At 45.3% G+C, this 72,089-nt stretch overlaps 2 long non-coding RNA genes across 4 annotated transcripts; both read left to right on the forward strand.

Moving 5' to 3' along the window:
- The first annotated feature begins 22,637 nt into the window (after positions 1-22,637).
- Positions 22,638-38,084, forward strand: LOC119400339 (uncharacterized). 3 transcript variants are annotated; one of them, XR_007416998.1, is made up of 6 exons: positions 22,638-24,107; positions 33,578-33,651; positions 33,725-33,798; positions 34,748-34,824; positions 36,801-36,978; positions 37,956-38,084. It is a non-coding gene; the product is annotated as an uncharacterized LOC119400339 (long non-coding RNA). The 3 variants fall into 3 exon arrangements; XR_005185064.2 differs by lacking the exon at positions 22,638-24,107 and having other exon boundaries at positions 25,634-33,651; XR_005185063.2 differs by lacking the exons at positions 33,578-33,651; positions 33,725-33,798.
- A 5,508-nt stretch (positions 38,085-43,592) lies between these two features.
- Positions 43,593-47,306, forward strand: LOC119400974 (uncharacterized). Its single transcript, XR_005185332.2, has 2 exons — positions 43,593-43,887; positions 47,185-47,306. It is a non-coding gene; the product is annotated as an uncharacterized LOC119400974 (long non-coding RNA).
- Positions 47,307-72,089: the final 24,783 nt, after the last annotated feature.

Consider the following 72,089-nt stretch of genomic DNA (forward strand, 5'->3'; position numbering starts at 1 on the left):
TAATTTCTTCCGTTATGTGCTATTTTGAGAAGACCATAAACTTGAACGTCAACCTATTAAAGCAGACGAATTCATCGCTGCTTTTGCTCAAACATATTGCCACGTGCGTTTCTTTATTACTTTTGCTGTATTCGGTTTTCGGGCACAAAGACTGTCAGCAACGCTCAGCGCGAACCGCGCCTCATTGTTCGAGAACCTTCGCGATCATTGCAGATCGTTTTGTTAAGATTAAAGGACGGGACACTGCGCTTCTGCGTTGATTATCGGCGCCTGAACAAAATCACGAAGAAGGACGTGTACCCCCTCCCACGAACAGACGACACCCTGGATCGACTTCACAACGCGACGTACTTTTCGTCGATGGACCTCAAGACCGGCTACTGGCAAATCGAAGTCGACGAGAGAGACCGAGAAAAGACTGCCTTTATAACACCCGACGGCCTCTTTGAGTTCAAGGTCATGACTTTCGGTCTTTGCTCGGCACCTGCGACGTTTCAGCGTGTCATGGACACCGTACTGGCCGGATTGAAGTGACAGACGTGCCTTGTGTATTTGGACGACGTCGTCGTGTTTTCCTCGACCTTCGACGAGCATCTCCAGCGGCTTGAGGCAGTACTTCCAGCAATCAAGGCCTCTGGACTGACCCTGAAGCCAGAACAGTGCCGATTCGCGTACGACGAGCTCTTGTTTCTGGGTCATGTGATCAGCAAGTCTGGAGTGCGCCCAGACTCGCGGAAAACAGCTGCCATCGCCGACTTCGCGCCACCCACCGACAAGAAGGCCGTGCGCCGATTTCTCGGCTTATGCGCATATTACAGACGCTTCGTCAAAAACTTTTCACGTATCGCCGAACCACTGACGCTTCTCACGAAGAATAACGTGGAATTCAGGTGGGAAACGGCGCAAGTGCAAGCCTTTCAAGAACTTAAACGACGTCGCAGACGCCACCCATACTTGCGCATTTCGACGATTGCGCCGATACGGAAATACACACCGACGCAAGCAGCGTAGGATTCGGTGCCGTCCGTCCTTGTGCAAAAGACTGAGGGGCTTGAAAGGGTTATCAGTTATGCTAGCCGGTCACTATCCAAGGCAGAAGCAAACTATTCCACAACAGAAAAGGAATGCCTTGCCATCCTCTGGGCTACGTCAAAGTTTCGCCCCTACCTCTATGGCAGGCCCTTCAAAGTTGTCAGTGACCATCACGCCTTATGTTGGCTAGCTAACTTGAAGGACCCTTCAGGTCGTCTCGCACGATGGAGTCTGAGGCTTCAAGAATTCGATATTACCGTCATGTACAAGTCCGGACGAAAACACTCTGACGCCGACTGCCTGTCTCGTGCCCCCGTCGACGCGCCGCCGCAAGACGACGACGATGACTGCTTCCTCGGAACTATAAGTGCCGACGACTTCACCGAAAGGCAACGGGCCGACGCGGAACTGGGGGGCCTTATTGAGTACCTCGAGTGCAAGACCGCCGTTGTTCCGAAGGTATTCAAGCGAGGACTGCCGTCGTTTTTCTTACAGAGCGGTGTTCTCAAGAAGAACTTCTCGCCCCTTCGAACCGACTACCTTCTCGTCGTGCCCTCATCATTGCGACCAGAAGTCCTCCAGGCCCTACACGACGACCCGACGGCTGGACACCTCGGTGTTTCCCGCACGCTCGCCAGAATACAGGAAAAATACTACTGGCCACGCCTTGCTGCCGACGTCGCCCACTACGTTAAGACTTGCCGAGATTGCCAGCGACGGAAGACACCGCCGACCAGGCCAGCGGGACTTCTGCAGCCAATCGAACCACCTCACCGGCCGTTCCAGCAAATCGGGATGGACCTACTGGGGCCGTTCCCGACGTCGACTTCCGGCAACAAGTGGATCGTCGTAACAACTGACTACCTCACCCGCTACGCCGAGACAAAGGCCTTGCCCAAAGGTAGTGCCGCCGAGATAGCCAAGTTCTTCGTGGAGAACATCGTCTTGCGTCATGGTGCCCCAGAGGTCCTCATCACAGACAGAGGTACCGCCTTTACTGCGGACTTAACTCAGGCGATCTTCAAATACAGCGAGACGAGCCACCGCCGCACCACCGCCTACCACCCACAGACCAATGGCCTCACCGAACGTCTAAATAAGACCATCGCCGACATGCTGGCCATGTACGTCGACGTTGAGCACAAGACGTGGGACGCCGTCCTTCCGTACGTGACCTTCGCCTACAACACGGCCGTCCAAGAAACAACGCAGATGACGCCGTACAAGTTGGTCTACGGAAGGAGCCCGGCGACGACGCTCGACGCCATGCTACCAAACGTCACCGACGAAGAAAATCTCGACGCCGCCGCTTACTTACAGCGCGCCGAAGAAGCACGACAGCTCGCCCGCCTACGGATCAAGAACCGGCAGACGACTGACAGCCGCCGCTACAACCTTCGACGACGCCACATGGAATACCAACCCGGTGACCGTGTATGGGTATGGACGCCAATACGCCGAGGGGGACTCAGTGAGAAGCTTCTTCGACGGTACTTCGGACCGTACAGGTACTTCGACGCCTCGGCGCACTCGACTACGAGGTTGTCCCTGACGGCATTACGAACTCTCAGCGGCGCCGTGCACGACCTGAAGTCGTCCATATCGTGCGCCTCAAACCATATTACGCGCGTTAGCAAATCTGAGGACTGTCATTTTGCTTTATTATTGTGCTTTCTTGTGCTATTGTTTATTGTACTTTGTTGATTTATTCTTGTTATTTATTGTTGCATGCATCGGCCTGTTCTGTTTTAAGCATCGGGACGATGCTTTTTTTCAGAGGGGGGCATTGCCACGTGCATTTCTTTATTACTTTTGCTGTATTCGGTTTTTGGGCACAAAGACTGTCAGCAACGCTCAGCGCGAACCGCGCCTCATTGTTCGAGAACCTTCGCGATCATTGCAGATCGTTTTGTTAAGATTGCGCGCAAGACGCGCACACTCGAGCTTATTCTAGAATTTGCACGACAGCCAGCGATAACGCTGGAATATTCGACGGCACACGTTTAAATGCCGACGCGCTTCAGCGCTAGTCAGTTGATCGACGGTCGACGATCTGTACGCCGCTATCAGTGCATACCGTGTGTATTGCTGTAAATTAACTTTCCGTTTCCCGGCCACAAGTTCGGCCAAATAAACAGTTTCATCTTGACAACGCCGACTGCTGTCTTCGTCGACGTCACGACCACGTGACAATATACTAACATCTCCTTGACGAACATTGCAAATTTATCAATGTATTGTACTAAGTTTCTTTGTGAGATGGGAACCGAAAAGTTGTTTTGGTATTATTTTAAACGCAGTAGTGTTTAACAGTCGAGCTGTTAGTCTAAAAAAACACACCCTGTATAGCATTTTCCTGCAACATTTGCAATTCTGCATACAGGTGTTCTATATTCTAATCAAATCACAGTGTGTTATGTCACATATTTTTAGAGTACAATTTTTAACAGGCCTCATCGCTACTTTTCTGAAGTACTATTTCACGATTCTACGCACTATCATCCTCATCAAAGAAACGTCAGGTAAGGAAGGCGCAAAATTTTCAGCGACAGTGTAAACAGTTTTGAGCTAGTAAATATTGAAAAAAAGACCTAATGAAAAGATAGCAACATGGCATACCGGGTCTTAGGCGCCTTGGTGTAGTGGATCGCCCTCGACCAGGTGATGGAGTAGGTATGTGAATTCCTGCAAAAGCGCCTTGAGGTACGACTCGGACTGCAGTGGCACATGACTGGCCGTCATTCTGCAGTAATGACAGAAGAGAAACAAGTGTGACCAAAAATACGACAAAACGGAAGCTTGACACCTTCGCCACTGTTAATACGCCACACGGACTTCTCGTTCTGGGTGACAGCCAGGCACGTTTATATACACAATCGAACAGTACACGCGGGTAAAATAGATCACATTTGAATAGTTTTCTTGCGTGATTACCGTTTTGCGTGCAAGAACGACCGACTAATGTCACGTCAATGTCGGCAACGAATATTCCATCCGCTAATCAACATTTTTATGCAACCGTTTTTGCACGCCTGATGTATAGATCACACAAATATGTCATTTTCTTGCTCTAAAAAAGCCCGCTGCCTACACAGCGCTGAGCTCGTTCTGTCAACGGTGCTATGTCATGACGGGACAGAACGCAGCAAGACTGGTTTTGATAATTCAAGAGGAATTCGCATCAATAGCAATCTTCTTAGTATGCGCGCTTGGTTTCTGTCTACCGGTAAAAAAAACTCTGTGATTGCGTATATACCCGCTCAGCTTTCGTCCCGAATTGATAGTCAACACCTCGCTTTCTGTGGTAACCAGCCAATGGGCTCAATTTTGTATGTGATAAGAAGCCGCATTCTGAAGTTGATGCAGAAATACTAAAAAATGTGGGCGGTATCAGAATTTCCTACAATTACCAAATTCTGCTTTGCCGCAAGTACTATACGCTATAAAAGCCGGTGGAAATATACCCTGGCAAGAGGCGTTTTATAGCCAGTTGTTTTCCATCTAGGCTGCTTCTCTCGCAAACAAACGATTTGGCAATAACCTTTTGCCGTTGCATATCGTGCAAGTAATCTTCAATTAACGACGCGAGCATTTTCCTGTCCGTAACTTTCTACTGATGAACCAAATCGACGTTCAGTTATGACTGCTGCATTGCAAATATCGCGTCTTTAAAACAGTTTTTTAGTTTATCTGAACTAAGTGAACATGATAATTCATGAAAAAAATGGTTGATCTCTCCGTCATAGGAATCGGTATAACACGAAAGTGAACCGCGTTTCCACAGGAGTACAGCTGATTGTTTGTTGTACATTGATGTATGAGAGCTTGCGCAATGTCTCTTGGTGTTTGGCAGCTATAGCACCGTTTTACGTGGATGCACCTATGCTGACGTCTAGTGGCATATCTCCATCGCAACAACTAACGCCAAAGATCATTATTTAACCCGCGTGGTAGCTGAAATAGTAATCCTACACCTGTACCAATAACATGCTGAATCCAGCGCAAAAATGGAATCGGCAACCACAAAACACCGTTACTCGATATGCACTCATTGAAAGCATCATCTTTTGAGGAGCGAAACGCCAGTGTCTGCGCTCCCATGTGATAGAGTAACGTACGCCTGCGCTCATGTATACGCTACCACACTGCGCTTCAGGAACGCGGGAGGCGGAGTTCGTTGCTTTAGCCGTGAACGCGGGAATATGTTCCGTTCTTGCTGCACCGAAAGCTGAAACTACCGAGGCGCTCACTGTCGGAGATCGCTATTGTGATGACGTGGCTTCCGACATTAGCTGCGCTAAAGAGCAACGGCACTTTGGCGGAACTACTTTCAGAGGTCATGGTCATGATAGAGGACTTACCTTCACTGATCCCAGAGGGCGACGCCGCCCCCCGCCAACAAACGTCACTGTGAAAGGGTGAATGTTCGAGAGAGATATAAGGCGCGTTTGTGAAGTCTTATGCACGATCGTCGGTGGCGCAGTTGCCATTGTGCCCGGCTATAATCGCCGCGGACCGAGAGGTCGTGGGTTCGACTGCCAAGTCAACTAAATTAACGAAACTTTTGCTTTATCATCTGTTTATTGCTGACGTATTTTCGTTACGGTAGCACGTCAGTGAAGTCTTGGTGGAGCCCGGCATAAAACGTTTTCGTGTAAAACGTTGTCGAATACTTGAGCTGTATTACAAGGAGTCTCAAGAGAAAAAATGCGATAGCTTAATCGGGCCCCGTTCGCATCTCCTCCTCAATCGCTGGCCTCGGTTCGCTTCTCCGTGGGCACCATAACTGTGGAAAAAAGATAGGAACGCCTGTGCATGTAACACTGACAGTTTCAAAGAATCCTGAAATGCCTACTGGAAGTACAGGTGCGAAGTGCCGCTTATGTCCAAATTCTTGCTTTTGCGAATCAGCGACGTACCAACTACTCGTCCGTAAGGCACGACGTGGTTACACAGCTGCTAACTTTGTTGAGAATTTTGCTGATGATGATGACTGCCGCTCACGATGACCTTCGATATGTCCGTGCGCTTAGTAATGGGTGGGCTTTTAAATGCCTCAGTCGTTGTGCAATCCACATGTATTGATGCCTGCTACGATTATGCGCTTTACGACGCAACACTGCATGCGTTAATGCTAACATTACATGACGTTCTGATAACTGTTTTCTTCGGAGGCAGCTGCAAGCAATGGCGTCCTCTGTCGTAGAATACGTGCTTGCCGCGCAGCAAGCCTGGGTTCGATTCACGGTCCAACGCAAGTTTATTTCTTTATTTATTTTTATTCGCATTTATCTCGAAATTTTTGCTCACGGACAACGCTGATTTATCGCTCACAACCAACGACGCCGACGGCGACGGAAGAATTTCTGCGAAACGAGCTCTTTTAACAGCGGAGGTCTTTCAATACCAACGGCGTGCATCACATACTAAGACTTCGAGCTCACAAAGATGATGGTGATGATGGTGATTTTCATCATCATTCATTGCTGTAATCGCCTGTGAAATAGGGTCACAGCCAGTCATCACACAAAGTGTGCACATTACGAACAAGTGTAGCCCCACCTAATTTTTATTTCTTCATGAGAGTTTTACTTTTTATAATCTACCTTCACGTAACGACTCATTGCTGCGCTAATCTTGTCCCTGATCTTTTGCACCAGGTTACTAAAATGCTCTGTTCCCGAGCCTGCATTTTCGTCGTACAGACAGCATCCGGGAACAAGTCATACTTTGACAGTTAGTGCGGCCGTATCGGTTTTCGTTCTAAAAGACGCACGAGAGAAGTGAATGCGCAGTTTTGTAAAGACACGGGAATAACGCAGCGCGTCTAATGGTCGAGGCATGGCATATCAAAAATAGTGGTCAAAACTTGCATAAACAAGAAATAAAATACCGGAAGAGTTGTCTCTCATGTAGAACCCCATGCCTGCCGGATGTTTTTTTCAGCGCTATGCACCTTTTCTGTTGTTAGTCGGCGTTTGTGGTGTTTTGACTTATCTGTTGTGTTCATGTTTGCACGCCTAGTGCTTTAGCATGAACACGTATCAACTAATTTCTCTTTTTTCTAACAAGCAGAAGATTAGATAAAAGGGATTCAAAAATGCTCCTGTTTACATAGAAAAGAAGGTCCGAATTCACTTTGTAGGTTGCGTTGGAAGTGCTGAAATAAAGGTTACTTCATCGACGCATTCCATGGTTTAATTCATGTAGATTATGGTTAGGAAACAAGTGAAAAAACTAGACTATGTACTCTATTGGAAACCGGCGGCATTTCAAGTTTAAACAGCCGCTGTATTACAACGAGTCTTTTAGGTTGGCGTTCAAAACGTTTTATTGTATTTTTAGTTGGAATACATCGCCGTGGCTGCGAATCCTTGAGCAAGGAGAGCCCCGTCATCCTTGGGTAGCTCAACGTCCTTTAGGTCTGCCACCTGGGAAAGGAGAGGAATTCACTGCATTTCTGTCCAAATATACACTAAACTTTCCTTGAAGACCATCGAAAATTTATAATTACATTGCGCTCGGTTTTCAATTGAGAGGGGAGCGTGACGTCAACGCCCAGCTGCGGCGTGACCTACTTGGCACCGCTCCAACACCTGCGCCGAGGGAAGCGCGTTACCTCGCGTTTGTGCGGACGGAGTGACAGCGTTACACAGGCTAGTCAAAGAGCTGCTACGCATCTAAAAGTCACAAGAGCGAAGCAATGAATGCGATAGCAAGAAAAGCGGCCCTTGATGGACGCGCTGAAACTACCGCGCGTCCATCACTACCCGGCAGCTACTACCGCGCGAGCCGACAGCGCAAGGGCAAGGTTCTCCCTGCGCAAAATATTAGAAGAAGCGAGCGAGCTGGCCGACGCCTTTAAGTGCGCCCGTTGCGCTCCTAGCGCCATCTCGCTGGTAATGGAAGAAACGCTTATAAGCGCCTGCCGTCTCCGAGTACTGTGGTAAAGGGTGTGTATATAACGTTCGCCGTTAGCTACATGAAAGATCTGCGTTCTGTGGCATGGTGGTTAGAGCCACGCGCTGTGGATCGAGAAGTCGCTGGTTCGATTCCGCGCTTCGGAAGTTGTTTTCGGGATTATTTTTATTTGGGACTTTTATATACATACATACTTATACATATACGCAGCCTGACGACGGCGACGGCAAAAACCAGCCGATACTGTCCATATAATTGCTATCGCAATAAAAAGATAGAGAGACAGAGAAAGAAGTAGACAGGGAGAGAAAAAGATGGAAAAGAAATGGACACAAAAGAGAGAAAAAAAGAGAGCGTAAGCATAGCCGCGTGTAGTATGGCATAGCAAGGTGTGCGAAAGCAAAGCGGGTTATGAGGAGGTGAAAGGTTAACGCATTGTATAGCCTTCTATTGTATAGTATAGCAAGGGTTGGAAAGAGAAGTGAGGGAAAGGAGGAGGGCAGCGCCGCCAGCTGCGCTGCTTCCCCAGTCTTCGGACCATTGCTGCGCAGCTGCCGCAATTTTTTTTTTCCTCAAGATGAGAAGAGGCATCTCCCGGCTGGAGAAGCCCTTGAGCTATTCTTGAGCTTTGCAGAGAAGTCTAACAATAGTGATGACGCGATGACTGGTGTTACGAATGCTCATCAGTTTTCTGGAAACACTGACAACCCGAACTTGACTGGCACGCGACGACGGTGCCGCAGGGGCTCTACCAGTAAAAAACGAAGTTCGCACTAAGTACATGTGAATGGCATGTAACGTACCGCTGCGTGCAAATCGATTCGCACCATTTCACAAGAAAATGTAAACTGTCCCAAGTGGACATTGGGTCATATGGGTCCCACTTTTTTCTTCGCAGTAAAGCACTTCTCGATTTTCGGATTGGCTTTCTCGGCAACAAGAAGTGATCACTACCTCACGAGAAATGTTTTTTAGCACGATAACATTTGTTCCCTTATTTGTGTTCTCCAAAGGGTTAAAACCCCTGGTGGTCGAAATTCCCGGAGCCCCGTACTACGGCGTCTCTCATAGTCATATAGTGGTTTTGGTACGTTAAACCCCAGGTACTCTTGTTACAATTGAATAAATTTAATATTTTTGTAAAGAACAAAAGGAAAACCCCTCTTTTTTTTCTGAAGCAGTATTTCACAATACTGCGAATCACCATCCTCTTTAAAAAAACGTCTCTTACTAATGGCGCGATTTTTACAGCGACACTATAAACACTTTTGTGCTAGTTAATAATGAACATGACATAATCAAAACATAGCAACTATTATGACATACCGGGTCGAGGACCCCTTGGTGGACCGGGTCGTCCTCCAGTACCAGGTGTTCTTGGAGGTATTTTAATTCCGGCATGAGCCCCCTTTGGCATAACTCGGTCTGCATAGGCACACGACTGCCCGTCATTCTGCATAACTGACAGAAGACAAACAAATGCGGCCAAAAAGACCACAATGCGGAAGCTTGAAATCTTTGCCATGGTTATTTCACCGCAAGGGCTGCATGTTCTGAATAGCAGCCAGGCGCGTTTATATACACAATGCTACAGAACATACGGATAAAAAAAAACATATTTTAACTGTTTTTTAGCGCTTGATTGATGTTTGGCACAAGAGAACGATTGACTTTCATGTAACGCCAATGTCGGCAACAGACATTCCAGCCATAACTGATCCCTAAAAAACGTATTTGAAATGTTTTAGTGCTTGACTAACGTTTGACACACGATATCGATTAACTATCAAGTCGCGCCACTATCGGCAACGTGCATTTCAGTCATTATTGCTCCATATGAAATCATTCTTGCTCGGCCGACAACTAGATCCGACAAATAGATCATTTCTATGTTCTAAAAAAAAAAAAAAACACGACAAACACAGCGCTTAACTCGGTGAGTCAAGGGCGATACTTCGTGACGGGGAAGGACACGGGGAAATTGATGTTGATCATGCGAAAGGGATTCTTTGCAAACAACTTAGTATGTGCTCTTTGTTCTTATCTATGCGTACAAAAAGTGTGTCATGGTGTAGGTACCTGCTCAGCTTCCGTCCCGATTTGGCAGTCGCCATCTCACTTTCGGTGGCACCCAAGTGGTGGTGATCGGTGATATTCAGACTCTGATAAGAAACTGAATGCTTACATAGACACAATGACGGTGCAAAGTTAACGCCGTGTAGTTACTGAATTGCGGATGGTTGAGACCAAATAAAAGATAAATATAAAAAAAAAAAAGAATCGTTTCGTCTGCACTCAATGGAGATGACACCTAAGACTACCCTGCCATATCTATGATGAAACTCATGGGTGACTTCCGTATTATTATTCCCCAGATGGTCAAAATTTACCGAGAGCTTTCTACGGCGCGCCTCAAAATATTATCCTGATTTCAATACATAATACCCCACATGATGTTATTACTGTTATTCCTTTCGCCAGGTGTACTCACAAACATTCCCTGTGGCAGTAACCATTGCAAAATTTATACAACGTCTTCGTAGCTATAAGTTCACTTTCGACCGTAGCAGGTAGAAAAATATGACCTACGATCCGACGTTGCCTTTTAGAAAAAAGGCCTATTTTGCTTTAGAAGTTTCGTTTGCGTTCTTGTGAAATATAAGGATAATTGATGCAACGGTAGCCCCACGAAGAGTAAAAAACAGAGCATTTTTGGTTCACCTTGTCAGCTAGAAACCAGTGGAAAGCGTAATCCGGAATACCATTCATATGCAACGATAGCAAGACTGAGTGCGATATCTCGGATGATGTTTTAATCGTCGAACGATGCACTACGTCACGCTCATAGATTGCACGTGAAGTTAAGACAGCAGATTCTCTTTCAGCTAATTCTTAAATACTGTGGCCCCAGTAAAGCCGGTTGACCATATCACTTGAATGACAATTCTTTGCGCTTGAATGTACGTAGTAACTCAAGGGATTATCACAATCACACATATGCCACTCATGACGCACCTCTCCTGCCATTACACGTAATGAACACGCACATTCTAGACACCAAAGCGCCGTTATATGACGGTGTAGATGGATGTCTATGCAAACTTTTTAAGCCTGAGTTTGAGCTATGGGTGCGCAGCAGACAAGTAACTGCTGCTGCGTAGAAGAAAAAAAAGTTATGGTATCTAAAAAGGCGTATTCTAACCCATGGTTCTGGTATCTATAGATATTCAGGCGTCATGAGTGAAACCCACGGCTTTGTGGACGTCGTAGCTCTGTCGCACGAACTGAACACACCGGCAGATTTTTAGGCAGAAGTTCAAGAAAAGATGAAGTCTTGAAAAGATGAATATGCATGACCAGGGAGTGTACCTGGAGCCAACGTTTCGACAAGGGGTCTTGTCTTCTTCAAGGCAGTTGCTGCCTTCAAGACCACCTGTCAGGACATTTGTTTCGCAAAAGAGCTGTTTTTCAAAGGACAGAGTGACTGGCTAGTTGGTAGCACATAATTCACGCAGTAGCGCGAAGAACCACATGGATGGTGAAAGAGCTAGTCAGAACACAGCGCGCTATCCCGTACTCCTGCTTGAATTAAAATTGGCTCCAGCGACACCGCATGTTCAGGAATAATAATCTCTTAAGGAAATTGTATGACTATGACCGTTGTGTTATTACGCAATAATAATGTCTCGTATGGTGCAAAGAGCACATCATATAAAAATTGGTCCAGCAGGAAAGCTGATGCATAATTTCTGTGTGTGTGGACAATGCTGATGTCAGCTATCGTTCAGCACTCGAGGCGACTCAGCGCATGCAGGCTTGCCCCGCCAAATTTTGCCAACATTTCAAAGGTAAACGAAGCGATATACAAAAACTGTACCTACCGCACAATAGCATAAAAATGTAGGGCACCTCAAATAAGTGCCAAATGGGGCTTTTATTTAGGCGTGAAATTAGTCTGGCCACTTTTATCCGAGAAAAAAGTCGCAGATTTGCCGCAAGGCCTAATCAATGCACTCGATTGGAACACATAGCAATTTTATACGAAGAAAGGGTAGCCGCTCACTCCTTTATCAAACGCAGCCGCTGCTGAGAGCGAAAGAACCTTCGTGCGTTCTATGGCTGCAACGCAAATTTTATTTGTCAGGGCAGCACAACACGTACAGAGCTATGAGCCACCTGCTTAACACTCCTCTAGAAATAAGCGCCTGGGCACAAGCGACCACGCCTTGTAGGTCAATGTACGGACGTTGTACGGCTCCAATATCTATGCGGCGCCACGAAAGACGGGTGGCGCGATGCCGCTTAAAGCGCGCCCTACGGCCCTTTAGTCATCTCACGAGTGATAGTGAACACGCCTGGGCCACTCTGAAGAGCCTTCGAAGTGTGCATACAACCAACGGTAAATGGTGTATGTAAATAGCTCGGCGTTTGTACGCTGGATCATGTGCGCGTTTGTGGCCGAGTGGTTTAACGCGTTGCGCCGCGGGGCGAGTCTTCACGCGTCCGAATCCCTAGTCGCGATTCTGGAAAGAATCTTTTGTTTAGGACCATTTTTTGCGGAATACATATTACGCATGAAAGCGACGGCGACAACAACGGCAGAAACCTGCCGAGAGTGTCCATATAATTGCTATCACGATAAAAAGAAATTTTTATTGCACGCGGGATATGAAATAGGCAGGCGCTAGCGCGCCGCTAATCCTACGTTTCCCACGTGAACTTTGATCTATGCACGGCTGCAGGCGTGAATCGCCGATAAGTGCTTCCATATGTATTGTAATTGCAGTTGCAGTCGAGTGAGTCAATTGCCTTTTCTTCCGTACATGACGTGCCGTGCAGTTGGACGTTTTTACTTCATGCGGCGACTGCTGCTCTGAACGCATTCCAAGGTTTCACAATGTAACTCGATTAAGCTTACATTCTCAGTCTCTCATAGCAACCAACTTGCACCGAAAAAAGCAGGAAAACTTACTCCTACTCCGCCATTTGAAGTGAATATAAGTCTCTTTCTGCGCTTCTGATAAGTAAGAAAAATGCATTATGGCGAAGGAAAATTGTAGATTCGGTCGATATTGCCAGGAAGTGTTTGGACATTTTAACATTTTGTGAAGCCGCAGCACCGGGGACCTCATATAAAATGGCGTTCATAGTAAAATGACCTTCAGAAATCCACTTGACATAAGTGATGACTTTCTTATGTATTATAAGTGCTAAATATTTTTTTTTTCATGTTGGTCTGCCTAAACTATTACAAAACAATCCTAAGAAGTTTTGGGAAGTAATTAATCCTCACAATACTTGTACAATAACTCTTACTAACGAGCTCGATGAAGTTTTGTCGGATGCTGAATGTGCTGATAAATTCAATAATAGTTTTTCATCTGTTTATACTGTAGAAAGTGAGGCACCTTGTTCTTTTTTACTTCCGCCTTCCCTCATTGAATCAAAAATGCCACCTATTGTATTCTCTGCCTGCGGTATATCTTCTCAGATTGAATATATTAAACTTTCCTCATCATCTGGCGTCGACGATATCATGTCAAAGTTCCTTAAAAACACTCCGTGCATTTCTGCTACTTATCTATGTTTATTATAATCACATTCGCTTGCCACTGCCACTTTACCCGAGGAGTGGAAAGTGGGAAAGGTCCTTCCAATCTACAAAGCCGGTAACAAAAACTCGCCATTCAACTACCGACCCATTTCATTAACCAGCGTACCATGCAAGGTCTTGGAACACGTCATCTACTCCCACATCATGAATTATCTAAACTCGATCCAGTTCTTTAATCCCTCACAGCATGGTTTTCGTAGAGGTCTATCCTATGAAACACAACTAGCCATCTTCGTTCACGACTTGCACGCTAACCTCGACCTCAACGTACAGACCGACGCTGTGTTTTTAGATTTTGCCAAGGCATTCGATAAAATAGCACATGGGAGATTAATACTAAAGCTTAGCCATTTAAACATAGATCCCAATATCCTCGAATGGATTAAAGCATTCCTAACAAACCGCTCTCAAACCGTCCTTATTAATAACAAAACCTCTAGTCCGCTCCCAGTATCATCAGGTGTGCCACAAGGATCCGTCCTTGGGCCCCTTTTGTTCTTAATTTATATTAATGATTTCCCTTCAACAGTATCGGCTAACACCAGAATGTTCGCCGACAACTGCGTGATTTATAGAACTACAAATAACCCTCTCGACCAACAAGCTTTACAGAATGGCCTTAACCTCGTAATAGACTGTTGCCACCAATGGCTAATGACTCTCAATCCTAGCAAATGCAAATCAGCAACCTTCTCTCGACGTTCTAATCCCCTTTCCTTCCCGTACTCAATTTCTGGTGTTGGCGTCGAGGCCGTTAACTCGTTTAAATATTTGGGGGTGACCTTACGCAATGACCTCTCATGGCCACTCATATTACTAACATCATTGCATCTGCCAATAAAACACTAGGTTTCCTGAAACGCAACCTTCATCGTGCACCCATGCACGTAAAACTAATAGCCTATAAATCGCTCATCAGACCAAAACTAGAGTACGCATCCGCTATCTGGAGCCCTCACCAGTCCTACCTCGCCTCTGCCTTGGAAGCCGTCCAAAACCGTGCTGCTAGATTCATCCATTCCACCTATCATTACCGAGCTAGCGTATCATCATTGAAAGCAGAATCCGGCTTAACTAATCTCTGTCTTCGCCGTCGCATTGCCACTCTGTCTTTATTCCACAAATTCTTTTACAGTGATCTTGACCATCCACCTTACATCGTTCACCTTACCCGCATACCTCATCGTGGCGGACACGAAATACAAGTGTCTCGCCCACGTGCTCGCACCGTCACGTTTTCCTCTTCGTTTTTCCCACGAGCAGCATTAGATTGGAATGGCCTTTCCCACCACATTGCAGCCTTCTTAGACAATGTAACCAATTTTCTTTCCGAATGAATTTCACCTGGCTGTACTGTAAACCCACTCCTTATGTAATACCCCCTTGAGGGGTCTTTAAGGAAATGAAGTGATGTGATGTGATTCACTAACCCTCTCCCTTCCTCACCATGAATTAGCACTTTGCAAGATCACCTGGCGAAGCGACATCTTTAACTAGGAACCGGCAATGCACGAGTGTTATTAATCCACGTTTCACATTTTCGACTCTTTTAAGAGCAATGTATGTTTTAAGAATGGTCAATCTTATTAAAAGGAACCTTGGTATTTTGATGCTCCGGTGTAATCAACGACGTGGTTCCATTCACCCTAACATAAAAGATATTTCATACTACTAGTGCTAAACAGCCTACATTTTCACAGAAAACGAGTTTTTTGCACCCAGACCTCACACAGAAATTGAACTAATTATTCAAGTTGTGATTATTTTTTCAATGTTATTATTTAGCTTAACGCGCAGCAAATTAGACACTTTGTACAGAGCTAAAAAACTTTTTAGATTCTTCCGATTTAATGCACGTTATCATTCAGGTATACGGGCTCTTTTCGCTATCGTTTACTTGCTGACTTCTTGAAACTTTCTTCCATTTTCCCACATTTATAACACTTTCCTGCGTTTCTTGCTTTCAATGTTAATGATTTACCCACAGCGTCGTACTTGAGCTTTCACTGAGCATTTCTTTCTTTATCATTGCAATAACTGTAATGATCATGCACATGTTATCCTCAATTCGTTTGTAAAAACATGACTTCATTCTTTTTCCGCATCTGATGTAAACATTGGCGCTTTCCTGACATGAATAAACATACTGTTCGCATTCTGAACATATTTTTTTCGGTTTAAAATTTTGAGAGCGGAGCTTTTTACGCTTTTAGTTCCGCCAGTTACCGTGACTAGAACACTACATTGGGTTGCTGCGCCTAGAGCATGCAACGCAATAACTCGGCAGGCGCGCACTATCTTCGTCCTCTTCTTCAACTCAGGAGCGACTATAAATAACGACAGCTTGTTCTTGGCGACGGACATTCCAGAGATGATGAGTGTAGTGCATTTTGCCTTAAGCCTAATAATTTGGCAGAGAATAAGCCCTGTAGCCAGCACACCAATTGAGGTTGCCACGATGCATCTGCAACGTTGGAATTTTTCCAATAATTGGGCCTTCTGAGAAACGGGTGAGGATAGAGAGAAATAGACAGATAGAAACATACAAGAAAGGGTGAGAGGACCTTGCTATGTAATACCATGTGAATTAGTACCTGGCTATGTAAGGCCATTCTAATTAAGACCAAGCTAATTCATTGATAATTAGCACTAATTATACACTGCCTAATAAAATATGCAAATTATCAATTTCCATCATCGCACCATGTTCATTAAGACCATGCAAGTTCCTACTATGTTACCTAAGACCTCGCTAATTCAGGTGATACTAATTAAGACCTCGACAATTAGAACCTTGCTAATGATCTCGGTCAGCCACAAGCTCCGCTGCTAGTCCAACGTTTGCAATACTAGCAATTGTTTGCAATACTTTTGTTTTATTGCTATAATGAAAGCGTGGTAAAAGAAAGCTACCAAACGTCCATCATTACCGGTTCAGTCGGCTTATATTGCTACACCAATGAAGCATAAGGGCGATATGCGCCAAATACTGACCTAATCAGGACTGGGAGGTCGCGGCTTATGTTCCCTAGACTTCCAGAATCTATCATAAGTCGTTCGGTGTTATCTACCGAGCTTTTCTGAATATCATCTGTCAAAATGCTACCGTTCGCGTAAAGCTGTTCGAATATCAGCAGTCCTCACGTTATTGTTTTGCCCGTTCCCCAATATCAAAAGCGCTTGTAACGCCTTGTATTCAGGCACACATGTTTCAGTTTATCGGTTGCGGCACATGCATGCATGAACTTTCTGCTTGCGAAATAATAATTGATTTACTGACGGCAGAGGCTGATTTTCTCAACTTTATAGGGATGCAATATGTACGCTATAACTCAAGTGAATATATATGTGTTATTTTTGCAATACGCTAGACAGAGCGCCCAACTATCATATCGCAAAGTGACACAATATAGATTGGCATTTATGTCACGCTTACATCGGTTATCCCACATCCGAGCGTTTGTATTGCTTATTTAACAACCCTTATTGCGCGCCTGACATTTTTTCCGCACAAGTAGTTCGCGGCCTGCCTCTTTAGCACAAACGCCAGCGGCATACATGCAAGAGCATCTCTCAACACGATGCGTCATGCACACGTCTTGAAGGAAGCTATTACATGACAAGAAAGGGCACGGCAAGATTTATTGCTATAATTGAAATTCCACTGAGTCACTACACATGTGCGCATTATTCTTGTCAGCCCTAGAAAATAACTCACTAGGTAACTTATGCTTGAGGAGAACTTCTTCTTGGCCTCGTTGGTATTGCTTGCTGTATGACATACTGCCGCTAGTAAAAAACACACACACAAGAGAGACACGAAGAGGACGACAAATTTGTCGTGCTGTTGGTTTGTCCTGTTCGTGTCTCTCTTATGTGTGCGTTTTTTACTAGCGGCAGTATGTCATACAGCAGGTACCTTAGGGATTAGCCCAAGATGACTGGAAGGCAAGCAGGAACTTGTGTGGCTATTTTACCGGGCTCTTCATGTCGACGTTTATTGTTGACTAATCATCGGTCCCTGATTACCTGTTACTAATATCAGTTCCACTAAATACCTTCCGATAATAAACTCATTATCCACACAATTTGCTCCTATAAGCATCATATAATTAACTTGCAGGAGCTTACCTTCACCAATTTAAATTTCACTAATAAACTTCACTATTCATATTTATATTCATATTTATATTGAAATCACCAATAGTTAACCACAATAATTTGCCTGAAATGACGAAAAACGCTTCTGCCACCCGCGCCGAGTAAGAGAGCGCGCCACGGCCTCGGAAAGCACGCGATTGCTGAGGTGGTGGTGGAAGTGGCAAACGCCATGGGAATCGCTGGATTACCGTGCTATGCACTTCCTCAGGTCTCACGGTTGTGGAGCTGCATTAAGCGCAGGATTTAGAACTACACCAAGACCTACAGAAGAACGACACTTTTTTTTTATTTCGTTAGCCTGCTCATTCAAAATAATAAAAAAAGATTGCCTTCTCAGTGAAGGTGGTATTTCAATATCTTATGAAGCACGCATAATCGCAGCATAGCAATTGTACGATATCTACGCTGAGCCTGACATAGAAAAGTTCTCGTTCAGAACGATGATGATCTTCTTTGTTTATTAGCTTTCGAAAGACGGCGGCGACTAGTCGCCGAGGCTTCTCGTTAGAACAATGCATTAATTCATCGTACTGCAGTCGTGCATCCTGGCTATCGCTTTCTTTTACACAAAAGTATTTTATGTTGGGGTCCACCAAGACTTTCATGACGTATTTCCGTCACGGAAATACGTCAGCAAAATGAATGCCATCAAATGGCAAAGAAAAAACACTAAGAAAAAGCTCCATTCATAGGAGTCGAACCGTGGCCTCTCGGTCCGCGACGACGGCTGCCGGGCGTTTCGCCCACTGAGCTAACGCTTAACACATAACGGAGGCTACATGAACGCGCCTTTTATTTTTCACACTTTCCTCTCACAGTCCTTTTGCATGGATGGATGCATGGATGCTATGAGCGTCCCCTTTATAACGGGGCGGTGACACGTGTGCCACCAGGCTCGAAAAAGAAAGAAGAAACGCGCCGTTGCTACGACCGTCCTATTCGGCGCTTTTTCAATAAAGTGTAATTTCATCAACGCTTTAACACACCGCCAGGTGGTGGCTTTAACCCAACCCTCGCTCATCGCTTCCATCCATATCGAAAAATAGCTATCCGACGCTCGCCTGGTTGTCGCACCGCGTTCCCCGCTCGCCCTGTCAGAATTACCGGCCAGACTAGAGGGAAGACACGACGCACGTAGCGTTTTTCGTCGCATTTCACGACGCTTTGAAGGAGTGCATATCGAGTATCAGTGTTTAATATGCGCTCGTTGATGCCACATTTGCGCGCGATTCACCATATGCGGTGTCCACGTATATGTGAAGAACTTCAGCTACTGCAAGGATTAAATCATGATAATGGGCAGTAGTCATCGGTATGGAGATGTGCCACTAGGTTTGAACGTGAGTGCGTCCACCTCAAGTGGTGCTATATCTGCCAAACAACTGTACACATTGTGCATGCTCTCATATACCAGTGCTCTATGAACAGTCAACTACTTCTGTGACGACACGTTTCACTTTCGTGTTATGCCGATTCCTATGAAAGAAGGATCAGGTATCTTTTTTTCGTAATAAGAGTTCATGTTTTCAAGCGAAACCTCAGTGCCTCTCACATGACCGTGACTTAGTAGGTCTGACCGCAAAAAAAGAAAGAAAGAAAGAAAGAAAACGAAAAAAAAACAGCGACCACGAGGGCCATGAATGTGGCCCTAGAAGGTGCGCATGTCTCATGCGTTTTTATCTATTCTTTTCAATAACTGATTGGGCTTGTCGGCGATAGCAGTCTGATACGATTATTTGATCTTTTATCGAGGTTATCCAGGTGACTTGTCATTTTAGGCTGGGACGTTTCTTTGCTGACTGGATACGAATACATGACCGTCGCTGTTACCTGCACGTGTATGCCGGTCCATTCCCCGGCATGGAGGAAAGAAAGTCAGGAGGGAGCATTGTGCAATACGGTAGAAAGAAAGAAAGAGAAAGAAAGAAAGAGAGAAGGAAAGTAAGTAAGTAAGTAAGTAAGTAAGTGAGTGAGTGAGTGAGTGAGTGAGTGAGTGAGTGAGTGAGTGAGTGAGTGAGTGAGTGAGTGAGTGAGTGAGTGAGTGAGTGAGTGAGTGAGTGAGTGAGTGAGTGAGTGAGTGAGTGAGTGAGTGAGTGAGTAAAGCATGTAAAGTAAGTAAGTAAAGTAAGTAAGTAAGTAAGTAAGAAAGAAGCAAACAAACAAAGGTAGAACACCAGGCATTTTCATGCCGTGCTTCGCTTTCCCTTGTTTGCGCGATAGAGAAGGGCTCCTGAATTTTTCATTATGTGCTGTTACCCACCCACTAAAGACTCGAGCTCCATAATTCTCATCCATTATTTTTTCCACCCATAGGCTAAACGTCTTTGCTGTCGAGACTGCAGTCTACTGGCAGTTGATAAAAAGAATTGCTTACGACAGCGCGTGGTCGATAAACTGGCAGCTAGTCAACTTTTCTTTTTTTTTTTGGTCTACAGACAGTGCGACGTGACAGTCTGATTTTTGCTCATGGCAGCGCGATAGAACGAGTGGAATTTTGTATATTCGTCCAGGAGTATTGGTTTTTCCTTTTTTGCGAGAAGCACTGTCTTGAATACAAGAGTTTGAAGGCTAAATTTATATCTTCAGAATGAACGGTTTGGACTTCGTGTTCAAACCTGTGAAACACCACGCTCAAAGAGCATGATGTAAGGAGACTCAGCGGGGATAACTTTTGGAGTGTGCAGTCTCAACATTGAGAAAGGACGGTGCTCAGGGCATGAGAAAATGTCAGTGGAAGAATGCACAGAAAATAATCCATAATGAGGAACACTACCTAATATCTGTCCCATTTACATTAACTGCAGCGATTTAGCTAGAAGAAATAGGCTAAATTTAAGTAAATATAGAAATGCTTCATATGCTGCAGCTTACTAAGGCGTGCTATTGGAATGAGTCATAGATCTGCTAACTAATGTCAGTGCGTGATGTGGTAAAACCTACAAAAAGAAAGGAAACGGCAAATACGTTACGGATATGGTGTACAACTCTGTTCTTGAATTGTCATGACAAGCAAGATCTGAAATAAATGAATTCTTCATCACAATAGGCTGTCCTTCACATTTTCATAAAACTACTAACAGAAGTGCCATCCAGTGTAATGCCATTCCAAGAATTTCTAAACTGAATAGCAGTTATATTACGAATTGAATTTGCTAATAAATTTATAAATACCAAGTGAGGGGTGCAACCAATAAACATCATTCAAGCACAACAATAAATCTTATACTAAAGACTTCTGTAGACCACAATTACGTTGTTTTGGATTATGCAGTCCGAAATACAGTATAATTTATGAATTTATAAATTCCTTTTTATTCAGCAAGCACCCAAATGGCTTCTCTATCGGTCGCTCAACTGTTCCTCGAGCAGTAAACAACACTAAAATAAAATAATAGGTCTTGGAAGAGATTTAGAACTCTACGAATCATAGTACAGCTACAGCCTGCCGTGGTTCCTTCAAATACGGTTGCTTCAGCTGAGTTGCTATACGCTAGTTTCCAGCGGGTCGTTGCTTGCGCAGAGCAAAACCACAGCCCCACCTACGTTGTGGCGGTGTATCTTAGAGCATTAAAGCTGAACTTTTCGCGCCCTCTAGGAGTGGCGGAAGAAACTAGTGCCGCTCAAAAAAGAAAAAAGAAAACGCCGCGGTATAATGAAATGAAACTTGGAGGACGTTTTAGCTTCGCCTTCAAGAGTAGAACGCGACAGCGTAATCCGGCCCCGTGCGCATCGCCTTCTCAACTGCTAGCCTAGCTTTGGTTCTAGGTGTATGCCTAAACCGCGCCGAAAAGAAACGAACGTTTGTGCGCGTATCATTGGCCGTTTCAAACTACCGTAGAACGCCTACTGCAACTTGCGCCGAGCCCACTACGCCATAATTCATCTCTTCGCGAATCAGTGAAGGGAGCACTCCATGTCCGTAATGCAACACGCGAACTTATGCAGCTGCTCACTTTGTTCATACTTTCGCTGTTGATGATGATTAGATATGTCTGAGCGTTTGTAATGAGTGGGCCTTTAAAACATCCTCTCGTTGCGCAATTCGAATTTTTGGACGCCTGACGCCATTCTACGCTTCTGCCACGCAATATTGCATAAGTTAAGGAGACTCCTCCAACTACACGACACTGATATAGTCTTTTTTTTTTCGAAGCAATTTCCGGCAATAGCGTTCCTCTGTGGTAGAACAACTGCTTCCCACAAAGAAGGCCTCGGTTCGGTTATCACTCGAAAGAATGATTTATCTAGTTTACCTTATTTGCATCTTTCTCGATTTTCGGTCACAAACAACGCTAATTTCTGCCTCATAACCAAACATACCGACAACGACGCAGACACCGGAATTTTTGAGAAACGAGCTCTTTAGCGCTTTCGCGTTAAAGTAATGAATCAAAATAAATTTTCTTTTCAGTGCAAGGTTCGTGGCTTAGCCAGCACGCTGCGCCCAGAATAAATCGTGATCCGCAACAGCAGGTGCTAGCTGTAAAATTAGAGATGAAAACTATCTTGAGTAGCGCAACGACACAGGACACTAGAAAGGAGCAGGCAACCACAGGCGCAACACTCTTCTGTTTGCGCCTGCCCTCGTCTGTTTCTTTCTGGTGTCCTGTCTCGTTGCGCTACTCAAGGTGGTTTCTATATCCAAACACCAATTAGCCCAACATTCAACTGTTTTAATGTAAAATTGCATAACAGTAATCACGTTGCTTGAGAAAAAAATCAGTTGAAGAAGAGGTACATCTATACTTCATGAGTGACAGCTTATTCAAGCACGCTTGAATGAGTCATGCACTTGATGAATAATGACTGCGCATGACGAAGCATGGCACATAAAAAAAAAAATTAGGTGCGCTTGCCCTATATAAAGATAGGCGCAAGCGGAGCTTGGCGTGGGCATGCCTTATTCCTTTCTTTCTTTCTTTCTTTCTTTCTTTCTTTCTTTCTTTCTTTCTTTCTTTCTGTCTTTCTTTCTTTCTTTCTTTCTTTCTTTCTTTCTTTCTTTCTTTCTTTCTTTCTTTCTTTCTTTCTTTCTTTCGCATCGCGCAATGCTCCCTCGTGTCCTAAGCGTTCAGTTTTATTATATGTAGAGGCCGTCCTCGGGACCCTGGTTTCAGATTGGATCGGCATGGCGTCCTGTATGTTCTTACCAGCGTTCGTCGGCCTCTAGAGCAGCCGAACGAAAGAACCATCACACGATCACGGAAACGCGGGTTCCACAATTTCCCTCAAATGCGCAATTCCTGATATCGACCTCACGCATTTTTCAGCAGATCGCTTTCAGTCCGGCCGCACAGGCTATGTCGATGGAGCGCCCATAGCTTCTCAACTGTTTTTTTTTCATCATTGGTAGAACGCATTCGTATGGTTCAGATCAGTTCCCATTCGTATGCTTCAGTTCACTTGAGTCCTGCCAGCCGTCCATTACGCCGCCAAGCACACCACTTCTCCGTCCGTGATGGGCTTCTACGCCGCCGTTAGTGCATTACCAACCGCCGAAAATGGTTGCTTGTGATCCCTCAGTATCTTCGTTTGGATATCCGTCAATATATACGCTCCTGCCTTGCGTGCCAATGTCGCAAGGGTCCTCCTTGTAGTTCAGCTGTCCCACTGCAACCTTTGCTTTGCCCAGGACATGCAGTTGATCGCGCAGGAATCAATTTTTATGATCCTCTACCAAAAACTTCATACGGCAACCGATGGGTAATCGTGGACATCGACCATCTTACATGTCATGCGCAAAATTCACCTTTGCCTAGCGCTACTGCGCGCGATGTTGCCTCGTTTCTCCTGCGCCACATCATACTTTTACTCAGTCATACTCATCATACTTTTACACATCATACAATTACTCATTGACCGCATAACTCATGCACCCGTTATGCATTGCGGTCAATTACTCATTGACCGCAATGCATAACGGATGCATTCAGAAAGGTGTAGAAATAATTTGTACAGTTGAAGAAGCAGTAACGTATTGTTAGACATGCAGATGTTACGCTATAGAGCCTGCCTCTTCGATGCTAACCATTTCTTGCCGAACGAAAGCTACTTTGAGCATATCTATCTATCTATCTATCTATCTATCTATCTATCTATCTATCTATCTATCTATCTATCTATCTATCTATCTATCTATCTATCTATCTATCTATCTATCTATCTATCTATCTATCTATCTATCTATCTATCTATCTATCTATCTATCTATCTATCTATCTATCTATCTATCTATCTATCTATCTATCTATCTATCTATCTTGCCTGCGTCTATGGGCCATGTACTTACTTTAGTGCTCCAAGAGGCGGGGACGCCGTTTGGCTCACCTTTTTTGAGTGGACACTTTTACAGGCACACAGTACCTGTTCGCCACGTTTTTAAGTGCGGATCACTTTAGGACTGCGGGCTGTCGCATGCCGTCGTACTCTGTCATCTCATGTCGTTGCTTGGCGTCACGCAGACAAAGCCATGTATAGCATAGCCATGTTGAGTATTACCATGTAAAATGAGCTGGGTAAATGATAGCTTAGTCACGTGTAGTACATTGAGTAAAATGTGGGAAAGGAAAGCGACGAGAAAGGGGAGAGTAGAGCGTATTGTAGCCCTGTATAGTACCGTACTGCAAGGGGGTGGGAAGAAGTGAGGAAACGGGAAGTGAGGGAGTGGGCGAGGATGTGAAGGGAGGGAAGGAGGAGGGCGAGGATAAAGCAAAGCATAGCCGTGTATAGTATAGTATTGTAGTGCACGTGGGTTATTAAAGTGAGGGTGAAGAGAACAGAAAGGAGAAGTCGAAAGGGCGCCACGCAACACTAATGAAGGTTTTGTTTACCGCCATAAAACCCGTTTTGAACGCTTGCCTGCGAACGCGAGCGTCGTGGAAGGGCAGGCAAATCCCTGCTCTGCACTTCCTACAACTCACGTTCAGTGCAACTGCACATATTTTCACGGTGGTAGAATATGTCTGGGCACGAAAGGCAAATTTTTAGTGTCGCCATCGGTGTCGTTGTTATGCTCCCAAACGGTAACTTTGTCACGTGCGTCCGATCTTCTTTGCGCGTGTGAAAGCGTGCCAGGGATGCCTACGGTCGCCGCTCACTCAGAGATGAAAGGCCGCGGCTGTCTGTTTCGCACGAAAGGCACTAAAGGTTCCGCGGGGTGGGTGCATGGTTGTACCGGGGAATGCGTACTCTGTTCGGCCAGACGTTGTCGCCCGCGGTCGCCCTCACCGTATCTCTCGAGGGGATCAGCAGACGGCTCACACCTTTGTCCTTGTTGTGCCTTCATTGCAACGTTTAATTTAGATCCATAAACAGCTTCAATTTTGCGTCGCTCGCACTAGCGGCCACGCTTCCCAACACCACCACTTTGTTCAGTTGCGACGGGTCTCATGATAAGGGAGTCGGCTGCAAGCTTTATTTCTTATAACATTCCAATATGTTGCTATCGAATTCATTCCTATGCCCTTGCGGGTATACTGTCACTTGTATTTTTACGTAAAAACGGCAGGAAGTGGAAGATGGAAGCTTGCGATGAAAAAATCCGTAAACAGGGGGTGGGGGCTTGAGCCGACGTTTCGACAAGTGGACTTGTCTTCTTCAAGGCTGGAACTGATTTCAGTTCCACCCTTGAAGAAGACAAGTCCACTTGTCTAAACGTCGGCTCGAGCACCCACCCCCTGTTTACGGAGTTTTTCATTGTATTTTTACATGCTCCATCCACTTTTCCGCTTGTCAGGTATTCTCTGATGTGTCGTCATCAAAATGCAGTCATGCTTTCAGCACTTCATCTTGGTTAGCCAACCGCAGTTAACAGCAGGGGTGTATTCTTCGGAGCGACAGAAAGTTGGGTTCCTTGGTAGAGATTCATGATGACATTATAAGGCGTGGAGACACACAGGAGAAGGGAACCGGAAAGCATGAACGCCGACTATGACCTCTGTCTCGCAAAGTCATACTGTCGTCATGATATCATTGTGGTGTATACTCGTCATCGTTCCAATGTCTCTTTCGAAGTGCTGCAATATCGACGGGCCGATATACGTAATTCTTCCATTGGGACTACTAAGCTTCATTTGATCCTCGTCACTGGGAGGATCCCATGATTCAGTGCCATTTCTTATCGTTGAGTGAGAAGTTTCTACGCTGGAATGCATTTACTTTGGTCGTTGGCCACGCAGTTTACAATTCACATTTAGCAAAAGTGATGTCCTAGGCAAACCGCGGTTATTTATCCTCTCAAAGCAATTTCCACACTAGTATTCGCTTAATTATTGTCCCCTCTAGCTTGGGCAGCGCAAAGATTGGCCCCTTTATACGGTTCAAGCTTGTCGCTTATCGTGAAGGCAGACAAGATATCACGAAAAGTGCGCAAAGAGAGAGAATGGCCTGTCTATGTTTTAAGTGTATAAGTACGCCATATATAACCAATTTAGGTGAGGAGGCATTAATGAGTGAGGCGATATTACTAACAATGTAGTGATTGTGATGAATTTGTGTACAAACACCGGTCATTGAAATTACATTTTGAGAACAGTTAGCGCTGGTCTGTCCTTAAATATTTATTGCTGTCCATAGGCTTCCCCAAAGCGATTTGTCATGAATGTCAAACTGTTCAGGAGTGATTTGTATAGGTGTGCAAATATCAAATTTCTGACAGTGAAGTGAATTGCAAGTGAGCAAGTGAAGTGAATTAATTTTTTGAATTATGGAGTCAGGCGGATATGTGAAATGGGAGAATTGAAGTCCTTTATGCGAAGAACCCCTTGCAGCTTTGAAATTTCGAAAAGATGGCCTCTGCTAATAATTGCAATGTAATGAAATTCATCCAAATTCAACCGCAGAATCCGTTGAACTGGGTTGAGCTGATTGATTTAATGAAGTTCATTAACTTACCTTTTTAACTGCGGTCCCAAACGATATCCGCAACCATCTTAAGATGCCTGCCGCTTCTCAAAGCAGTTCTCAAAACAGCGAGCAAATATCGCATTTTCCTGATTTTGCAGGGTTTTGGACACATTTTTTTAAACACCCAGTGTAGTTCAGGCGTGCGCTTGTCTGAAGAGTCGCCGCGCGATGTGCTTGGTCGAGGGTTCCAAGATGCCCACCTTTTGGCGCTCTTTGGCCATCATTGGCCCTTTCCACAAAACAACCCATATAATCATCATCGACATCATCATCATCAAGATGCCCACGCTGCAATACGCGCGCGGTTTCGAGGAGCCGTATCTTTGTGCTATTGTTCGAGGCGCTACGACGACCAAAATTCCTAGCGACGGTTCCGAACAGCCGGTTCGAAGTAAACAGAGGAATTTTCTCGGTTACTTGTTGTAGTAAGAACGCGATTATTATTGCACAAGTCACGCTATGGTTGAGCGTTGAATGCAACGCGTTGTTGCATTCCGTTAAGCAATGTTAACGGAACTCAAGGAAAGAAATGAAAGATTATACCGTTTTGAACGCCAATGGCACCTGCGTTAGACATAGTCTTAATGATGGTGTTGAAAATGTTTTATTGAACTCTGCGTGGGTATAAATCGCTCTGGTTGCAAATCCTTCAGCACGTGAAGTCCTATTAGCCGTTGTTCTTGCCTCGATTCACCACAACGGCACCCCTACGTTGTAGGTGACGAGGGCCGCCTGCAAGGCAAGCCGACCAAGTCATTGTTTTATCCAAACATAAAGTAATTATCTGTTCCCAGATCATATAATGATTAGGAATGTACTGTACAGGGTTTGTTTTACAATAAGCAAACTCGACGTTGATTTCACTCCTTCACAGCGATGCTTATATACGGATGGTTGTGGGGTATTGCTTCTGTAGAAGAAAACACCCGTAGAACCACAATCATAGGCGCTCCTCGTGCATCGCTTCCTCACCACAGGTTACACTAACCTCTTCGCCACCGCCGAAGGCTCTTTCACAAACGTCGCGATACTCGGCGGCGGCACTTTTCTCCAAGCGTCGTGCCCCTTTACCTCGTGATGGAGGTATCTCGCCAGCGCTATTATCAGCATTTGCCTTCTTGACTCGCGCCGTACAGGTGTCTTTCGTTCGGAGAAAGAAGAGCCGGATTTAAAGGAGCACCAGCGCGCACGGTACAACGTGAAGGCGCTTGCGCAGAAAGTACTGGCGGAGCCGCTGGCTTCGCTGGCTTCTGTCTTCCCACCAGTAAAAGGGCTCTGAATTTTTTAGGAACATAGTAATGTGTCAAAGAAAAATGTCCTTTCTGTGAATTCGTCAGCGTAGCTGCATTTATTGCTCCATTTGACACCAAATATGAAAATGAGCTGGAACTTATGTTGTGACGGAACGTCAATAAATTTAAGCGCCATGGTAGTTCCTACAGGGGATAAAGCAGGAAAAGTAAAACTGCAATCAGCGGCCGCTTGTATGAGTGCAATGTTCGAAGCTGAAATATGTTAAATGATGTTAAATAATGATTCGGCATGCCAATTTGCACTGACAATCACGAAATCGCAGCTGTGGCCATTTCACCACTTAGATGTGGAATTGGACCGCCACGTTCAATTGAACCTCCGGAAAACTAACCTCAAGAACAGCAACTTGCAGGACGTTTAAGCTTCTTCATGAAAAGTAGAACGCGATAGCGTATAATGAGGCCTCGTTCGCATCATCTTCTCATTCACTTACCACGCTGCGGTTCTGAAAGGACGCCTCAACCACACTGCGAGGACAGGATTGTCTACGCTCGCGATAGTGGCCGTTCAGAACTATCCTAAAATGCTTACTGGAAGTAGATTTATGAATTCCCGCGGCGCCATATTTCATGATTTTCGGAATTAGTAATGTAACCATTACGCGTCTGCTAGGCAATATGCAAGCCTGCGCAGCTACTCACTTTGTCATGCTGTCATATCGTAGCGTGGAAGCACACTTATAAAACTTGGGAGACTTGACCTTCGCCTTCAAGGGTAGAATGGAATTGCGTAAACGGGCCCCGTGCCCATCGCTTACTCAGTTTCTAACCTGGCTTCGGTTCTTTGTGGATACCTCAATCGTGCCGCAAGGAAAGGAACGTCTGAGCGCGTAACAATAAGCGTTTTGACCACCACCACCACCATTCGCCGTTTCAAACTATCCGAGAATGTCTACAGCTAGTGAAATCGCGGAGTTCCCTCTGCGCCATCATTCTTCATTTTGCGAATCAGCGAATGGTCCACCCCGCGTCCGTAAGAACGCGCCAACCTACGAAGCGGCTCACTTTGCTGATGCTTTAGTTGATAATGATGACTAAATATGTCTGAGTGTTTTGTAATCAATTGGGCCTCTAAAGCGTGGACTCGATGAGCACTGCACATGCTCTGACCACTGCGCGATTCTACGCTACTGCCACGCAATATTGCATAAGTTAAGGAGACTACTCCAACTACATGACATTTATATAGTCTTTTTTTTCGAAGCTGTTTCCGGCAATGGCTGCCTCTGTGTTAGAACACCTGCTTCCCACGCAAAAGGTCTGGGTTTGGTTCTCTCTCGAACCGAAGATTTTTATCGTTTATTTAATTTGCATCTTTCTCGAATTTTCGGTCGCGCACAACGCTGATTTTTCTTATGCAACCAATGAGCCGACACCGACGCTGACGCCGACACCGGAATTTCGGCGAAACGAGCTCTTTAACAGTGTCGCGTTAAAAGAACACGTGAAGGACACATTGCAAGAAGCCCCGTTCATATTTCTTCTATTCGACTTTCATGTCGCTTTGTTCGGCCTTTGTTCAGCCACATTGCCTACGGCATCGATTCATGACAAAATGTGCATAAGGAATATTCATAACGTCCCTGCAAGCTATTCAATGCGAAGTAATCTCTTTAGTAACTCTTCATCGCATGGCACTAGCGTGAATCACAACCAACAAGTTATAATTCGAGAATGACGGATCTTTTTAAAGAGACCCATGTCAACGTTATCTTTCGGTTTAACAAACGAAAGCATTCCACTGACCATCATACGAAAAATATCTCATATTAAAACCAACATTACTATACATGCTGACACGACGAAATTTCTGGTATATTTCGCCCGTTGTTCATTCTTTTCACTCTGTAAAGCAATGGCAATTAATTGTACCTGCTCATGCACAGGTCTTAACGCCTTCCTTTAAATTCCTCAGAGCTTCCGTACTTTTACCCTCGACTGTGTACGTTTAATTCGCTATAACTGCTCTCTTATTGCAAATAGCCTGCATTATTGCTTCGGTGATGAGACTTGTTTCTGTGTATTTTTCAATGTTAAATATTTATTCACAGCATTGTACTTCAGTTCGTTTTAAAAAAAAAACATTTCATTTTCTGCAGTTTACATAATCTGTTTTCAAATATGATCACCCACACATTTGCGGTCTTCAGGGAAAAATACTACTAGAGGGTCTGCTGGCCCGTACATATATGAAAAGTGAACTGCAAAGTATTGTTTTAGTGCTAAATAGACCGTATTAGTCACCAGCTGTAAACTCCGCGCACTATCGGCAACCGCCAATTTTCCATGGTGGTTTTGACGTCATGTGCTGCATGGAGTGGAGCCGCTGTCTTTTGCCAAAGTTTCAGGGGGTGTAAGTCGTTCAATTTCGATGACAAGTTGAAGAAAACCGAAATACCTCGATGGCACGAGCAGCTGACCGCGGAACAAGGTCTTTTGCTAGAATGCAGGTGCTCGTACAGCAATCAGCTGGTTACGTCACGTCTTGCGAGTGCGCCACTCTTGCCTGGCTCAGACCACTTTCATGTTTCCAATATATTCAATGATAAATAAGTGCTTGGCTAAATACGCTAAAATTTTGGTATCTTTTTCTTAACGCACAGGAATAAACCCGCATAAAGTAGATTATGGTTGAAAATGGGGTGACATGGCCTCTTTAACATCTTCTTTGATGTGCTTCAGAATTGTTGTTATCGTGCACAAGGGAGGCCACGACATAGTTTATAAGATCTAACAACCCTATCTTGTTGTGCGCTTAAATCTTTTGCAAATATCAGTGCTTTACGGATATGAATTACCTTATTCTGGATGAGATTCTGAAGACGTTTTGTCTGCTCTGAAATTTCAGCAAGAAATCAGGGGGCGGAGAAAGACAGCAATGAAACTTTCGTCATTTCCGGTTCTGTCAGTGCATATTTCAGTGACCTCCGCCTACTGATCTGATATTGGCGAAGGGATTACACCTGATGTTTTTATAGACTCCTCGAATCATTCAAGGAATGCTGGGGGTTATCTACCGAGGACTTGCGAATACTGCCTGATAGGTAATGCGTCCTCTCGTGCTGGGAATTGCTCTGCGAATATCAGTATTCCCGACACTGCTGTTAGGCGTTTCAACAAGAAAATTGCTTGTAACGAATTGATTTCAGACATTCATGTTACGTTTCATTACTTTGGGCAGATACAAATTTCCACTTCTCACTTGCAAAAAATCATTCAGTTATTGAAGACAGCAGCAATATTATTCAACTTGCATAGATAAGTACCCCATGCACGTACGCCAAAGTTGGAGGAGTACTGACACAATATTGTGGAGGCGAGATAAATTGTGGGATGGATTTGTTTGGACACACACGCATCATCTACGAAGTGTCAACGGATAATATAGCCTAGAACATATTTGAAAATGAATTTTAAAGTGCGTGTAACGCCACTGCGCAAGAAACCGGCCTTTGGTTTTCGTGCAAACAACCAACCGCCACCTGTGTCACCAGTTTGTGTTGGCTGCCATGATCCTTGGAAGTGCACCCTTCCTGCAGTCCTTTCCAACAAAAACAAGGCGACGTGACTTGCACGGGAGTGCATAGGCTGATGTCCTTGCCTCGGCAGGGCATTTTTGGGTGGTCAAGCATATTTACAACGTCTCAGAGGTGATTGCAGCCGCTCCCAAAAAGCTTTCATTGAAAAGTGCTGTCATCGCGGTGGTCTTGTGCGTATATTTTATGTGCCCACGTAGCCAGCTTTGTTTTGTAGGAAAAGCACACTGGGTCCTGCCTCACTTGGCACTCTCTGAAACCGAAACTGCGACTGGGCGCTATAAAACTCTATCTAAATAATCAATCGTCGGGCTGGAGCAAATGAGCTTTTCAGCCGTGATAAGTGGCTCGTTATCTACTTATTTCAATAAAAAAACTAGATGTGACATTTTCGTGTTATTGCTCCTTTAAAGAAATCGTCTTGCTTTCGCAATCCACGGAACCAAGTAAGGGCCTTTCAAGAAAAACTGAACTACGCTATAAAAATCGCTGTCATGTGACGCCTGTAGCGACAAGGAAAAAATAGAACGGCTATTGTGCCTTATTTAGCAAACCTTTTCGCACGCCTGACATTGAGGCCGCACAAAGAATTGATGTAGGCATGCTAAAAAGATATCAAGCATCGCTCATCTAGACGTCCCATGCACCCTTTGTCAGGGGCGCTAGCTATTTCATGACTGGAATGTGCACGACAAAGGGAATTCCTATAATTAAAACGAGACTCAAATCAATCACTGTATATGCGCGCTCGCTGATTTTGTACCCATACAGAAAATGTCGTCCGAGTGAATTCTCAGCAGCGCAAATTTCCTAAACATATGACTGCCCATAAATTTGGGAGTAACCTCGAGGACCAGATGTCGCTAAGATTTGCAATATTTCGAATTTTTAGTCACTGCTAACTGAAACACATGCACATAAGCTGCGTATCTTTACCACATCAGGTTTTTGCACAATGACGATATTCTGAACGGCTGAAGAAAACGTAAATAATTGTCGCGTTTTGCATCGATGAAGATGTACTATCAACCGATATGGTGATGTCGATGATCACATGCTACATAATATGACCAATCACAGTTGCAAAAACAGATAATTTTCAGGTAATTGAGTCCGATAATTGACAACTCAAAGAAGTGTCAATTTTCAAGATACGCAGGGTCGTTCGACTCAGTAGACATGCCACCAGTCAAGCTGTTACTGTGTCACCGAGGAATACTGGAGACACGCAAACGCATTAGACAAGAGTAGACTCCACAGCTACATGCTGCTCAGAGAAGGAGTCCCAAAAAAAAAAAACGAAAGTTTCGCCGCCATGACGAAGCAGTGAAAGCAACATCAAGATATTGGAATGACATACGAAGCATAACTGGCCATTAGCAAACGCCGACACTGCAGCAAGCGTCCGTCCGTGTCACTCAACGGTCAGTTACTTCAAAGCAAGCTTTGCGATGAAAGCACAACACTTGCAAAGCTCATCCCAAAAAGAGCAAGCCCGCAAGCACATTCAACCACGCCCTGTAGGTTAAAGTACGGAGCCGGAGGAGCGCAGCCACACTCCGGCGAAAGAGAAAGCGGGGCGACGCCTTTGCAAGCACACTTTTTGTCTCTTTGCGCCATGTCGCGGGTGATAGGGAAGAAGCCGTAACACGCTGAACCACCTCACACATTTGCGTACCATGAACGGTTAATGGTGTATATAAAACGCTCGCCGTTAATACGTGGAAGTATATATGCTGCAGCAATAAAATATCGATCGAGAAATTCGCCAGGGAGCATTAAAGCAAACAAATGGATCACAACTAGGAAGAAAGAATTAACAGAGAATACCTCATCGACCTATGAATTATCAATCGCATTATTCTCTGCACCAAAACAGCCAACAAATACATGTCACTGCAGACCTTAACAGGAAAAGTGCCACAGCGAGGTTAAAGATGTGCACGTAGAAGAAAAAGCCGGCAGATCCCACGCATTGTGGGAATCGATGTAATGCGAAGCAGCCAGCAAAGAGCTGCATACATGGTCTTGTATGTCATTGAGGAAAATGCGTGTCATGGTTTTCATGTTAACTCCTATTATTTATGTTCGTCACACAGTAACGTCGCGCAATACCAACTTCGGGGTAGATCAAGCTAGAAAAACGGCCGCCAGCGCACCATGAGCGTGGCACGTAAGTCATGCTGTACATGACATGTGTGTCATGACTTTCATGCTAACTCGTGTTATTTATGTTCGTCACACAGTCACGTCGCAAGATACCAATTTCGGTGTATATCAAGCTAGCGAAACGGCCGCCAGCGCACCATGAGCGTGGCACGTAAGTCATGCTGTACATGACATGCCTGTCTTGATGTTCATGTTAACTCATGTTATTTATGTTCGTCACACGGTCACGTCGCAAATACCAATTTTGGTGTACATCAAGCTAGCGAAACGGCCGCCAGCGCCCCATGAGCGTGGCATGTAAATCATGCTGTACATGACATGCGTGTCATGATTTTCAGGTTACGACTTGCCATTTATGTTCGTCATACAGTCATGTTACGCCATACCAATTTTGGTGCACATTCGATTAACCCAGCGACCAGGAGAGCACAAAGTCGTAGGCGGCTAGATAGATAGATAGATAGATACGCTCAAAGTCGCAGAAGTTCGCTAAGAAATGCTTCGCATTTAAAAATGCAATCCTCAATAGCCTTAATACCTTCTCTGCGAATGCACCCGTTTCGACATTCGAAGGGCAGCCCTCTCAGCCGCATTGGGCCTGCTAGACAACCGGAATCTCACAGAGGACAAAATCCTAGGGCAGTGGCCTTTCCGGTCTTCAGCGCGAGCGGCTATAAGGGCGTTGCTGCGGTTTACTCGGCAAACCAGACTGAACGAAAAGTTACGACTAATCTCACCGAATGCTTTTTAAAAGTGACTTTATGGTGTCGTTACCGACTCTCTAATTCTATTTCATTCTATCGTACCCCCGTTCCCCTTCCCCTCTACAGGGTAGCCAACCGGAGTATATTCCTCGTTACCCTCCCTGTCTTTCCTCTCCTTTTCTCTCTTCTCTCTCTCTCCCCTATGGCTGATTGGAATCTCTTTGACACGCTTTTCACGGGAACCGAGAAATGAAACGTATTATGCAAAAAGTGTGTTAACCAATGAGGCTAATAAAAGGAGGAAAACATGCATGCTCCGTCAGCAACTCACTCTTATTGAGCAGCTTTGATGTAGATGATCAATTTTTGCCTCACTTTCTTCTTCACAACGCCTAGGAGTAAGGTCTTCTGAAAAGTAAACACAGAAGCTCCAGTTTGAACACTCAGCCTTGCATTCGCGACGAAGCTACGAGGTAAGTGCAAGTGTTCGTGTGCGTCGCTTGCTGTTGGCTGCGATCTTTTAGCCGAAAACACGCTGCTGCGGCCTCAGAGGCTCCGCAACGTGCAGATAGTGGCTTGATGGAATGCGGTTTGAGTTATTATACCGTAGAATAAACGTGGGATTTCTAGATGTATCGGTCAATGTCCACTTTCGCGGTCGTATTGTCTAAATATGGGGAAAGCATGGTCGTGATAAACGCATGAAAATGCATTATTTCGAAGTGACGTTGGGCGGGAATACAAATAAAAACTTATTAGGCCGGAAAGCGTGTTACACAGAATTGTATCAACAAGGTTCCACTGTATAATACCGAGATAGACATAATTTATTGTAAGGCAGAGCGGTCAGCCTGAGCTAGTACGCTCTAGCCTGCAACTCTGCGCAGGGCACCATCTCGCAAAGGGCAGCTATTGCTTTGCCTAAGAGCACAAGACTGTAAACCAGGCTCTAACGAAACCAATAGGTTTGTGGTTGTTGTATATACGCCTAACTTGTTCCTCTCCCCATCATCACCCTTCATCACGATGTAATAATCTCCAAAAAGAGTTGAAGAGTGTTTTTAAAGAGAGTCTTCTACGTGAAAAGTGAGGACTCACAGAAAAAAAAGACTTCGAAGGACTCTCGTTGTTCTAGAGTGAAGAGGATGCATCTCTTGGTCAGTTTTTAATATGGCAGCCGACACGTTAAGAGAAATTTCACCCGAAGATAATCATATAGGCTGTCGAGCACAGAGCAAACGCCTCTAAATCTTGACGCACAGCTTACTCCGGTCCATAAAAGAGTGCGCGCAATGGTTGTATTCTGAGGGTGCTACAGTATTGGGCCTAGACTTGGAGAATAAGGTAACAGTATGAGAACTTAAGGATTACGCAGCGCGCAACGGAGCGGGAAATGATACGTGTAACAGCGGCATGCAAGCAGCTGAACTGATCAGACAGCAAAGAGGAGTAGCCGACATTCTTGCTCAGTAGAAAAAAATGGACTAGGCTGGTCGCGTACAGCACTGACAGGTAACCGCTCATCAGATTGGACCGTAGCATGAGTGTATGAACGTTTGGACGTAGTGGTACGGTTTGGAGTAGTAGTAAGGTGTTATGAACGTTTGGACGTTCCCGCTTATAAAGCGAAGGCCCTAGATGCTTCATCAAACACAAAAAGTGACCGGCAATATTGGCGCCAACACGAGTGAGCCAAAACGTCCTCATGTGACACCACGTTATGACACCATCGTGACCTCATAGAGCGCCAGACATTGTGAAATCGTCGTGACTTCATAGTGACGTCGCATGGTGACGTCATCGCATAACATTTCCTCTTGCTCACAGGCCGACCAATCGCGGAGGCGCATGAGGTGTAGAAAGCTTGCAGCGCCTCCGATTCCGGAGGCGGTCCGAAAATACTCTACACGCAGAAAGCTTTCAGGGGTGGAGAATCACAAGAAAAAGACGATGGCTTTCGCGTTTGAGTCATCTTAGGCGAATGCGTAAGGGCTCCCCTGAGTTTATAGTCACCGCTCTGATAGGTGTTTTCGTAACCAGTCTACACGCTGTCTCCTCCGATCATCGCTAAAAGCCGTGCCTTACTATGGTATTCTTGCGCATAATGACTTTTTCAATGCATGCAAGCAGATGGCGCCCGCGAGTTTAACGATGCCTGCACCGCTGTGCTACAACCATTGTTTCTCTCGCAGCTGTAAAAATGACGAGCTTGTAATTGCGTTGCTATGCAGGGTTTTATAAATACATTATACCCAAACATGCAAGATCAATCTGACATACTGTATTTATGAGCAACCAACAGCCTAAAAATATAGCACTGCAGCAGTAGCCTAAAGGAATTAGCAAGATATTGTATATTAAACCACATCTGAATTTCTGCTATGGCGGAGGTATCCTTCTTGCTCCTTCGAGTCATTATTGCAACGCTCGTTGTTCTTTTTCTCTCAAGAGAACAGCGCGGCGCCTTCTTTGTCCTTTCGCAAATACCCAAGGGAACAGTGGCACGACGAGGTAGTCAAAGTTCAAATAATGGAAGTCTAGTCGCCTGCAACGGTTACCGCTGCAGCAGCTTAACGCAGAATTAAACAGACGGAGGCAAGGAGTTCCCAGCCCTCTTCCCAGAAAGCGTAAGTATAAGTGAAGTATTTTAAATACTATGTTCATATTTAGTCCACGGAGGCAAAGCGCAAACTGAGTATAAGCTCAGTTGACCGTACAGACGCAAACATATCACATTTTTTAGAGTCATATCACCTTCAGAAACACATTGTACTCCGTTATCGTTTTCGTAAAGAAAAGGTAGCATTTTCTTTAGTTCTACGACACACAGTTACAAAGGTGAAATCCTCAGATAACTCATCAAACGCGAACAGTGACCGTCCGCGTCGGCGCCGCCAACACGAGTGATTAAAAAAAATCATCTGATGACGTTGCCTCTACGTAGCCATCACGTCAGAGGTTGCACAAATTTGTGACGTCACCATGACGTCATGTCGACGTTACTACGACGTCACATGATCACGCCATCACGCGGTATCTTCTCTTTATCAAAGGTGGGCCGATCACTTAGGCACTGCAATACCACGTGAGGTGCACGCGGCTTTCAATTCATCAGATTCCGGAGGGAGGCACTGCAAAACATAGTTGGGTGTAGAAAGCTTTCGGGGTTGTTTAGGCGGGGGGGGGGGGGGGAGGGGCTATAAAAGTATCGCAGGAGAATAAAAAATTTCGAAGCAGCTTCACTGACTAAACATTCCCAAGAATGGTTAAACCGCAGCGCTGGTGGCATAATATTGTCATTACATTGCTTGACTTTGCTCTGTAGAGGGTTTGTCATCATCCGCACTCTTTACCGACATTCGAGCCGTTAAGCTAATGAAGCTGCTTCAAATTTCAAGTTCGTATAGTTTAGTGACCCAGAGGTGAGTAGCGGGCTCGGTCATTTTCGCTTCCAGAATCTGTGACCACATTTGCAAGTTTTCAGAATGGCGAAACAAATAATGCGAAACTTTGCAGGCTGCATGAGAGGTTGTTTTGTAAATCCTCATTTTTCTTCTTGATTCCTCAAAGCAACGCTCCTAATTACCGTTTATTTCTGCTCTAGCTGAAGATCCAGACAAGAGAGCACGACGCCTAGCGAAAGTACAGCGGATACTTCAAGGATAACTATCAGGACTTTCTCCTGGAGTGGCGTGGTCAGCCCAATCTTGACAATAAATGGCGTCTAAATTCGTCATAATACCTGAAGATCGATTTAATTTTATCGTTTCAGAGCACTATATGAGAGGTGGAAATGCTTGTGCCGATAACAATTATTTGACAATGTGGACTGTTCGTCTAAGACCAGCTCTTGTCAGTCACAGACGTCATACGCTGACGCACGCGATGCACGTGGGACCATAGATAATTCCTACAAGACTGCCTATGAGCTTGTAAACGTGACGTCGCGGAACAAGTGTTACATGGCTTACAAGCATCGTCTTTACCCTGGCAGTCTACATAAATGTGTACTCCCGTGTGCAGCGAAGGTAGCCTGCACGGAGAGAAAAATTGCAAGCCATGCAAGGGCTAGGTTTGAACTGCAGAGCAGTTTAAGAGACCGCCCTGTTGTCGTCTCATGTCTAGCGTTGGCGTCACGCAGGTCTCACGTTAAAATATATAAGGTGACGAGGCTGCACGTACTGAACGCTAGCGCTTGCTTGACCGTGACCGCCAGCGTCGCCTAAAGGGTAATTGCTCATTCCGAGCCAGCGAAATGGCAACCAAATGCCAGCGTCGGGAGTTAGACACGGTTCTACGCAAGCGAGAAGCGAAGGCGAAACGCCAACGCCAGGCGGTAGACGCGCCCACTATAGAAACAGCCAACAGTAGAAAAAAGCCAATTTGCTTCTAATGCAAAAAAGATGGTTGCTTGATCACTGCGTCATAGGAATCGGTATAACTGGAAAGTAAAACGTGTCGTCACAGAAGCAGTTGATTTTTAGGGGCGAAGCTCCTTAAAGCGGCACCCGTTCGTCCCCGTCGTAGTACGTAACCAGTCTTAACGCTAGTACCAGCTCTTGACCTCCAAGGTGGTGCCGGTGGGTGATTTCTCCTCTGCGTTGTTGAACAATAAAAAATTCGCAGCGTGCGCGTTAACTGAAAGCCGAATTCTTCTGTCTCTCATTCCCCATTAGCAGCCATTGGCATGTTCCAGTAGGAAACGTTAGTAGAAGTAGAAGTGTAAGTGTTAGCTAAAAGCCGACTTCTTCAGTCTCTCATACCCATTAGCAGCCATTGTTTACCTCCAAGGTAGTGCCTGGGGAGATTTCTCCTGTGTGTGATTAAACAATAAAAATTTTGTTCAAAACGCCGTTGATTGATGAAATAAACCAACGAAAGACGCCAGATGTTTTCTAAAAGCAAAACGAAAAGACGCCAGATGTTTCTAAAAGAAAACGAAAAGACGCCAGCTGCTTAAAGAAAGACGCCAGATGTTTTCTAAAGCAATGGTTTTCTAAACATTGAAAATTCACAGCGTACATGTAAAATTAATGTGAGCTGCAAGTCGTCATAACTATCATCGAACCTTTAGTATAAATGCTCCCGATCTCACATCGGTGATGATGTACTGGGGAGAATTCACGGAAGATTCATGGTTTACCGATGAACCTCCGCAGCTTCGCCCACTCATCATCATTAACTCCGTGGATATGCTGTGATTTTTTATAGTGAATTGGTATATGAGAGTTTGTACAATGTCTACTGTTGTTTGGCTTATATAGCACCGCTTGATGTGGACGCACTCACGTTGACGCCTAGTGGCACATATCTGTACCGACCACTAACGCCCATGATCATCATTTAACCCTTGTGGTAGGAGAAGTTCTTAACGTATACGCGGACACCGCATATGGTGAATACCGCGCAAACATGGCATCAACAAGCACATAATAAACACTGATACTCAATATACACTCATCAAAGCGTCGTGAAACGCGAAGAGAAACGCAACGCGCGCCGTGTATTCTCTCTAGGCTGGCCGCTAATTCTCACAGGACGAGCGGAGAACGCGGTGTGACAGGCAGGAGAGCGTCGGAGAGCTATTAAAGACGATAGTTTTTCTTGGGATACTTAAACGGAGAAATTTTGGTCTGTCTTTCTGTTTGTCGGTACGTCCCTCGATTCAGCCACTCGGCCAAAGTTGAACCACTTGCCCAAGGGCCAGCCATCTTGAACGGCTGACTAGGTTCATACTTCGGTACATTGTTGACCAAAAAGGAAACATTACGCATATCTGAAGCGCAACATCACTAGGTATATATTAGGTGGTGTGTTCCTTTAATAGAAAATGCATACATACGTAATTCTAAAGACCCTAATTTCATAAGCTGCGCTGAAAATGCGACTGCACTGAAACTTGCCTTCCTCCGTGCCCTCTGCACGAGCTCATTGTTGTGTTTCGGTTTCGGTTCTGCATTGCACTGTACGAATGCCATGGGGTGCCGCTCTGACATTCCTGTTTTACCCAGGCGACGTGTAAATAAAATAGTGTGTGGAGAGTACTCGATGAGTGCGGAAGTTTGTTCTGCTTCAGCGCGTCACGCGAAACCGCGTGTTCGGGCTGGCTGGCGTCCCCACCGGTCGCGTTTGTCACCGCCGGTCTTCGCCTGCTGCTGCGCCGGAACTACCAGCCCGCCACACAGCACTCATTTTTCCCGACGTATTGCCAGATGGCGTTCATACCTTACGCAGCGTCTCTTCTATCGCCTTTAGACGACATTTGCAGCGAAGCACACAGATACGTGGTCAATTTTTTTTTATATGTACGGATGCTATGAGCGAGGCTTGGGCTAAATCCGCCACCTCATTGTGCTAAGCGTTGAAGAAATTACACTTCTATGTAAACGCGCCGAATTCGATGGTGGTAGCAACGGCGCGTTTGTTTTTTTTTCGAGCCTGGTGGCACACATGTCACCGCCCCGTTATCAAGCGGACGCTCATAGCATCCATCCATTCATCCGCCCAAGAACGCTGTGAGAAGAAAGTGTGAAAGATAAAAAATCACACCATCTCCCGCTAAAGGGGACCATGAGGCGATGCGGAGCAGTGTTTCGGCATTTAGAGCCCGCGTTTCAGAGGGGGAGAGCTGAGGGGAAAGGGGAGAGAGAAAGTGGAGAGGGAGGGGGAAGAGGAGAGGGGAGAGGGGAGGGGAGAGGGGAGGGTCTGCGCATACGCAGTCAGGGTGGTCACGCCGCACACCACCACCGCATTGAACTACGGCATTCATGTAGCCTCCATAATGTGTTTGGCGGTAGCTCCATGGGCTAAGCGCCCGCCAGCCATCGCCACGGACTGAGAGGTCATGGGTTCGACTCCTGTCAATGGAACTTTTTCTTATAGGCGTTTTTTTTTCTTTGCCATCTGACGGCGTTCACTTTGCTGACGTATTTCCGTGAATGAAATACGTCATGAAAGTCTTAGTGGACCCCGGCAAAAAACACTTTTGTGTTAAAATCATACCTGTTCCCCGTCCTGAAAACTTAGAAACTGCGGAGCAGAGCTGAGCATTCACCTGTCTCTATTGACGCTTGCTTTGTGTTTGTCCACAAGGCATGCGGCTTCAAGTCAACAATTTAAACCAGAAAATATTTATACAGCACTATATAAATAAACGACCCATTTCGCTGAAGTAAAGGTGTTCTTGGAAGGTGTCACTTCTAAGCTTATAATGTGGTTGTTCGATTTGCGATCTCTTTTTTAGGCTGTCCTTAGCACTTGTAGATTATTGCATTTCAACCTGGAGTTCCAACTTTACCTTCATTTAAATGCTTAGGAAAACAAAAGTTAGAACTCCAACTGCAAATAAGTTCGTTTCTGTGTTCTATTTGGAGCCCACACTCACTACACAACACTGGAGAGTTTCATGTGTGCGGCGAAAGGAAATTAGTCAGATATTTAGCTGAGAGAACAAAGTTTTTAAAAAAAGTTCTTTGAGCAAGCTTCCATTGGAACTACGTTATTTCGCACGCAAGCATTGAAAATAACGCAATAATTGCATGCTTTTGTGTTTTTTCGTCAGTGATCCGCACATTTTTTATCTGTGTGTCTTACATATCCTATAAAATCTCCTTGCAGTCTCCTCTTTGTAGTATCCTCCTTACAACCCTGAAATGTGATACCCACTGCTCAATATTTTGTTACCGGCTTTTTTTTTGCACGGACGCTTCCATAAAATTTGTTTGATCCGGTGAATGCCTACGAAAAAAAAGATGTCCTGGAAAGAAAAAAAAAGCAAATTTGAGTTGCATATCTGGAGATGTAAGCCTGCTTTATTTGTACCTTGCTACTCCAGCACGAATATGTGTGCCTTAAATGCTACGTGATCGGCAAGAGGTGAGAATAGGCGTCGGAATGGGATGACACTCAAGAGACAATGATGTAAGTAAAAAGTTGCACAACCAAAAAAAAAACATCACTGCAGTACTTCATGTCTTGCAGCAGTGCTAAGGACGCTTGCTCAATCAGTCATGTGCTTGCCAAGAACAGACAGTGCTTCCCGAAAAAAATCTACGAAAAGTCACACACTGATAACACGTCTCTGGCATTTATAATTTTATAATTTAATGCAGCATTCGGAGTTGCATATGGTGAGCAAACTGTGTCGCCTCATAATGTGTATCATCTTATAATAGCAGTTGTTCATCAACTGTTAGATATGCGATTTCAATTACTATCATATAGTTCATACCACTGTTTATCACGTCACTGCACCTCCTAAGCAAAAAGTCACAGTTTCACCACAAGGGCAAAGCAATGAATGCGATAGCAACAAATTGTAGTATTATACGAAGTTAGGCTGGCAGCTAAGTCTTTCGCATCCGATCTCGCGTCACTACAAAACGCTGGTGTAAGTGAATACGACCGCTCCGGAGAGAGATGCTCTTTTCGCATAGTCACTTCGTGTTGAGAGCGCAGCGCGTAGAAGGGGTATACGAGCCGCCAGCGGATGGCTCCTGAGATAGCGCTCGCGCCAGCGATCACGATCGCGCCCTTAGAATCGAAGTTTAAAGTTCCTGCTCGAGCGACACCGCCACCTCCACCATCCTGGCGTCTTTTCATGCTTGTTCAAAACGGTCGGGGCGTTTCCTGTCTGATTCAACGGCAGGCCTCCCGAGCGGGGCAATGTTATCGCATGCGCTCTCCGAGCGACGGAAATGGGCCGGCTCGTTTGATCTATGCTTCGGCCGCGTTCGTGGCGGAAGCATAGCCGAAGTCCGAAGCATGGCCGAAGCCTTTCTTCATTCAGAATAATTAACTTATGAAAAAAGCAGATTTCGCCCTGCAAGACCATCCCGCCGAATTATGACATTATTTCTGGCGAAAAGATTGAAGGACACCGACCAAGGCGAATATATTTGCTGACGTTTCGGTTCCCACGCGGGAGCGTCTTCACCAATAAACCTTCAAACAAACTATGTTTTTCACCAATGTTCCACGGAGACCAGACGATATTTCATGCGACCTTCGACTTTATGACATATTTATATCTTTTCCTTTATGATAACGAATGGACTCATCAGTCATTCTCAGTCTCTTGACTACTGCAGTTTAAAATGGAACATATCCTCTTGAAAGCAAATGCAAGCAATGATTGTGATCGCATGTTCCGGCTTATGAAGAATCAGTGGGTGTGCCAACCGACATTGATACTATAAAAATCGCAAGCGGCATTCTTTTTCATACTTACGCTCTGATTTAATGTGTATATAAACGCGCCTGGCTGCCATCCTGAACATGCAGCCGTTGTGGTGTAATAAGGATGGCGAAGGTTCCAAGCGCGCACATTTTGTTCTTTTCCGCCGCATTCGTTTTTCTTCTTGCAGTAATGCATAATGAGGGCAAGTCGTGTGCTAACGCAGCCCCCGCACCTCAAGGTCCTCTTCGCGCTGGTCCAAACCGACGTGCTGGTCTAGGATCTGGTCCACAAAATCTTCGGCCTAACCGTCAAAGTCTAGTGCCTCCTATACGACTTGGCGCAGGACCTGGTCCAGTTGGTAATATGCAATCATGGCTGTTCTTTTTTTCACTATTCACTCTGTTTCGCACATTTAGTACCATACCTTAGCGGATATTTCTCTAAACAAGATTATAATTAGTGGTATTGAACAAAGAGAAAAGGGAACGATGCCCTCTGTATTCATGAAGCGTCTGAAAGGCAGTTCAATATTGATCTACAAGCACGCAAAATAGCGGAGCGCAATTTATTCGCTTATATGCTTATTTATTTATCTGTCTGTTGCTTACTTATTCATTTATTTCATTTAGATATAAGGCCGCGCAATTCACGGTTATACAAGGAAGGGGGACATTATATAATGCTAGCGGGGCAACAAATTTGAATAGGAGGTAAAATTCATATATGTACTAGGCTTGGAAACGTTGGAGAAAAAAAAAAGGCTGCAACTAACCTTAGTTCCTTCAAAAGTAACACAGAATAAAGCACTGAAGATATCTTTGAACCGGGGGTGCCACTAGTCTCAACGTTTCATCAACTCAACAAGGAAATGTGAAACTGTCTTGCTTAGCACCATCTACGAGTACGCTTTGCCCAATCTCCCCCGAACCACATGAGTAAATGAGACTATGTGGACAGGTGAGAAAAGGTGGGAGGGCAAAATATGACCCGGGGAGTGGGGGGCTATTGAGGTAGCTTGGCATGCCAAATAGGTGAGTGAGGAGGAGACCATAAACCAAATAGAGAAAGAAGAGGTGCGCGGTTGACATTTGTTCCCGTCGACTGGGTAGTGAGGGATGGGGGTCATCGCGCTGAGTCATAGATCATAAGAGAGTTTGGGAAAATCGTGCAATTGTATTTCGTCGAGAAATGTAAAATATACATCTCACGCGAGCAATCACTGAGAATAGATCATGTTCCATCAAGCATGCAATTTCCCAGCACTTTTGTCTTGCACTGATTAAAGCGATTATTTATTGCCCGAGGATTACCACGGAGGAAAAGCGCAAGAATAATCAAGTATTTCTGGACACTCCGCTCCAAAACCATCTCCAAATACTATCATAGAGAGCTGGACTGAGTATTTAATACGTCTTCTGCAGCTCTTGGCACTAAGAACTGCTACTCTAAATACGATTTTGCGACGTCTATAACTAGCACCATCAGCGATACTTTTAGGCTAGCTCACTTGGCGCGCTAGCCTGAACTAGAGTATGAATTTGGTCATGTTGGTAATGCATGACTGATCACGTAGTGCAAAATTTGACACTGGAGAAGAGAAGGCACGAAGACGAGCGCTTTGTCTTCGTCCATTCTCTTGACCAGTGTCAAATTTTAACGCGATAGCGTTAGAGAGCTCGTGTCGCAGAAATTCCGGTGTCGGCGTCGGCACCGTTGGTTGTGAGCGAAAAATCATCCGTGAGCGAAAAATCGAGAAAGTAGCAAATAAAGTAAACAATAAAATTTTCGGTCGCAATGAGGATCGAACCCGGGCCGTTCGCGTGGCAGGCAGGTGTCTTACCACAAAACCACGATGTTACTTGCAGCTGCTTCGGAAAAAAACACTACATAAATGTCATGTAGTGAAAGGAGTCTCAACGCATTTTGTTCGGCAGGTGTCACGACGAAAACGAGCCCATACGGCGATTTGTAGGCGCAATCGCGAGGCAATCAAACTACGTCGAAAAAAGGCCGGGATAGTGCAGCCATCGCCGCTAAATACACACACGAACTTTCAAACAGCTCTAAAAACGGACAACTATGTCCATCTAGCGGAAAACATATCAAGCCAACGCAGCAAACGCTAGATAATGTGCTGCCATCTGTGAGGCATTGTGAGAAATATGTCTCAACTTTTCATGGCATCCGAGAGGGCGGGCGCGCGGCGTATATCTTGGAGGCCATGCGACGCTTGCTTTAGATCGAAAGCCTGTACAATTCGCGCGCGTGCGTGCGTGTGTGTGTGTAACAATACACATTAATAAGTATGCACTTAGTGGTTGAAGTGCGCACTGGGGGCCGGATTTCGCTATCGCGTTCAACTCTTAAAGGCGAAGCTTAAGGGTCCCCCAATTTTTGCGCTCGTGATCAGTTAGCGTGAACAGTTGTGTTGCAGTCTATAAATCCATTGAGCACTAGTCTCGAGATCCTTAAAAAAAACTATTTCCTCTACTCGTTTGTTGCATAAAGGTGCCAATAAATTCTGTCTCGTTTTGCCATAGCTGAAGTTTGCGGTTATTGAAAAATTCTGCTTTAGGGTGATATCACGGATATGGAACCTGAACCTGCAAATTTCAGTAGCGGTCGTTCTGGCATCTCAACTAAGCAGAAGACAGGTTTAGGGTAAAACTAAACCCCCATAAGTACAATGGCAGCGGATATTTTAAATTTTTTATTCGGAACGATGCAAGGCGAAAAAAAATGTTTATGAAATAGAAAAACAAAACTTCATCCATACTGGCTTGTCAATGAAACTGTAAAGCTGTTATAAAACTATGCTTTTATAAAACTAACTCCCTCTTGATAACAAACTAACTTCGAATGCCGAATAGAATATTCACTCCTTCTGTTCGCTCCTCTCATTGTGCTGTCATACGATCTCCTAAAGTAGTGCCTATAATTCTCCGCTCTACTACACGATGCGTGGTAATAGGATTTTTGTGTATTTGTGCAAGTTTCAGGCTCATGCCTTAGAACTGGCAGTATGCATGGACTGTACACTTTTCGCTTTCGGGGCAGCGGCAGATTTCACGTCATAAATGTGGCAATTCCGGCTGTACAGACTCTAACCCCTAAGTATGCTTCGGTGAATTTTGTCCCCATGATTAGGTTCCGTTGTTATTATTGCACTTAAGCATACACAGTCTTCCATATGTTCTGAAGGTTCGTTGCTAGTTCGTGATTCTATGTCTTTGACCGGGCTATGCAGCATTACATTTGTATTCAGCTAACTTATACTCAGCCTTGCATTCATAGTTTCTTGGTATAGGCCTTCACTTTGTTTTGCAATTTCGTTGCCATCATTGCTGGAAAACACTACGTCATCTGCAAATCACAGGTAGCTGACACACTCTTCGCTGCCTTTTATTCATTTTACCTCGCAGTCCACTTAATTGAACACTGTTTATAAGCATGCGGCGAACGACATTTGGAAGATTGTATCTACTTACCTGATCATTTCCTCTCTATTTATACACAGAATACGGATATCGCAGTTGAGTTTGTCTGTCACTAAGACACTGGACAAATGTATAATTCGAAATTTGTCATCATAGTAAAGCTCATTATTTGCACACGTTCTGACAAATACAAATAAACTGATCTCTTTGCCTTGCAGGCCGCATGCCAAAACGGGGACCACTCAACACCAGTGGTTAACGGGACTCCATGTGAAGAATTCTCAAGCAGGGCGAATTCATGCGAACATATTTCAATAAAACAAGCTAACATGAAAATCTTGAGGCGATCCTAACGCTTCACTTCTGTGCTGGTAGTGGCACTCGGCCATCGGCGTTCTGTGGCCTGCTGTATTTCTTAGTGCCTAAGGAGACACCGGTGGCCGCCCGCGTTCGACGCCAGTGAGCCCTCTATGCCTCTTCAAGTTCACTGTACCACGGCACACCCTGAAGAGCAACTGCTTCTGTATGGAGCCCAACCGACGCTATCAGTGAAGTAGGAGCGGCGCGCATGGACGACATTTGCACGGCTACAGTAAACTGGAAGAGGGGTGGTGGGCTCACCGCGGGTAACAGCAACAAAGCAGGTGAAGCCTCTGATATTGTCCATAGTCACAGGAGCAACATTGATCTCGATGGTCGCGACACCTGGTGCGCAGCAGTGCAAGAGGAAGGACTCTGCGCAAAAGAACGAAGGACGCTTACCCTGCTGCGCACCACTTGTCATTACTATCGAGGCTAGTGCAGCTTCTGTGCTCTAGCTTCAATGCTAAAGCACAAAGAGAAATCGGCGACGTCACGTGTTCGACGCCAGTGAGGCCACTACCCCCATTTTATTTCACTGTACCACGGCGAACCCAGAACAGCAACTTATGATGAGGGCAAGCGGCACAGCAAGTGCACCCAACGCCAGCCCTGTCCTGTGGTGTACAGGTGCCCACAAAATAATTCGGAGAACCGAACAGATGCGCTCCGGAAAAATACAGCAATTGTCTGCGGGTGCACGGGCAAGCAAACCCCGCTGCCCAGTGTGTCTAAAAAAAAGTGCGGCTTGCCTATCTTAGCGCTGCGACAACTTATCCGCGGGGAATCGGGGCCTGTGGGCTGCAGTGTGGTCGCCCTCCACGCAGCGTAATCATGTGTAGACGCAGCGCGATCCCTGTGGCGAAACCGAAATTATCTCGCAATTATTAACTCTTAAAGCGCCCCTAAACCACCTAGAGGTCGAACATTAGTTGTGCTGTGACAATTGTGCACGAGTCTACAACGAGCACGTAGCCGTGAGAATTTTCGGAAACGGTGCCGTAATAGCGGAGTTACACGCCTTTGATGATGGAAGTGCTACGATAGCTTGTTTCACTCTCTCCATCGCTACCCTCCGCTCGTCGGCTGGTCTCCTCTCCCAAAGCTGCTTTGCCCTCCTCGCCGAGTGCCCCTCCCAATCTCATGTGACATACCGTCATCGCTGACGCGTTCTTCGAAAGAGCGGACACTTCCGGTTGCCGCGACTTCGTGAACTCCGTGCTTCTCGGCTAACCACTGCTGTTGCCGTGCCGGCCCGGGTTCGAACATACGAGTTGTGCCGGTATGGACCCTGTGCTGCTCGCATGGCTTCAAAGGATCTCTAACATGATGGACCCGTATTAGAGTCTACTAGAATAGGGGAGTGCTCAGAACGGCCGCAGCACCAATGTACGTACACAAAGTGAAGCCCAAACAGGGTCAATCCACCTGGAGCGCTGCGATCGGTTGTCTGCAATGTGTCGTCGTTTAAGAGTCGCGCGCGGCTCCGGCAAAGCGGTGCAGGGGTAGAATGCCCGCTTCCCACTCAAAAGGCCTGGGTTCAAATCGCAGCTGTAGATGGTGGGTTTTTATTCTTAGTGTCCTCTTTTATAGCTGTGTTGGTTTTTTACTAAAATATCGGAGGTGGTTTAGGGCCCGCTAAATAACCGAACTCATAATTAACTACGGAATCTTAGTTACTTAATTTTAATTTGCCGTCACCATGGTTATCATGGAGTCTGGAATATATGTTAACTACGCTCTATTACTGTTCGCAATCCTTGATTACTTTTAATGAATGGTAATTACATTTATTTTCTTAGTAATACACTTGAGCACGCAATCTTAAATGGGGCATGTGATGTCCGTGTTTTAGCCTTGTTTATTATTGTGATTACTTTTCTTTAGTTTTATGACTATTTAATTACTATTACTTACTTGGGTCTTTATTGACTTCCATATTCTTTGTTGCACCGTACACTGTAAACCACTTTACACCCGTATGGGTGTAACTTGGTGTCTATAACTCACACCCCTACACCCCAAAAAATAGGTGTACCAAGCAGGATTACACCTATACAATGGGTGTAATTTCAAACTTTCACCCAATGGGTGTAAAAGCATATTACACCCAAATGAAAAAAAGGGTGTAGGGTGTAAAAGCACATTACACCCAAACGAGAAAAGGGCGTTAAGGTGTTTATGCACAATTACACCCAAACACCCGGGCGAAAATTTCCATAATTCGAGTGGTTCCCCCCTCCCAGTTGGCTCCCATTGAAACGCTAGAAAGCTTACCCTTTAGCTAGTCCTTTCAAGGGCGCATGACCTATTATAGTGGCTCCTGCCACAGAGGGAAAATCCTGGCAGCAGCACAGATTTTATAATGCATATGAAGCACGGCATATATGGCCCTTACATATACAGTGCAATCGTGACTGAATACAAAGTTATTACCTAAGACGTGTTGACACATATTGCAAGATGTTCACACAGTTATCCAATAGTACAAAATAAAGCCAAGCTTTAATAAACACAGAGCTCGTACATTCGAGACAAATTCTACGGTATTCAATGACCTTTCTCGAGTGTGCGGAGCGGCATCGCGTATGCCGCCAAACAAGGAGCACAAATGACCAAGGCGTTTGTGTCAAAATATGAAGCAAGGGCGTTATTTCCACTTCATAATGAGGAATTCAATTTAACATGCTTCATTGTAACACAGCCGTATAGTGCAGTATGGGTCTTAGAACAAGCTACACCCGTGCGAGTGGGGTGTAATAGATGAAACCGCCCTCGAAAGGATAGCAGTTACAGGGAGAAGCACAAACGAACCTTCTCTGTCAGACCCCTTGGGGCACTACAGACACTTGGTCCCTTTGGGCACACCCCAGAATGAATTTTCCCACTGTAGTTGCCCTTCCCAAGAAGGGAAATATTGATGCCACTTCTTATACCTGCACTCATGCTGTTGATAAAATAAGGTGCCATCGTCTTAAATGGGCTGCATAACATCAGTGTATGTTTTGAAATCAACTGGAACACACAAGGTACGGTCTGGTCGTTCTCCTGTTAAGGAGATAGTTCAGAAATGTGCAATCCCTTGATGAGAAAGTGGATTGATAAAGTTTCAAAATTCCAGCAGTGCCCACACCATTGTGCCTCCTGTCGACTTTCTTAGTAGGGTAAACACTGCCATCACACAGCTGTAGCTGATACACGAGCAGGGTATCAATGCTCCGTGACAACTCACGCAACATTATAAGGACTCAGAATGTCGTTTTCCACAGCAGGCCTCCATATTATCTCTTTTCTGGGAAAGTACATGAGTGAAGTAGAAAACTGTGTACATTGCTGGAATTATGAAATATTTCCCACTTTCTCAAGAGCAATAGATTGTGGCTCCAACACAAAAAAGTGAGCAATCGGGCCACGACGCGCACGTCGCAGCGCATGCTAAATGCGGTAATATATGCAGGAAATGCATGGGAATAGGGACGTTATGACAACGACCGCACTGCAGAAGTATTACCTACATAACAAAAGTGGAATCAAATTTTACACGGGCATGTTCAGAGAAATTTAAAGATTATCCCTTTCCAAGCAAAGACAACAGAATCATTGGTAATTGAATAAAACGAGTATTTATTTCTTTAAAAAAATATTGACAAAACTTAAAGCTTGTCATATAGCTCAAAAATAAATTTTAAAACAATATTCGATGCACTGATTTCACTGACAAGTACTGGCAGTTTTGTTAAGCTAAAGTTTCAATAGCAAAAGATCTCAATTATTAAAACTACTGCAAAAAAGTCACAAAGTCCTTTGAATATAAAAACTAAGCCAATAACCACAAAGTGGAATGACCTGCGAGAACATGTTGAAATCGGCAGACAAAATGGCTTGAATTAAAATGTCACAAGAAAATGAGCACGAAATTGAAATGAAATACTAGTACCGCCATAGTATTCGTTTCTGTATAATGTAAAACAAATAACTACTCGTTACCATATGAAAATATAGCTTTATGGCTTAAGCTCGAGTTAATCACAGGTGGCGACATACTTTAAGCAGAAGCTAAGGCCTATTTTCTAGGCTTTCTTGAAAATGTTCAGGAGCTTTACTACTTGTGTCCTCGGAGTCATTACCCACTGGCCAAGAAGGAGCCATTCAACAGCGACGAGAACGTTTAACACCTTGTGATGGCAGCCGATATTTAACCAATGTGCTGCCAATGTGCTGCCATGAGTGCAGCTACTCATTCTTCGGCATTGGACACACTGAAGAGCAGTTCTTTGTCCACAGGGAGGAAAAGCTTGCTTGCATAGGGAAGATCGGGGCCATCGTACACAATGCAAGGTGTTATTGGAACGCTCTCTCCCTGCATGATAAAAAATAAAAAGATCATTGTCTGGAAAGCGCTACGCAGACTTCAATTATTTGTTTCAGTAAATAACAGTTTCTGTACCGTGTACTATCGTGAGTAATATGGGCTCGAACATGCGAGCACGTGGAAATAGCCTTAAAGCTGAGATAGGGTGATACGTGGATGGCGTTGCCGAAACTGGAGGGGATGGGGGGGGGGGGGCGCTGTTCCGCTGACTGTTGGTACTCCCGCCTCGCTAGCGTTGCTGCGAGATGTCGGCTGATTGCGTGTCAATGACCGCTAGCAATGATAACAAAATAAATAAATGAGGCGCGGCAAAATCCTCAGCCGACACCACCGAGATAACGATGCGCAAGCATGGCCTGCGCATCGTGGCAGGCTACGTCACAGCCGATATCTCAGCAGCTACCTAGTCTGATGTGGCTGTTCGCGTTGATGGGAATTCATATCACCGCTAGCGGCCTGGACACTCTCTAAGATGCTCTTTCGCATCAACAATATCGAAGCGGGAGGGTCAACAGCTAGTGGAAGCGCGGCGCCCTTTCCGCTTTGTTTCCGACAGCCGCCGCTGCGAATCAGCCGACGTAAGGTTCAAGGCTGTTCGCCACGCGCTCGCATGTTCGAGCTCATATTGCTCACGATAGTACATAAGATGCCCCATATGGAACTGGAGAGAATTAACAGCTTTTCTACGTGCAATTAGCTTGTTTGGGAAAGAGAAAGTACTATTTGACAAATATCATCCGCATTTTTAAAGAAAAAGGAGCATTCTTTAGTGGCATGAAGGATTCCTGCACATCGATAAAAAGCATATAAAACAAAACTATGCACAAGGACTTCTCTTCAAGGCTGCAACTTGCAGCCTTGAAGATGATTGGAGAATTTAAGATCTCTTATAAATCATTAGGCTTGCCTTTTACTAAATAATATCATTGGAGGTGGTCGTGCAAACTGCGTTTTTTAATGTTTGTACACGTAAAAGTATTTAGCGAAGTTACAACGCCAAAGCGAGGCGAGGCGCATATAACTCTTAATAACCACAACAAAATAATGAAAGCTAGACATAATGGAAACAAACAGAATAAAATAAATTGTGCTCGAATGCGGGCACTAAGGCGTACGCACGAAGGGGGGAGGGTGCGCCCCCCCTAGTCAATTCAGACAGAGGGGGGGGGGGGGCGCAACGTCTGCCCCCATAGTTTGACTTTATAGTAAGGCGGGGGGAGGGGGGCAGCGATTAACATTCCTACTTCCATCCCCCCTGATGGGGAACCCTGCGCACGTCTAAGTGCACACTGATGCTCGAGCACAGTTCAGGTATTCAAGGCGATTCGGCCACACATAGACATGAAAAATTCATTCGAACACAAGTCAAGTTTAACGAACGGCTCCCCGTGCACAGGTGCCGGCATTATCAGGAAACCTATGTTACGGATGAATTAAAACATCGGTACGAATTTAACGAAACGGAATGTATTAGCACTTAGGCGAGCTTCGCGCGGCGTACCTAAAACGAAGCAACATGCTGCGTTAAAATGACCCACACGCATCAACCCGAGCATCACGGTAGTTTTAGCGCACAAAACGAACACGGACGGAAAAGAACGACGCGGACACCACGTCGTTGTTTTCTGTCCTGTTTCTTTTTTTTTTTTCTTGTGCGACAAAAAATGCACTTGAATTACCAACAGGCCGAAGCATACGCGCCTTAGACACGCTTGACGCTTAGAGGTAACAGGCGCCGTCACAACCCAACTATTCTTAAATCAAAATAGTGGTTCATCGAGAGCGGGGCCCCCTTCCAACACCACCGCCGACAGGCGGGCACCGCCACAACTGCGTTCAAATCCCCCTCCGAATCACAGCCGCGCATGCGCACACTGCTTTCAACACCAAACACAGCAAAGCCTGCCCGCGCCTAATGTCACACAACTTTGCCTTCATCCCGATGAAACAATGCACTCACATATGCTCGCTACGTTAACAAATGCTCACCGATCGTCAACCAGTTAAGAAAAGCTTAGTTAACGGCATTAGATCGCGCTCTCGGAGTTAACAAAGCGCTGGCCGTAGCAACGTGATAGTGGTACATACCGTTTCAGTTCGAGTGCTCCACGATATGAAGCTGCAGGTCTCCCTTTGAGTATAGTGCATCTTCGTAATAAGCAGCACTGGCAGAAGGTAAAGGACGAGCACGCAGAGCAGGCACACTTCAAACAACCGAAACACCGAGTGCAAAACTCGACCGATCGGGAGGCGACGCACAACACACGCAGAAAACGATGGAGTCCGGCGGCGTGTCTGAGCGCGTTGCATAAGTCACGTGGTGATAGAGCTGTTCCGCGCGCTGCGCACGCGCGGCGGCCGCGGCGGCTGCGCTGGCTGCGCCGGCCGAGGAGGTGGCGTCCCGGCCGTTGTTGGGTCGCGTGGGCGCAGCTTTCTTTCTGCGGCAGTGTTATGTTTTGTTATGCTTTACACAGTGTATTCGAATCGCAGTAAGCATTGCGACGACACAGTAAGGGCTGCATGACTACAAGCAGGGCTTAAAGTCTCCCTTCACTGGACGGGGGGCCCTCACAAAGCGGCAATATATATGTATGTATATAATCTCAAAGAAAAGATCGCCTAGCAGCGATCTTTTCGCCGCTAAACTGATGCTGCTGTGGTCTCAGCGGCTCCGATACGCACAGATCGTGAGTTGTTGGAACGCGGTGGGAGCTGTCATAGCGAAGAATAAACGCAGGATTTCTCGATATATCGGTCAAGATCCACTTTCGCGGTCGTATTATCCAGTTTTGGCAAAAGTGTGATGGTATTAAACGCATGAAAATGCAATATTTTCAAGGGATGTTGGCAGGAAATAAAAAGGAGAACGTATTAGGCTGAAAAACGTATTATGCAGAATCGTGTCAACGAGATTTCACTGTATATGTATGCTATAGATTAAGCGTTAGGAGAGGTGTTTGCGATGATCACAGTGCAGTGAAGCCAACTATCTCTAAACTGAACAAATGCTTATGAATGCTAAACAATACATATATTATTCCGAATGTATTTCGGGCATTCATTCAACGTGTCAATCCAATCAAGCAATAAATAAAATTATTTTGGAAACGATTTCTCAAAATAAATCGGGATGTAAAGGCTTAAATATATGTGAGCTCAAAATAAGTAACATCAGTTGACTCACTGCATTCAGAACCTCAGGCACGACAATGCTATATTTTATTTTCACTACCACTTGCCTAATAAAGTAGGCAAAATACATGCGTCTTTGTAATTACAGCAGACTTGTGATGCACTACTAAAAGAATGAAAATTTAGTGGCAAGCTTAGCAAACCAATGTGAACCATTACTGATTCACGAGCAGGTAGCTTCACACTCAGGTGCCTCGTGAAACAGTATCCTGTGCCAAGACGCTCTGTCGAACAGGGTGGTGACCCGTGGTTTCAGGAGGCGTTGCCCGTGGTGTTCAGTGTCTCAGTTTATTGCATTCAGCAGTACAACGATACCTGTTTACACCTATGGGTCAATTCACTGCGTGAATTGACCCATAGGTGTAAAATCCAAAGAACACCCATGGGTGTTTAACAGAACATACACCCATTGTACACCCAAAAATGAAAAAAGGGTGTGCGAAGGGTGTGCAAAGAAGACATTACACCCTTTCGGATAATATTGACAGAAAAAAAGGGTGTACGATAGGTGTTTTATCGCAAATACACCTATAAGGGTGTGAAACGGTTTGCAGTGTAGATGTGTAGTATGCCACTTTCTGATTTTTCTACCACAAGTGTTTTCGATGATAGGTGACCAGATGGTCGCATTCCGCGACTAATCACCCAGGTAATCGTTTCGTTTTAAAATGCGCCAATTCTAATTTACAAGCATCCGCGCCCACATATCCTCCACCGCGTGCAAACACACACCACCTTCGCAAAGCCCAAGTGTGAAGAGCTAAAAGGCAACAAAATCTACTCTTTTGGAGCAAGGCAACGCCTATTTAAATTCACTGGGGAGCGAGGCGTGCTCGCTAGGGATGACGCGCATGCGCGAAACCTGGCACTATTAAGAGCGTGTTTCACGAAAATCCATGCGCAGTAGTGGCAACCACGGATCTGCTATCGCTAAGCCACGTCCATCGAAGGGGCACCTCTTCCGCCACTCGATTAAGATACAGCCATGGGACGCGCAAAGAAAGTGCATACTCCCGCAGAAGCAGCAGTGCATCGTGAAGCGAGTCTTGTTGCTGTACGAGAACGGCAACGGCAGCGACGAGCAGATCCCGAATACGCGGCCAGGGAAAGGGACAACAAGAGATGACGAGAAAGTACTGCCAATCACGGTGAGTCGAATGCTACGCTTATGCGAGCCACGAAACGCCATCAAATCGGCCAGCTTCGCTGGGTGTCAAGCCTTGCGCGGCCGAGTGCAAGCTTTCGCCATTTTTTTGTCACCGGCGCGCTCCGCCGACGAGCGGCCACCGGTCCGGCGCTCCGAATTATTTTGGAGGCACCTGTACGGGAGGCGAACGCTGTGTAACCCGGCGCACAGCTGGCGCAAATTGAGGGAGGACCGGGAGAGGGCGTGCAGCGAGGAGAATACGGTGTCAACACGCCCGATAACGTGATAATGGTGCCCGGCGTGGGTGCGCCGAGAGTAGTTGATCATTTCACATTTCTAAGGTGCTAATAACCTTTGGGGCTCGGTTTGTCAGCGTCTAATGTCGTCACTGTGAGTAATGTCGTCACTGTGAGTAATGTAGTCACCGTCCATCATAAACGGGTATGCGCTACGAAAATGAGGTGTATCCTACTACTCGCTACGGTCCACTAAGAATGAAGCAGGTAACAGTTAGCCCAACAAATAGTGGAGTGGCGGCACGCCGCAATTATTGCGCGGCGGCGGCGGTGGCGTGATCTCTCTTGGGACTTCGGCGGAGGCGCGAGCGGCGTGACCAATACCTGGCGGCGGCGGCGGCGCACACCTCCAGTGTAGGCACGCTCAAGTGACGTCTAACTGCTCTATTTTCAGCAGCATACAAACGACGTGCTCTTTTCTTCCGGCTGATAAAGAAAGCACGCCAAATATGTGTATAACACGTGACCACGATCCCGCCCGCAAAAGGCAAAAGTGTACTCGACTTGCTACCCCACAGCGATTCTGTTTGAGGGCGCTGCTTCCTGATGCGCGCTGCAGTGTAGTCACGTGTAATTTTTCAGATTTCGCGGGATTTTTTTATTAGGCAAAATAGCGAGCAGGCAATTAGTACATTCTTTGAAATAACACTGTTAAATGTCATTTTAACATGTCTACGTAAGCCTCATTCACATTTTAATGATTAGGTAAGTATTTGTCGAGTTAGAAACATAATTAGCACTAATGAACTAACCCACATTAACACACAGATGAGTAGAGGTTACTACAGTATACTGGCAACGATATTCACTAGGTGTGCTTCGCGTAACGAAATTCCTCGTTTTTAAAATCGTGCTGCATGATATTTGGGACACCCTCTCTCTCTCTCATATATATATATATATATATATATATATATTGCATGTGTGCGCGACAGTCATAGCTGATTTAATTTCCTTACATTTACCATAAGTGATGCTGCCCAGTGTGTGTGGTTGTTGTGCTTTCATATAAACGACAGGATCAATAAAACGCGCTTCCTTCTCCGCACGTCGATCAAACAAAAAAAAATATCGTGGAAAGAAAGAGAGAGAATTTTAATTATACCACAGAGTTATTCGCGTGTTTTACGATCTGACTTGCAATTCTTTGATGAAACTGTGTAAACCGGACATTTCATGATTGACAAAAGCTGAAGACAGATGTCAGAAAGGGATGAGAGGCAATGATAGAGAGACGGAGATATTTCTACAATGACCAATTGCAAAACCCCTAATAAAATGCTATCACGCACTGCAGTCATACGAAGGATGCCTTTTCAATGAGTAATGGCCTTCCCAAGAAAGAACAGCGCTTCATGCAAAAAAGTATAAATGATCGAATAACGCACCACTCATTATTTGGACACTGATATTCACGCTCTTTCACTGTCACTATGATTTAGGAAGTGCTGAATCACAGACCCGTGCTTAATATGGCTTTTCACGCCAATTTGTTAGATTAAAAAACATGAAAATATGATGGTACGCACAAATACACACAGGACGTGTAAAAATTCAGACACAGATTACCGTACTGCGTAGGACTTAAAAATGAAGCAACTCGCGAACTCCGGGCACCAATTTTCATCAACAAAGAAGGTACCACATTTGCAAGAAAGCAGAAGTTCTGTGATCCTTCACAGACAACTTCTGCACTTGCGCACCATGCGAAACGTCGTTCTTTGTACGCAGCGCTGTTCCGAAGGCAATGGCCCCTGTAACAAACCTTGCTAGCGTCACGTGCGTTCTTTCGCTTTGCGGATGTGCCAGAACTGCACCATCCCCAGCTTCTCTTTCAATGAAAAAGTGTGTAGTTATATTTGTGACGGCATGAACAAGATGTGTTTAAGGGTTTCCTTGCTTCTAAAATAATGAGGAGATCCTGCCACGCGCGCTATTCCAATGATAAAGGAAAATTACTTCGTCATTCCTAATATAAATGAGAACTAACAGATAATAATGCCAAGGCATGTATAGGGAATGTTATTTGTAATAATTAGGATATAAACGTGAAGAAATTAATGTGCACGAAAAGATAAGTTGCCGGTCCCTGGCGGCGGCAGTTTATCTTTTCGTCCACTTTACTTTCTTTACAAAGTGGACGGGAGTATGACCGCCTTCATAGCTCAATGGTAGAGCATCGGACGCGTTATTCGAAGGCCGCAGGTTCGGTTCCTGCCGGCAGCAAGTTATCTTTTCATCCACTCTACTTTCTTCACATTTATATCCTAATTATTATAAATAACATCCCCTATACACTCCTTGGCATTATTGTCTGTTAGTTCTCACTAATATTGTCTCTAACACAGAAAAACGAGCCCTTTAAAAACAACTTCTTTTCTTCGTCAATCTTAGCATAACAGCAAAATCGAAGTAGTTTCTTTTCATCGGACTTCAGTTGGCGCGCAAAAATACAGTGAAATGTTCAGCTGGTATCATTGATTGTTTTAGCTACTTGATGGCGCTCCATATAAAAAAAAAAACCTGTGCGAGGACTGCAATGAAATTCTTGTCATGCCATGTGCGAGCACTCGAAGTTTGCGAACAGCATCGGTCTTGATAGTGGTATTGTCTCTTCCTTGTCGCCTTGAAAAACTGCCCGAGCGGCATTATTGTTGTGTTCGTACGTATGTCTGCCTAGTGACTTAGCTGCCACTGGAATGTCATCCGTTGTCTTTTGTCGTACGACACATGAATGAGATATCTAATCTCCAATACGAATTGCTTGTATGGTCCGTGCCACCAGCCGTATAGCAAACACTCGCATTTATGTACCAGCCTGCCGGGGCTGCCCTTTCGTGGTTAGCATGTTTTATTGCGATAGCAATTATATTGACACTCTCGCCTGATTTTACAGCGAAAGCTGTTATGAGATCACAACAAGGGCCTTGTGCCGTTTTTGGCACCGTACTTGTCCGCCGCCGCCGCCGCCGGTGTCCGTAACCAGTATCGCGGATCGCGCTAAATAAGAAAAAAAAAGTAAATAAATTGAAACACCAATAATAAGGACCCAGAGCAACACAACAGCTACATACGTCTTAAGCACAGTTGACTCTAAATATACTACGCCATTCATTGCTTCACTTACTGGAAAAGTCAACTCATAGCTTCCGTGAATGAAACCTCACCATGCTTCCATCAAGTAACGTCGCTTAACAATATTAGGCTTTGGTGGCGCGACGAAACACGAAGTTGACTCGAGGAATACACCAGGGCACACGAACGCCAACGTGCCAAGATGCCAATACTAGGCACCTAAGTCAAGAATTAGCTTCGCCTACAGTGTATAAGAAGCTTTAACAGCGAAGCTGTTAAAGATCATGGTAAAACGGATGACAGCAACAAACTATCATCATCATGGACGAGTATGTGCCACAGACAATGAGCACATCCCACTATTCACCGCCAGTTCACTCAATAAGAAAATTGGTGTACTCATGTTCGGAAGGCGAGCGTTGTAACCACTCTGCTATCGATGCACTTCAGCGGAGCACAGCATAGCCTTGTATAGTATCGTATAGTATAGTATAGTATAGTATAGTATAGTATAGTATAGTATAGTATAGTATAGCAAGTGGGTGGGAAAGGGCAGTGAGGTTGGAGCACGGACAAGAGGCAAGAGGAGAGGAAACCATAGAAAGAAAGAGAGAAAGACAGAGAGTTGGGAAACTGAGAGCCGTAACTAAATATAGAGAAAGAGATCAAAAACAAGTTACCTTTGTTAGCCAGAAGACTCAAGGATCGGCCAGCCTCGCTGTGCCAAGCTGCGCGCTATCTTATTGAAGTACGCGCAGTGTATAGGCCAATAGAATCGCCAGGCAGAACTAGAGTATTAAATATGTTGCCGATGCCAAGAGAAATTGTGACCGCACTAGTAATTGTTATCATGTAGTGAACTACACGTATGCTTAAACCATTTCTCTTGAAGAAGAGTGTTGGTGCATTGACGAAGACTAGTCAACCTGTGGCAACGTTAATAATTACGAGGGTTTTACGTCCCAAAGCCACGAAATGATAATGACGATCGCCGTAGTGCAGGGCTCCAGAAGTTTAACACATCTGGGGTTCTTTAACAAAGACCTAAACCTAAGTACAGACGCCTCTAGAATTTCACCTCCATCGAAATGCGGCCGCCGCGTGCGGGATTCGATCCTTTGACGTTCGGTTCAGCTCTCGATCAACATAGCCACTAGGTCACGGCGGCGGGTAGCTGTTGCAACGTACCCCTGTTCAAGGGTTTTTCATATATCCAAGCGTCGAACTTCCCCGGAACTTCTGTCTTGCTTGTTTTAAAGAGGCTTTTCTTGCGCAGCCACATACGCGTTTTAGTTCAAGCATCGCACAACGCCAGCCAACATAAGCCTCGCCGACGCATGCATATACGGTCATTCCCATGGCCGTACAGCGTCCGTTTGGAAACTCACATAGACGGTGGCACATTTCCCTCTGTTTATTATTCTGAGCAACTCTGCCCGCAGAGCGAACCACTTGCGCTGTTCTTATCCCTTCCGCAGGTGATACAAAAGAACACGGTGACCACAGCCGTAAATTTCATTTACACGCTGCTGCAATAACTACCGCAATAAGGAAAGGGTGTATTAGATAGTTGCGTGAAACTGCGATAAATCGAACCGGCATCCACAACGCCAGTGTCTAGTCACCAGGCACTGGACAGACAGACACACTTAATAATGATAAAAAATTACGTAGTCTTTTATACAGTCGCTAAGATGACTGAAATGCGAAGGCCATCGTTTTCTTCTCAGTAGATGCATTGGTCCTCCCACGGCCCCCCTCTCTCTTTCTGCACATAACGTGTTTTTGCATGGTCTCTAAAATAGAAGGCACTGTAAACATTGTGCACCTCACCTGGTTTTGCGCTGCCTCCGTGATTGGCTCGCCTTCGAACAAACGACGATGACATGTGGTGACGTCATTGTGTGACGCCACCTATATCTGACGTCATGATGAAGTTACAAATTTTGGCTATCTGTGGCGTCATCGCGGGATGTTTTTTGTGTCATTCGTGTTGGTGCCGACGCCGCCAGACGCCGACCGTCAATTTTCGCGTTTGAACAAGCATCTAAGGATTTCTTGTTAATAAAAATAAGTAGTTCATTCTAGGTGGAGCCCGTCTTCCAAGGCTGCACAGGCTCCGGGAGTGGCCTAGGGTTGCCAGCTGTCTTTCCATGGTCTTTTCAGCCAGTCGTGCCTCCCATAACCACATGTGTGCTGGGTGCGTAAATCTGGAATCGACTGTAGTGGGTATCTCTGGACAGCTGCAGGTGATGTCTGTGAGTGTTGGAATATCTCCGCAGCATGGGTATGTGTTTGGATTTATCACCGGGTACATGATGTGAAGCTAATGTAGAGTTCGTAACGTATCGATATGCAGGCCGCGCCAGTGCTGCACTTGTCTTTGAGGTCCTTGTGAGAAAGTGCCTCGACGCGGCGATCCAATCTTCGTCTAGGATGCCATGCCTTGTCACACCATAATCTGTGTCCTCTTCAGTGGCGGGTTTCGTGGGGCTTGGCCGCTTAGTGCTCGAGCTCTACAATGAACGAGTTCGTCTACACCCTTGGTTGTATGGGCTGTACAGCAGACTATCCCGTAATCAAAGCGTTGTTCGCTTCCCAATAGCTGGGCGGCCTTTGTAGATAATATGCGCTTAAGGTACATACGACACGCTGCCTGAGAGTCTGAGAGCCCGTGGGCAGAGATGCCCAGTTGCTCTGGCGAGGGCCATAGCAGATGCCTGCTGTGGAAGCTAGGGTAAACGTGGTCGCGGAGTTGACAAGCTGGCGTTGGTTGACTGCAGCGAGAGCGTAAAGAAGACTTGATAATGCCGACAAAAGCATCAGCGGAGATTGTTATACTCCCTAATTAGAGATTTTAGCGCAGCAGGATTCTGGCAACGGTGGCGCTGAACATCTGCTGGAGCAGCTCGCTCGGAAGCAGCGACAAACGACGCCCTTCAGACGATGAAGTGGTTCATTGTCAAGTCAGAAAGCCTGAACACAGGAAGGCGTGGTTCGCGCGGAGCGCATTGTCTGGCTTTGGCACTGTTGGTGAAGTACTGAATATGTTGCGGGTCCGAAGTCCCTGCCACCGCTTTATTTGTATATATGGTATCGGTAGACATCTTTGCCGCATGCCTTAGCAATGACGCCATCGGTGACCGGGTGACGACCACGTTATCATTGCGACATCTCTTAGCGATTCGATGCCAACAAGCAGGTCGCGCGACACTCTGCTGTCCTTGGTACCCCTTTCCTCTCATTCTCGCACTCTACACCTGTCGCCTCCTTCCATACTCTGCATCACTGTGTGTCTTCGGTCGCTAGTACGTTCCTCCGCTACACTCCACTGTCTCATACTGTCATTCATTCTCAGCTGCACTCTGCGTTCATACTCTATCAACCAGCTCTGTCGCAACCGTTGGCCTGAACACTCCGACGACAAGAATGAGGTGAAACATACGAATGCGCTCTTCGGATCTGCGTTCTGAAAGGTATTTTGAGATGTTCGTGTTTGGTAAAGCCTTGCGCTAGGTTTGTAAGATGTGGTCGGTTATTAGAGTGGGCATCTCTTTGTCGAAGGTTGCCTGAAGAGGGCACCGGTCGCCTTCCGCACGAAAACCTGCACGTGTTTCGTAAAACAATGGGCTATTTACTTGTGCGAGCCCATTTAGGCCTCTTTTCAAGCAATTTTTATTGTATCTACGATGTGCTTGACGTGCAGTTGTTCACGCAATGTCATGACTACTTACGTCTTTCGAGTAGAGAAATAGGGGTGAATAGGTTTGACGTGACTGATGTATCACTTCAGAGTTCCTAATGCTGAAAACAGAACGTATTACACATGTAAGAGGCCATTCCAATGTTCTAAATTTTTATATGGCAGTTCAGCACGATTTATTACATACTCATTCCAATGGTACGTCGTGGATGGACAATTCTCTAGCAGACGTGTCCCTTCAGCGGCTGTTCTGGTCATGATCCCCAGCATATGGAAGTCTTCACGAGTTCATGAGCACTGCGACATGACAATGATTATTTAGTCAATTTCTCTTGAATCATGCAGCAATAAAGCGGAACATCCCTATCCCAAACTGTAAGGTATGTGTTGTATCTAGATGTATTTCTGCTTTGCAAATGTGACCTACACATACGAAATATGAAACCCCATTCTTAGGATTTACGTGCCAATTCATCATTTATTATAAGGCGCTCTGAAATGGAAGACTGGTCCTCAATTACTCGATTTACTGGAGCAGTGATTATAGAGACATGCAAAGTAAAAATTCTTCGTCGACTATGTGCCCATGTGTTTAACACCGCCCTTGCGTTACATTTTACTCAAGAAACTGAACTGTCATGCTTTGTTCCCAATGCCACTTTTGAATGTACCGTGCAACCAATTATATATTTTTCATAAGGGAATACATCCCTAATAGACAATATAAAGCTTTCATCGTCAGCTGGTGCGGATGAAATTACATCTAAACGTATAAAAACAATAAAAATATTTCTGCAGCATATCTCTGTTTATTGTTTTCGCAGTCACTTCCAACAGGCATACTCCCTCCTGACTGGAAACACAGAAAGGTCGTTCCAGTCTTCAAATCAGGCAACAAGCACTCCCCACAAAATTATTGCCCCATCTTATTGACCACTATACCCTGCAAAATACTTGAACATATCATATACACCCATATCATGGACTTCCTCGATGCTAATCATTTTTTCATCCGTCGCAGCACGGCTTCAGGAAAGGTTTTCCCTGCGAAACACAACTGGCTATGTTTGTTCACGACATGCATGTAAACCTTGACTCTACCCTACAGACTGAAGCAATCTTTTTATACTTCTCAAACACTTTTGACAAAGTTCCTCATGTGCCTCTACTACTAAAACTTGCCGCGGTACATCTAAATGCCGATATTTTAACGTGCATCAAAGCATTCTTAAGTGACCGTTGACAATCAGTCATATTTAACAGTCAAACATCCAGCGCTACCCCCGTAACGTCAGGCGTCGCTCAAGGGTCCGTACATGACCCACTACTGTTTTTAATTTACATCAACGACCTACCATTGCATGTATCCTCTAACGACCGTATGTCTACAGACGATTGCGTAAGTTATCGTAAAATTAAGTCTTTCCGATAACACGTCAATTCAAGATGATTTGCGAAGCGTGCAAGAATGGTGTAGCCTGTGGCTGATGAAACTAAACCCTAACAAATGCAAAACTGTCTCTTTCCACCGGCGTAAAAATCCACTTATTTCTCTTACCGAATTGCTAATGCCAACCTTGAACTGGTTCCTTCTTACAAATATCTCGGAGTAACTGTTTGTAGTGACTTAACCTGGCAACACACAATACGAACATCATTTCATCTGCTAATAAACACGAGGGTTCCTTAAACGCCATCTGCGCCATGCTACTGAACATGTAAAACTACTCGCATATCAGTCTCTCATCCGGACGAAATTAGAACATGCATCCCCCATTTGGAACCCGCGTCAAATACATATCATCAGTCAACACGACTTGCTTCAAAATCTAGCTACAAGATTTTGCTACAGGAGCGCCTCGGGAGTCGTGTATAGCGTCCCGTTATCATGTGGCCGCGTTTACGTTGGCCAGACGGGCAGATGCGTGAATCTGAGCCTTAATGAACATAGGGACGCAGTTAAAGCCCGGCATTTTCAGCACACCTTGGCATGCACTGCAGGGATTGAGGGTGCTCCTCGGCATTCACAGGCACCACATTCTTATTTCGTCGCAAGGACAAGGTTACAAGGGAGATCTGTGAGGCCTTCCAAATCAAAAAAGGACATAGCTGTGTGAGCCAGGCGTCATGGGCACTAACAGATAGAAAACTATCTTTCCATGGCCACGCCGATTAGCGCCTTGCAAGGGTCGCCAGATGCGTTTTCACCTCGTCATGTTGTTAGGCTTTGAAGTGATGTGCAACATGTAGTTTAGTTTTTTTCTGCGCAGTGACGCATGCGTGGGACTCCGTGTTATTTTCTTTTCTTCCGTTTTTCCTTGAATAAACTTCAGTTGAAAGTTAGCGCTTGTGTTGTCGTGTTCTTCTACCTTTGTCCTCGTAGTAAGTGTCGCGCTATCTTGTGAAGATTTATTCATTGTAATTACTCATATGACGTCAGCATATCGGCACTGAAAGCAGAATCCGGGTTATCATTACTCGCATCTCGTCGCCGTACTGCTAGCATTTGTCTTCTTTATAAGTTCTTTTACAGCTCACTCGGCCAGCCACCATATATCCTCCCCGCGACACGCATGTCTAGTCGCACCGGTCACCCGCAACAAGTTGCGCGCCGGCGTGCACGCACCGTCACTTTTTCGTCCTCAATCTTTTACTGTGCAGCACCAGACTGGAACGGCCTTTCCAATGACATTACAGCCATCACCTGTTCCTCAACCTTTTTGGCAACATTAACAGATTACTTTGCACTGTATTAAAATATGGCTTTCATTTTTTCGTGTATGCACCAACGCCTTATGTAATACCCCTTCAATGGGGTCTTTAAGGAATAAAAATGAAATTAAATGAAATGAATGCCTCTCTGTACAATGTCCGAGGTCGGAAAGAGTCTAGCTTTCCCGGGATGTGGTACGCTATGTAATTTAGAGAGTGTTCGCGGTTTTTACGGGGCGGGGCTCGTATCCGCAGATGGCACGCTCGTTAAGCCTTATTGTTTCTGTATTGAAGGTCCCTTCGGTACACCGGTGATTAATCATGACGCGCAACGCGGCGTGACGAAACAATGTTGCAGTGGCTTAGCTCCGCTATGCCAGGATAACGTAGCGTTAGGAAAGGTTCAGCTGATTGTTCTTAGCTTTCTTGATTGTCTAGGATTAGCTTATCATGCTTACTGCTGCCCAATGACACAGACATGATATACATATTATGTGGCACATGTATATTTATTTTGCCAGGCCACTACTTCGGGATCCGATGAGTTAGCTTCTCCGCTCTTTTGCGCCGTTGAGCAGCACTTTCGCTCTCCTTCTCCATGGCTAAACCACACTGGCAAACGCCAGTCAGAGGCGCTATCAAGCGGCTCCAGCGCAGTGTCAGACGGCTAATGCACAGCGAAGGCGAATAGCTGCGCGTGCGCGCCGGCGCCAGTACATCTACCTCGGCTACGACGTCACTCCTCTGGAAAGAGCAGACCGGCGACAGCGAGTCGCGCGAGGCAGCGGCGGAGTCCGCAGGAGGTGCCGGCTCCGATGCGCCAGCTGTGTGACATCACTGATCCTCGCGCATGCGCGCCACAGCTCTTGAGGAGGCACGCGAAACTGGCTCGGCTAGGCCAGTGTAGCTAACGCAACAAAAATACCCCAATGGTGCGTTCGGGAGTACCTGTCATTGAGCGAAAAAAAACCTACGGGCACACTTCACCTCTGCTTGACTCGGCCGATTAAGGGTTGTTGTTGCGCATAACAGATGGTGCACGTGCACTGCGAATTTGCGTCAAAGTAGGCGCAGTTACTGGCGTATCGGTTGTTGCAGGCGCACGTAGTCGTAGACGAGAAGGCGAGTGACGACCCATGGACGCCCTCGCGGCTTGCGGGGACGGCCGCGCAAAGATGCCCCTGCGGAAGAAGCGCGTGTCGCTGCTCTTCCTTCAGCGCCTGTACGAGCATGATGCATCAGAACGGTATCTAGAGCTGCTGGAGGGAGAATCGGAAAATTGAAGGATACGACTATTGCAACGAGTAAAAACACGCACAAAACAAAAAGGGGTTGTTGAGAATTCTGGAGGTCTGCGCGGAACTTCTCTCCAGAAAGACGCCGTGGAAGCAGACGGCAGGTGTTTTCTTTGCCGCCGGATTACGCAGGTCGTGAAGGGGACATCGGCCAACCCCACTTCGCCAATGCAATGCCCACAGGACGTAGGTGGTTGCACATGCACCCTTCCCGCAGCGCCTCAGAGAGACCATCTTTAATCTGATCTCCTTCTCATTGACCCTATCATTTTGCTTTCCAACCGCCTATTCCTTGTTGACAATAAGTCTTGAAGCGGATAACGAGTCGAGTCGCATTCCTTTCGAGGCTCCTACGCGAGCGCGGTCTAAGAGACCTGTTTAGATAACGCCCAGTGAGAAGTGAGAAGTGAAATGTATGCAAGGCTACAGCAGTTAGAGTCAGCTACGAAATTAGGGCGCGAGTATTCATCCACAGGGGTCGCATAAGACGTTCAATAGGTCGAGCCTAATGCAAGACATAAGACATATGTACTGCTTATTGAATCCGATTTTGTCTTACTTTAGTGCAGTAATCGAAATTAATATTAATATTAATAATAATAATAATAATAATAATAATAATAATAATAATAATAATAATAATAATAATAATAATAATAATAATAATAATATCTGGGGTCTGACGTCCCAATAATCGAAATGAAGTACAATTAGGGGCAGAGTAAAGCTTGAAGCGGTGAAAAATCCTTGCGCCACGGGGAATGTAGGGGCCTTTTATTTCTGAGTTTGTATAGTGCACCCTCTTTGGATGTTTGTATGATCATCCTCTTTAGCAACACAGCCAATATTATGTGGTGCCAACTCCGCAAAAAATTTTGTACCTTTTAGTGATCATCAAAAACTGATCATCAAAAACTCCTTACCCAGTGGACCAAATGTACCAGGTAATTCGCCAGGTGATCCAAGAGAAGACCCAGAGGATGATTCAGCAGGTGATCCACGAGTTGTTTCCGAAACAGGTGACGGACGTGGTACAGGACGACGTCTTACGCCAGCTCGTTGGCTTGCGCCAGCTTGCAGGCTTGCACCAGGTTGCAGACTTACAACAGGCTGCAGTCTTGAACCGAACTGTTGGTTTGTAACTGGCTGCTGTATTCTACCAGGCTGTTGCCTTCCTTTAGGTGGCTGCCTGACACGAGCTAAAATACCTCCAAAACATCCAGGACAGCTGGAAGGGGCTTTAAGAGGTTGTCGATCTATAGGGGCTGCATCGGCGCATGCCTGGCCGTCATTCTGCATCGCTGAAAGAAGAAAAGCAATTGTGGCCAAAAGACCACAATGCGCATGCCTGAAACCTTCTTCATGGTTGTAAAATCACAAATGCCGTATGTTTTGGGTCGTAGCTGGACACCTTTATATATACGATAGAATGGCACGCACTAAAAAAAAAGCCACCACTTTAAGTCTTTATACCATCAATGTCAATTCATACCCCCTGATTATTCACGCACGACAATGGGTGGCCCCAGTCGCTGCTTGCACTTCGATAAAGAGGGCGCCATAAATATTACGTAAAATATTAGAGCACTAATAATGTGTGTGCACGAACTAACGCGTGCATTAATGATCACGGCGAAGAATATAGCAAAGTAGCATTACTCAGCAGGATGACGTATTGCGATGTCTGCCCTTTTGCGCAATCCCATCTATGTCAAAAGAAGAAAAAAAATGTTGGAGTGGCTTAGCTCGGCTATGCCATGATACACGTGGCGTTAGCAAAGGTTAAGCTGCTTATTCTTAGCATTTCGTGTCTCCGCAGCACGTTTAGCCTTCTGTCCATTCTTCCTACACTCAACCGATAATTGCCAGGCAACTACTTCGGGATCCGATGAGTTAAGCTTCTCCGCTCTTCTGCGCCGTTGAGCAGCATATGCGCTCTCCTTCTCCATGGCTATACCACACTGGTAAACGCCAGTCAGAGGCGCGATGAAGGCGAGTAGCTGCGCGCGCGCCGGCGCCAGTGCGTCTGGCACGGCTATGATGTCACTGCCTCTGGAATGCGCAGACCGGCGGCGGCGGAGTGCGCGGGAGGTGCCGGCTCCGGTGTGCCAGCTGCGTGACATCACTGATCCTCGCGCATGCGCAGCATGGCTCTTGAGGAGGCGCGCGAAACTGGCTCGACTAGGCCAGTGTAGCTAACGCTACAAAAGGAAATTATAATTTATCGCAAAATGAGACCTTCGGGCTCCACACACAGCGACAGTATACAGGGCTCTAACCAGGTAGGTGCACAGTGCCTGGCGAATATCGGCCGAAAAATTTCACAGGGTCCCTTGTGTATTCACCTAAGACGACTCGAAGGCAACAGCCATTTTCTTTTTCTTCTCCTTCAATATAACTAACCTGCCACGCCGCCTTCCGAAAGCTTTGTACACCTAGCGTGGTCTTTCACTGCCTCCAGCAGCGGACGCACTTACCTCATTTTGCACTTCCTCCGTGTTCGGCCCAACTTTGACCAAGCTATGATATCAAGTGATGCTGGCATTATGCGACGTTACGTCTCGTGACGTCAGGTCAGAATTTGGGAGTTCATGATCACGTCCCAATTTTCTGACATCTGTGATGTCATGACGACATTATACGGTGTCGTCATCACTATGGTGATCTTTTTCAACACTCGGGCTGTGCCCGTCGCCGCGGGACAGCTACGCCGACGGTAAATTTTTGCGTTTGATGAGACATCAATGGCTTTTGCCTTAAAATGTTTCGTGTTACATTCCGACTATAATATTGTAAATGACACACAAGATCACATAGCTCCGTGGTCAAAGATACCAAGCATAAATTTGTGACCATGGCATTGCGCATACGATATTCGTGTTCGCAGCAGCTGTGAAGCACGAGAAAAACTGAGCCGCGTTAGCATTGTCTGAGCACAATTACCGGGAGGAGAACCTTGAGGTAATGCGGCTGTTTTTGTTTAAAGTTGCTTCATATTTCCGCTCAATGAATAAAGTTGGTTCAAGAGCACTAGCTCACGGCCTGCTGCATTATGAGTGAAGATAATAGCTGATATTTCACTAGGAAGCAAGTACTTTCGTAAAAAATGTAATTGCAATTTCATTCGTATTTAATTAGGAAGAAAATTCGAAACACAGTTGATCTATTGCCAGCCGGTGCCGCGTAAAGCATGTACAAGTTTAAAGGGACACTAATGAGAAAAACTATTTTTTTCGTATTAGTAAATTACTCCTACACGATAAGAAAAACACGCCGCTTGCTGAGAGAAGACGCTTGGTATGCGAAAAAACGCGCGAAATTAAAATGCGGTTGGCGACACCGCCTCGAAGTTCCCGTACCAGTCACCGTGACGTCATAGATTTTGACGAAGTTCGTTGGTGAAAATTGACTTGGTGAAAATTAAGTGCATTGATTTCCGAGGTAGCCAGAGACCTAACGTACCTAGTGTCAGGAAATTTATTGGAGCCAATTTGGTCAAAATACAAAAAACAACACATGGAAATCCTTGGCGTCACCGTCGGAGATTTCGGCTGGAAATTACTGACATTAAAGTGAAACATTTCATATCCTCTGTCTCATGTATAATTAAGCCTACGATGGTGAAATTAACCACAGTAGAGTTTTCAGAGTATAATTTATCAGTCTAAACTAATCTATTATTTTACCTTTAATTCACTGCCATGTGAAGCTGTTAAAAAAATTAATTTTTTAGCGTCTTGTAGCCGGTGTACACTTTCGTAAGTACTACAAGTGCTCACATATTCTATAAGTGCTATACTCAGGTATTACATGTAAGCTCTGTAAGTGCTACTTGTGTGAGATGAGAACAGTATGACAGCGGTTGCATGTTTATAAATGTGACCGAGGTGCTACTATACATTTCATGCGAAGGATCTGGAAAGTCGAAGAAGAGAAGAAATGCGATAAGAGCCAAATAAAGGAAAACGTGAAATATTTTATGTCTCTTAAGCCTGCATTACGGAAATAGATTTTTTTAGAAAAGTTCTGCGTGAATTAGGGAAGTTCATATTTAGTGAATAAAATAATTAACATTTTTAGAGGTTATACGGCAGTTTTTAGTCTACATAATACATCTTAGGGTAAGACATTGACGACACGTACTCAGCGTTGCTGAAAACAATTTGAGACTATTGATTCAGAAAGTAGGCCACAGTGATGGAATAATATACGCAAAAGTATATTTACAGGCTTCTGACATTGTAGTTGCGCTGTCAGAAAGACGAACAAATAAAAATGTATATAAGGTGAACGTCTCTGTACTGTCACTGAATGAGAGTCGTGCGGAATCTTATAATGAAGCACTATGGTTGGCAATAAAAAGTGGTGCGCGTGGTCGATAGCACAATCAGTGCAACCTGCACGGATGATTTTCGGTTTGTCAACACTGAATGTTCCACTGCCACATGTCCGACTACTGTCACCTGTCTGAATTCATGTTTCACACCACCGCTGGCACGCCGTCTAACAATGCCACCAAACCAAATTAAGTTATTTGCGATATAACGTTACACACAAAAATTGCATTAGAAAACCTAAATATCCTTCAAGTTATTTGTTTACCGCTGTCTGTGAGCTGGACGTGTTGACTACTTTCCATCCTCCACACGCAGCAGGCAATTGCTCTTTCGTTATAGCAGATTGCTTATAGCAAACTCAAATGCGCTTGCCTTAAAATCGAGCTGTAAGTGATTAGACAAGCATCAAAGTGCATCGTTGAGTTATATTTCAGTCACGATGTTAAGAGCTTAGATTTAACGATGCTCGGCTGCGACGAGGCAGTTGTAGCGGATTCAATTCAACATTACCATACAGAGGAGCAAAAAAGAGAATCGCAGACCGATTATTGAAATCTGCAAACTTTAAAAAATGACCCAGATTAGTGCGTAAGAATTGCTATTATGATAATGACAGTGTAAGTATGTTAATAGC

The sequence above is a fragment of the Rhipicephalus sanguineus genome, chromosome 7 (genome assembly GCF_013339695.2).
Source record: "Rhipicephalus sanguineus isolate Rsan-2018 chromosome 7, BIME_Rsan_1.4, whole genome shotgun sequence".
NCBI classification, from domain to species: Eukaryota; Metazoa; Arthropoda; class Arachnida; order Ixodida; family Ixodidae; genus Rhipicephalus; species Rhipicephalus sanguineus.